At 43.6% G+C, this 72,089-nt stretch overlaps 1 protein-coding gene across 1 annotated transcript; it reads right to left on the bottom strand.

Annotated features, from left to right (window-relative positions):
• Positions 1–43,723: 43,723 nt before the first annotated feature.
• Positions 43,724–71,058, bottom strand: LOC123427553 (serine carboxypeptidase-like 3). Its single transcript, XM_045111632.1, has 13 exons — positions 70,840–71,058; positions 70,571–70,716; positions 70,383–70,459; positions 70,160–70,282; positions 69,970–70,072; positions 51,022–51,059; positions 45,615–45,716; positions 45,424–45,507; positions 45,126–45,311; positions 44,834–45,027; positions 44,612–44,725; positions 44,482–44,527; positions 43,724–44,384 (listed from the first exon to the last, which is right to left on the bottom strand). The coding sequence occupies exons 1-13, from the start codon at positions 70,983–70,985 to the stop codon at positions 44,301–44,303; spliced, it is 1,443 nt and encodes a 480-aa protein (XP_044967567.1). The 5' UTR covers positions 70,986–71,058; the 3' UTR covers positions 43,724–44,300.
• Between the last annotated feature and the right edge of the window lie 1,031 nt (positions 71,059–72,089).

Raw genomic sequence — 72,089 nt, 5'->3', positions numbered from 1 at the left:
TCCTTGCGACCTATGCGTGTTGTCGTCGGTGTCGGCACCATGATGATCACTACCATTGTGGTCACCTTGGTTGGGCGTCTTGCCAACCACCTGGACATCCTCCCCAGCATCATCATCAGTTGGAAATTCGACCGTGAATATGTTACCGTTTGGAGCATCGTCGGTTGCGGCGCTCCAATTCCACGCTTGGTTTTTTTTCAAACACGACGTCGCGTGAAATCCGTTGACGCTTGGTTTGTGGATCGTAGAAGCGGTATGCCTTGGTGCCGGTACTCCTCTCGTATCCGATGAACACCATCTTGGTGCTACGATCGGCAAGTTTTGAGAGGTGCGGCTCCGTCGTCTTCACATGTGCCACGCACCCGAACGTCCGTAGATGAGACACATTCGGCGTACGTCCGTAAATTGCTTCATACGGAGTCTTGCCGATCACCGCCTTCGTTGGATCCCGGTTGAGAAGATAGACCGCCGCCGAGACAGCTTCTCCCCAAAAAGTCCCCGGTAGGTTCTTGCTCTTGAGTAAACTCCTTGCCAGGTCAACGACGGTTCGATTGCGCCTTTGAATGACCCCGTTCTGCTGCGGCGTGTAAGGTGCCACGAGGAACCTTTTTATGCCAATCTTCTCGCAGTAATCATTGAATTCGTTCGACGTAAACTCTCCGCCCCGATCTATCCGTAGAGCGCGAACCTTCAACTTGTGTTCCATCTCCGTTGCAGTCTTCAGCTTCTTGAACGTTTCAAACGCCTCATCTTTAGATCGTAGGAGAACGACCCACATATATCTCGAGTAGTCGTCTACCACAAGGAAGAAATACTTCTTTCCCGCGTGAGTTGCCGGGGTGATCGGGCCACATAGATCACCCTGGAGCAGCTCGAGTGCATCACTTGCACGATAGGTAGACTGAGCAGGGAACGGTCTGCGGTGTTGTTTTCCAACCAAGCACCCGTCACCTACTCGATCAACATGGTCGATAACTAGCATCCCGGATACCATCTCCATCTTTGACATCTTCTTCAAGACGTCGAAGTTAACGTGTCCAAATCTAGCATGCCATAACCATGAATCATCATCACTCTTGGCAAGCCAACACTCCGGTTGAGATTGATCAAGGTTGAGGATATAGAGCCTATTCCGTGTGCGATTAACACGAGCTAGAACGTTTTGGAGGTTGTCAAAGATCGTCATCACTCCGTTCTCGATATTCACGTTGCATCCATTCTCGTCAAGCTTCCCAATAGAGATGATGTTGTTGCGTAGCCGTGGGATGTAGTACACTCCGGTGAGTATGCGATGTTCGCCCGTGAGACCCTCGAAGAGGACAGATCCTTGCCCGCAAATCTCCACAGCTGAACCATCACCGAACTTGACCGAGCCTTCAACATCGTATTCCAGCTCGAGGAATTTCTCCTTGCACCCCGTCATGTGGTTACTGGCACCCGTGTCGAGATACCACGACACATTCTGATCACCATATACTTGGTGTCACAACCTTTCGGCTTGGTTTCACAACCACCGTTTCAGCGAGATCACAAACTTCGGCCATCAGAAGACCTGGACCTTCGCCTTCCTACTTTGCCAAATTTGCCTTGATCTCCTGCTTGTTAGGCTTCAGACAATCCTTCGCAAAGTGACCCATCTTATTGTAGTTATAGCACTTGACCTCGGACAAGTTCAAGTTTTGTGGCTTATTGCACTTATAGCACTTGACCTCGGACGAGCTTGTGGTTTGCCTTTTCCTTTGCCTTTTCCAGTTTGTCCATCACCCTTCGTGTTGCTTGAGCCTTCGCCACCGTCACACCTTCCTTTGCTACTTGGGGCCTCCCAATCTGCGCGTGAGTACATGAGTTGGTCACTACCTCCTCCTTTGCCTTTCCGACAGCCACGAGCATTCTCTTCCCATGTCCACAAGCATCCGATCGCCTCCGTTATGGTCATGTCCTCGATGTCGTAAAGCTGCTCGAGCGTGTCGATGATGTACGTAAATTTATCAGTCACCGAACTGGAAAATTTCTCCACAATCTCGGTCTCATCGAGCTTTGCACCAAGCGCGCGGATCTCTCCCACCAAAGTAGTAAGACGTATGGCATAGTCGTTCACCGATTTAGTTTCCTCCATCTGCAACTTGTGAAATTGGCGCTTCAGCACTTGTGCCCGAGCCTTCGTGACACGATCTTCTCCAATCCTCATCTCCTTGAGTGCATTCCATGCCTCTCTTACCGTCTCGAACTCCACCAATGTCATCTGCACGGAATCCGGCACGGACTGGGCTATGGCGGCCATGGCACCTTCGTCGCACTCCTCGTCGACGTCGTCGTCCATGATTGCCTGCCACACTCGAAGGGATCGGAGAATAATCTTCATCTTCGCCGCCCACACGTCGTAGTTGGCGTCGGTGAGCATCGCGTACTTGATGGGGATATTGCGATGCGCCTGGATGTTGGCACCGCCCATCTCTCCACCACTGGTTGCTGACTTGCCACCCTTCTTCACCTTGTCGTCGTTCTTGTTCGTCTTGGCACTGCCGTTGCCAGACTTAATCGATTCAGCGTCGCTATCCGTCATCCTAGATCGTCGAGGCTCTAGATACCAATTGTTGGTTTTGAACCGTCAAAACCTCCAGGAGCACCACGTATGTGTACTTGCAAAGCTAGCCAATCAAGCAAGCAAGCAGCTTGATGGATTTAGGAGAGCAGCACACGCACCTATACGTGTGGATAGGTAGTTGGGCTTAGTCTACGTCTACAAAGGATTATGTAAATAGACTAGGACTAGGTATCTTAATGCTAGTAAAACTCGGTTTGCCTTTCTTTTCTAATCCTACATGAGCAACATGATTAACTTCTACATTTGGTTCATGCTGAGATGAGAGATACACGCATCAAAGCGGCTGTTGATGCGCGGAAACACGAGGTGGAGCTACGCCTGCTGCTCGACGGATGCAACAACAGATGGTGTTGGAGTTGCTGCCGTCGGCGCCTAGCGCCACGGGCCACCCACCTCCACCTCTTGCGGCTTCCCTCCAGCCCGCGCCATGGCGCGTCACGCTCAAGCTGGCACGTAGCGGCAGCAGCTCGTCAGAGACGGACGGAGCACCCGTCCTGGGCAGCCAAGGAGGAGGACACGCGCGAGGTCATGTTGTCCTCCGGGGGCCTTGGCGCCGGTGTAAGCGAGCGCTGCGAGCCCGAGCAGCAGGTGCTAGGCACGACGGGCGCCGAGGAGTTGGTCGCCTATGCTCGGCTGCGAGGTGTTTGACGAAATGCTTAATACGGACACACCCACAAATGGGGCAAACCATTGGGCGATGCGGTCCATCCAAATGGAAATGGGGACAAATATGTCCGAGCGATCCAAATGAAAAAAGAACCAACAAAATCAATGTCCATTTGAATCATCTTGTTGAAGTTGCTATCACAAGGCAGGTCCTTCATGGCCATCTGTGTAATGCGTGCCCTCAGCATAATCTAGAAGAGACTTCTTTGAATATACCATCTCACAGCATCTACAACCAGACCCCTCCTATCTGTTTCAAACGCTTGGACAAACTGTTCAGTTAGTAATCGGTCACAAAAAGGGACCCAACCGGACCCCTTATGTCCGTCTCAAACACCTGGACTAATCGACACCCTTCATATCAATCTGAAATATGAGGACTCGCGGAGGCGTCCAGACATGCCCGGTCAGTCCGCCACATAGGACACGACCCCATTCCGGACCACATTTTCTTTTTTCTTGTTCATTTTTTCTTTCTGTCTCGTCTTCTCCATCAAGCATGTGAAAGTGAGTGAACATATGAGAAAAAATATAAGAAGTGTGACTGCAAGGAACGAAAAAGTAGGAGCTTAAAACACGTCCGGTCACTCATCGGATAAGCCCACGGGCGTATAGAGGGTCATATTTGCTAAGTGCGGTTGTAGATGCTCTCACTGAGCTCACTAGAATTGAAGGCCTCTCATTCAATTGAGGTCACCAATTTTAACCGGGTCAATAATCTCTCATTCAATTATTTTAATTAACTATGCTTTCTTATTACATTGAGAAATAAAATATTGGATTTCGTTCATGATTTTAACTCGGTCAACAATTTTTAACAAGCAACCGACCTATAAAAACTTATCAATTCTAGGCACCCTCTCATCATCCAGAAAAATAGCGCCGACATGAGATACTGCAGCACCAATATAATATATACACCCACCAACGCAGAATCTTTTTCACATAAGTATGAGTTAATTAGCAGATCACAAAATTACACCATGAAAGCCCACTAGAACACCACTTTACATGAATAAAAAACAAAAGACAATCTATCATATTTCCCACTAAACAAACCTAATACTCACTCCGTTCTAAAATCTAAGTTATGTTAGTTTATTAAAAATCAATTTTTGTTTAACTTTGACCAAGTTCACACGCAAAAATATCGACACCTACAATACTAAATATTAAAATATAAAAAATCATTATATGATTAATCTAATAATCCTATTTGATATTATGGATACTCATATATTTCTACAAAAATGTGATCAAATTTAAAGACATTTGATTTAAAAAAATAAAACACCTTATATTTAAAGATAATGGATCATTAGCAATCCATAATCTAATTTTAGCTGGGGTAGAGTAGATTGTGAGTTTTAATAATCTAGTTTTTATAATCTATGTGCCACGTCAAGGACCCTGACGTTTGGTAGCAGATCACACAATTTTCTTTAATAATATGTTCCACGTCATCCGGACGCAAGGCCCCTCGGCGTTTGGTACCAGACGCCAGGGTCCCTGGCGTCTAGTCCTGGACCACACGCCAAGGTCCCTGGCGTTTGGTACCATGCCACGTCAAAAACTTAGCGGGTCAGCCGGTCATGCCATCCCGTACCAGAGGCCAGGGACGTCTCGCAGCAAACGAGACGCCGGGGATGTTGGCGTCAGGAAAAGAGGTTAGATTGAGATGTTTTTTTGAAAGCGAGGTCAATTCTAGATTTTCTTAGCCCTATAGGTCAAAACAGAGAAATTAGTCGCCGAAGGGGAGAATGGAGGCTTGGGAACACACGCTTTGTGGCTCCATGCCGGCAGGTGCACCATGGGTGAGCTCCACCCCCCTGCGGGTGGTCATGGGCGTCCACCACCGCGACCTCCCATGACATACCTCCTCTGCTTTGCCATGTGTCGATCTGATGACATCCACTTGCTCCATGATGACCCACAAGTATAGGGGATCTATCGTAGTACTTTCGATAAGTAAGAGTGTCGAACCCAACGAGGAGCAGAAGGATCTCACAAGTGGTTTTCAGCAAGGTAATATCTGCAAGCACTGAAATTATCGGTAACAAGTAGTTGCGTGGTGAGATGATTCGTAGCAAGTAGCAAGCAACAAAAGTAACAACGGTGCAACAAAGTGGCACAATCCCTTTTGTAGCAAGGGACAAGCCTGTACAAAGTCTTATAGGAGGAAAGACGCTCCCGAGGACACATGGGAATTTCTGTCAAGCTAGTTTTCATCATGTTCATATGATTCGCGTTCGTTACTTTGATAGTTTGATATGTGGGTGGACCAACGCTTGGGTAATGCCCTTACTTGGACAAGCATCCCACTATGATTAACCCTCTCGCAAGCATTCGCAACTACAAAATAAGAATTAAGACAAAGTCTAACCATAGCATTAAACTAGTGGATCCAAATCAGCCCCTTACGAAGCAACACATAAACTAGGGTTTAAGCTTCCGTCACTCTAGCAACCCATCATCTACTTACTACTTCCCAATGCCTTCCTCTAGGCCCAAATAATGGTGAAGTGTTATGTAGTCAACATTCACATAACACCACCAGAGGAAAAACAACATACAACACATCAAAATAGCGAACAAATACCAGATTCACATGACTACTTATAGCATGACTTATCCCATGTCCTCAGGAACAAAAGTGACTACTCACAAAGCATAATCATATTCATGACCAGAGAGGTATAGCATCAAAGATCTGAACATATAATCTTTCACCAAGTAATCCAACTAGCATCAACTACAAAGAGTAATTAACACTACTAGCAACCTTACAAGTACCAATCGGAGTCGCGAGATGGAGATTGGTTACAAGTGATGAACTAGGGTTTGGAGATGAGATGGTGCTGATGAAGATGTTGATGGTGATTAGTCCCCTCCGATGAGAGGAGTGTTGGTGATGACGATGGCGACGATTTCCCCCTCCGGGAGGGAAGTTTCCCCAGCAGGATCGTCCTGCCGGAGCTCTAGATTGGTTCTGCTCAAGTTCCGCCTCGTGGCGGCGGCGAATCCTCCGAAAAGCCTCCTCTCTATTTTTTTCAGACCGAAACCTTCTTGTAGCAAAATAGGGGGGGCAGTGGGCCAGCAGGGAGCTCACAAGCCCCCTAGGCACGGCCAGGGGGTGGTCGCACCTAGCAGGCTTGTGGCCACCTGTTGGCGCCCCTCTGGCACTTCTTCGGCCCAGTATTTTTTATAAATCCCAAAAAAATCCACGTTGATTTTCACGGCTTTTGGAGTTGCGCGGAATAGGCATCTCAAACTTGCTCCTTTTTCAGGCCAGAATTCCAGCTGCCGGCATTCTCCCTCTTCATGCAAACCTTGCAAAATAAGAGAGAAAAGACATAAGGATTGTACCGTGAAGTGTAATAACAGCCCAAAAAGCGATAAATATCAACATGAAAGCATGATGCAAAATGGACGTATCAACTCCCCCAAGCTTAGACCTCGCTTGGCCTCAAGCGAAAGCCGAGATCAATAAATATGCCCACATGTTTAGAGAGAGAGGTGTCGACAAAACAAGATACGAACATGCAGGCATCATGATCATGATTAGAACAACAATATCATCATATCAATTCTCATGCTAAAGTGACAATTCCTTCACAAAGTAAAGCATGAATCAAGAACCATACCGAGAATTAACAACCGATAGCCTTTAGTCATTGAAGCAATTGCAATTTATCACAACATCGAAAAGAGTCAAATAAGAGCTTGTAAAGCAAATCCACATACTCAATTATCTTTTCATTCTCTACAATTGCTACAACTCACGTGGTACTCATGAGATCAAAGTTTCAGTTGGACACAGAGAAAGATAGGGGCTTATAGTTTCGCCTCCCAACCATTTACCTCAAGGGTAAAGTCAACAGTAATAATTCATGAATATTTACTTCCAAGTTGACATATGAATATAGATCTTTCCCAAGCATATGCCGTTAGCCAAGATAAAGGCGAAATAAGGAATTGGTGAAGATCATCATCACTCTTTCAACGGCAAAAAGTAAAGGTACAAGATAGGCCCTTCGCAGAGGGAAGCAGAGGTTTTCATGCGCTTTTGAGGTTTGGATGCGTGTCCTCTTAGTGCGGAGGAACGTCACTTTATATTGCCTCCTGTGATAAAGAACTTTATTATGCAGTCTGTCGCTTTTATGTCTTCCTCATCACAGGTTCGTACAAAGCTTATTTTCCACACACTAATAGATCATACATATTAGTGAGCAATTATTATTGCTTGCACCGATGACATCTTACTTGAGGGATCTTATTCAATCCATAGGTAGGTATGGTGGACTCTCATGGCAAAACTGGGTTGAAGGTTTATGGATGCACAAGTAGTATCTCTACTTGGTGCGGGAGTTTTGGCTAATAAGAGGTAGAAGCAATCGTCACATGATAAGGGATCTCTAATCATATAACATTGTTCGGAACCAAGCAAACTCAATTCATTATGTTGTCTTCCTTGTCCAACATCTACTTCTAAGCATGTAATAGTTTAGTGAGTGTTCACAATCATAGATGGTGTCAAAGATGATATATTTATATGTGAACCTCTCCTTCTTTAGCACTTCCTATTAATTGCAACAATGACGAAGGTATACGTTTGTCTACCCTCAACAAGTTTCAATCAACATTCTTTTTATATGTGAAGCCATCACTTCCCATAAGATCATTGCATGATCTTTCATGCCTTTGTTCTTTTCTCAATCGTCTGATCATGGCATGAGGCAAGGCCCTTCAACTAAGATAGCCTTTATTATATGGCTCACGAGCTCGAATACATCGGGGGTGACACAAAGCAAAACTCAAGCCTAAAACACTAAGACCCTTATTCTACTAGGGAAAGAGAAAACTGAAAAGGAACAAACTAAAACAAAGGTAAAGGCAAAAGATGTGATGGTGATACGATACCGGGGCAACTCCCCCAAGCTTGGCACAAGCCAAGGGGATTGCCCATACCCATGCTTAGTTGTCTTCCTTTGGAGGTGATGGTGGTGTAGTTGTTGCAACCTTTGATTCCAAGAGGGCCATCAATCTTTGATTTATACCTTGGAGCTCTATGATATGTTTCTCCAGCAAAACAACTTCACGAGTGAGATAAGTATTGCGAGCATGAGTTGTTTCACAAAACCTCAAGAGTTCAATCAAGGACGGAGACAGTAGGTGGAGGTAGGGTTGAAGGAAATCCACTTCTTCAACTTATTCCTTGTTGAACACAGATTGCCCTTCGTCCCACGCTTGATTATCCTCCTTAGTTTTGCCCTTGGTTTCTTTAGGTAGCCTTTCCTTGGCCTCCATGACCTCCATTCTTTTCAGATCAGTATTTACTTCTCCATAGACTTGAGGGAGATTGTTCTCTCCCACAGATTCCTGAGACGACATCTTGCTCTAAATCTGTGGCAGAAAACAAGCTCCAAACGAAAACAAAGGAAATTCGCGTGATACGAGGGTCAGACCATATGGGAGAATATATAATGATTTTTTCTAGACCAGAAGGAGTACTCCGCACGAAAACGGAGTCTGGGAGGCACACGAGGTGGCCACAAGCCCCCCAGGCGCGGCTAGGGCGTGGCTCGTGCCTGGCCGGCTTGTCGCCTCCTCGTGCGCTTTCCGGACTACTTCAAAATTTTCTATTATTTCAAATATTCCAAAACGGAGAAAAATTCCTACTGGAAAAGTTTTGGAGTCTGTTTACTTACCGAAACACATACCTCTTTGTTTTCGGAGTCTGAAACCGGAGTTATGGTATTGATAATATTGCTTTCAACATTTATGCGAGTACGTGAGATATAATGCTTGATTCTCTGCCCATTTACCACTCTCGGACAATTACCTTCCGTGTTGTTGATCTTCATAGCACCGGAACGATATACTTCCTCAAAAATATAGGGACCTTCCCATTTAGAGAGAAGCTTGCCTACAAAAAAATCTTAAACGAGAATTATATAGCAAGACATAATCACCTACATTGAACTCACGCTTTTGTATCCTTTTAGCATGCCACCTCTTAACCTTTTCTTTGAACAACTTGGCATTCTCATACGCCTGAGTTTTCCATTCATCAGGCGAGCTAATATCAAATAACCTCTTCTCACCAGCAAGTTTGAAATCAAAGTTGAGCTCTTTGATTGCCCAATAAGCTTTATGCTCTAGATCAAGAGGTAAATGACATGCTTTGCCGTACATCATTTTGTACGGAGACATGCCCATGGGATTCTTATAGGCAGTTCTATAAGCCCACAGTGCATCATCGAGCTTCCTAGACCAATTCTTTCTAGACCTATTGACAGTCTTTTGCAGAATCAGTTTAATCTCTCTATTGCTTAGCTCTACTTGACCACTGGACTGAGGGTGATAGGGAGACGCAATGCTATGGTTGACATCGTACTTGGCAAGAGTTTTACGGAAAGCACCATGAATGAAATGTGAACCACCATCGGTCATTAGATATCTAGGGACTCCAAATCTAGGGAAATTAACTTCTTTAAGCATCCTGATAGAGGTATTGTGATCAGCACTACTAGTGGGGATAGCTTCTACCCACTTAGTGACATAATCAACAGCAACTAGGATATGAGTATACCCGTTGGATTTTGGAAAAGGTCCCATATAATCAAAGCCCCAAACGTCAAATGGTTCAATGACAAGTGAATAGTTCATAGGCATTTCCTGACGTTTACCGATATTACCTATTCTTTTAAATTCGTCCCAAGACAAGACAAACTTACGGGCATCCTTGAAGAGAGTGGGCCAATAGAAACCTAATTGCAATACCTTGTGTGCAGTTCTATCTCCCGCATGGTGTCCTCCGTAGTCCTCGGAGTGACACTTCTGTAGGATCTGTCCCTATTCATGTTCAGGTACACAACGTCTAATAACACTATCTACTCCTTCCTTATAAAGGTGAGGATCATCCCAAAAGTAATGTCTCAAATCAAAGAATAATTTCTTCTTTTGCTGGTATGTGAAACTAGGTGGTATATATTTGGCAACGATATAGTTTGCATAATCAGCGTACCACGGTGCACTATGTGAAGCATTGATGAAATTCAATTGCTCATTAGGAAAGCTATCATCAATAGGTTGTGGGTCATCAAGAACGTTCTCCAACCTAGACAATTTATTTGCTACGGGGTTATCAGCACCCTTCCTGTCGACAACGTGCAAATCAAATTCTTGTAGCAAGAGAACCCATCTGATAAGTCTAGGTTTAGCGTCTTTCTTCTCCATTAGGTACTTAATAGCAGCATGATCAGCGTGAATAGTGACTTTGGAATCAACTATGTAAGATCTGAACTTTTCACATGCAAACACGACTGCTAAAAATTCATTTTCCATAGTAGCATAGTTTCTTTGGGCACTGTCTAGAGTTTTACTAGCATAGTGAATAACATTCAACTTCTTATCAACTCTTTGCCCTATGTAACATCCCAAATTTTGGAATGTTAATATAATTATTATATTGTTTGTTAGTTTGCTTGAGTGATTGAAACTTGAGTGAAATTTAAAACTTTTCAAAAACTTTTGAATGAGGGGAATAAAATGACTTTCCCCATCTCCGATGAATTCAAATTCAATCTTTTAAAAGCAAAGAGAGAAGATGACATGAATTCTTCAACTATAAAGAATTTGAACGGAGTTTGCATTTGAATCCTTTCAAAATATTTGCCCTTGCTTCTATATTTTTCTTCCCCGAGAAAATGCCCCGACAAAATTCTTGCACGCAAGAAAGAGCGGAGGAAATTGACCCTCCAAAATGTGAGGCATTTCTGAAATATTTTGAGCCAAGAAGACCCAAGTTTATGGGGAAAATATTTTGCCAAAAGAAAATAAAGCCTTAGGGATTTTTCTGAAAAAACATTTTTTAAAAGTTTTTATTTTGGTATTGGAAAAATGATAAACGAGTAGGGAATATTTTTCTGAAAATTTTGGTATATAATACCCCATATAAATCTTTTTATTTTATTTCCTTTTATTATTGTTTCTCTTGCTGTTTTTTTTAAATCGGGAGATCTCCTTGTGCCAGATCTCCCCATCGCTGGGAGAGAATCCCTCGCAAACTGCCACCAGCCCCGAGCGTACCCCACTTTTTTTCCCTTTCTTTCTTTCCTTCCTTCTTCTTCCTCTTTCCTTCTTTCTTCCTGTGACTTTTTTCCTTCCCCAGCGCACCTCCCCTTTCCATGGCGTGATCCTCCTGGATCGCTGGGATCCCTCCCGATTCTCTCTCCCTCTTCCTTCCACTCGCCCATGCCCCTATATAAGCCGCCGCCCCAGCCCCCCCCCCTCGGCCCCTCCTCCCCACGCTGCCTCGCCCAGCGGTTATTTGTATTAGTAAGTTTAGCCGAAGCGGTTTCTTATATAGCGACCATCCGCTGTTTAGCCTATGCAACGCACACCCCAGAGCCAATCACAACACGCCACGTGGACCCCCGCTCACTAATTAGTTATTCAGTTTTTCAGTGTTAATTGAAAAATAGAGAGAGTTTCAATCTTCTTTTGCTCATAACTTTTGATCATTAAGTCCAATGGAGTTGAATCTTTTTTCAGTAGATTACAATTTTTCTGTAGTTTCTAAAAACATATAATTTTTCTATGTTTGAAATTTTCAAATTTGAATTAGATCAGATTCAGTTTACAACTTGTTTTACTTATTCCAGGAGTCTAAAAATAGCTTTTAATTTGATTCTTTTTGCTACTGATCACTAGTGATCTTATTTATCAGTGGTAACAATTTCAGAATTATTTGAGTATTTTAGCTCATTGTTTCTTGTGAAACAATTTCTGTTTCACCTCTTTTAGGATTACGGCTATTTCCTTTTCTATAATTGTTTTTAAATTATTTTCTTTTATATTTTAGAAAGATTATGTTTTGTTTCTGTTAGTTAACAGTAGGTTTGTAACAAGTTTTGATTTTATTTTTATATGTTATCATGAAATCAATTCTAGTTCTCTAATAACTTGCAATTGGTTTCTCCACTGTTTCTAATCCCGTTTGGAAATACTTTCAATTAGTTTTGTGAAAAATACTTTATTTTATCCTAGTTAATCCATATCTTAGTTCCCTATTATTATTTTCTCTTAGGAAAAAACTATTTAATGTTTGACGGAGTAGAAGACTCCCTAGTCTTATTTGAAGTTTCCTTCGGATTCTTATTTCACTCTCTGCTCTGTTTTGATTGCTAGAATGATTGCTAGTATAAGTGCTTATGTGAATGATATGTTTGTTATATAGATTTCATCGGAGAGTGACGAGTAGTCTATCAAGTTATTTCTCGAGAAATTCTTCTTCGTCAACATCACCAGGCAAGTCATTTGATCATGTATCACCTATGTTTTATGCATCGTAGTTCTACCATCCTATGCCCAATTTGCATGCTGAGTAGGTACTTGGAAATTATGGTTACATATTGTAGTATCATGTGGTAGGCACCCAACAACCCCGTTACTTGGCCCGGGACGACAAATTTCATATTGCTATGCTTGAGTAGACGAGATTCTGGTTGAGAGTTTATCACGAGTGATGCGAGAATAATTTAATAACCAAGACCGGTTAAGTCAAGACTTTTCAAGACCTCGTGATGCAATGCAACTCTGGGTGAAGGACGGTTGATCGGCTCCCTAGAGAAACTAGTGGATGACCCGGGATGCTGGAGACGGCCATGACATCTTGCGGAAAGCTTCACCCAGGCTCAAAGAGACGGACGGATATTTTCAAGACCCAAGGCTTACCTGCACAGCCACAAGTCATTATGGGCTCTAGCTTGGTTGGACAACGTGGCGACTCTGGACAGGCGGTGCTAGCAGATGTAGAAGAATGGTAGGATTGGATGGGACCGACAGGGATTCAGAGAGACCCGTTGAAAGACCATGTTTTGATCATCCGGTCTTCAAACACCCTGAAGTGCGAGGACATACACGGAGGCGATCAAATCTTGTGGGGAACGTGTGCAAAACTATGCAGAGTACTCAAACCTTATCGATTAGCCATGTCCACGTTCATGGACAACTTGAGCCAAAGGAACTGAAGTTATCTGAAACTCTCAACACAAATAATAATTTTGATGTGGGGATTATTGACAACTCGGGTACGAGAATTGGTTGGCGGAACCATCTCGTTAACAACAAACAACGTAGTAACATTTTGCTTTTAAGCCTCTCTTGATGTTGGAGAAAACTTGCTTTTCGCTAAAAACTTATAGCCCCACCTGCCATATATGCATATAGTATAGATGATTACTTTTCACCCCTCTCTTATGTGACTTGCCGGCATATTCAATATGCTGACTTACACGGTTGCAACGTCTTATGTTGCAGATATTTTTCTTCGACGAGTAAGAGTACGATTCAGGGTTACGGTCTACACTCAACTTGCCGTTGGTGTTTATTGGGACACCACTCCCTTGACTGCTTCCGCTGAGATATTTAAGGTATATATATCAGTTTTACGCTATTTACATGTGATTGCACTTTGATATATATATATTGATGTACTGTGTGTGCCAGCATACTGATCCAGGGATGGCACAGAAACACAGAGGCTTGACTCGTTTTGAGTCGGGTGCTACACCCTAGAACAGCACCAACAACATAATCACTAGCATCACACATGATTTCAAAAGGTAAGTTCCAATCAGGTGGTTGAACAGTAGGTGCAGTTATCAAAGCCTTCTCAAGTATTTTGAAGGCTTCCTCACAATCATCGTCAAAAACAAAAGGAATATCCTTTTGCAAGAGATTGGTAAGAGGCCTAGAAATCTTAGAGAAGTCTTTAATGAACCTTCTATAGAAACCAGCATGACCAAGGAAACCTCTTATACCTTTGATATCTGTGGGGTATGGCATTTTCTCGATTGCATCAACCTTAGCCTTATCGACTTCAATACCTCTTTTCAGAAATTGATGTCCTAGGACGATGCCTTCATTAACCATAAAGTGGCACTTCTCCCAATTCAAGACAAGATTGGTGTCTTTACATCTCTGCAAGACTCGATCGAGGTTGCTCAGGCAATGATCAAAAGAAGACCCGTAAACAGAGAAGTCATCCATGAAAACCTCAACAATCTTTTCACAAAAGTCAGAGAATATAGCCAGCATACATCTTTGAAAGGTGGCAGGTGCATTACATAAGCCAAAAGGCATACGTCTATAAGCAAAGGTACCGAAAGGGCAGGTGAAAGTGGTTTTCTCCTGATCAGATTGTGCAACTAGTATTTGAGAGAAACCAGAATAACCGTCTAGAAAGGAGAAGTGTCTGTGTTTAGACAGTCTTTCTAGCATTTGGTCGATAAAAGGCAAAGGGTAATGATCTTTCCTAGTGGCCTTATTCAATTTCCTAAAATCGATCACCATCCTATAGCCAGTAATAATCCTCTGTCGGATCAATTCATCCTTATCATTACGGACAACGGTAATACCTCCCTTCTTAGGGACGCAATGCACCGGACTCACCAAATCACTATGAGCAACAGGATAGATAATACCCGCTTCCAGGAGCTTTAGTATTTCTTTTCTTACTACCTCTTTCATCTTAGGATTTAATCTTCGTTAATGATCAGCAACTGGCTTGGAATCAGGATCGGTTTTAATCTTGTGCTGGCATAGAGTGGGACTAATGCCCTTAAGATCATCAAGAGTATATCCAATAGAAGCACGGTGCTTTCTTAGAGTTTTTAGTAACTTCTTTTCTTCATGCTCTGAGAGGCTAGCACTAATAATAATAGGATATATCTATATTTCATCAAGATAAGCATACTTAAGAGTATCTGGCAACTGTTTAAGCTCTAACACAGGATCACCCTTTGGTGGGGGTGGATCCCCAAGCAGTTCAACAGGCAAATTATTCTTAAGGATAGGATATTGTTCTAAGACAACTCTATCTATCTCATCCCTTTCATCCATATGCATATCATTTTCATGCTCAAGCAAGTATTGTTCTAAGGGATTAGTAGGAGGCACGGTAATAGAAGCTAAGGCAATAGTTTCATCCTTACTAGGCAACTCTTTTTCATGAGGTTGTCTACCAAATTTGGAGAAATTGAACTCGTGTGACACCCCTTCAAAGCCAACAGTGACAGTTTGCTTCTCACAGTCAATATGAGCATTGACAGTATTGAGAAAAGGTCTACCAAATATGATGGGACAAAAGCTATATCTTGTGTGGTATCAAGAAGGAGGAAATCAGCAGGATACTTCGTTTTACCACACAAGACTTCAACATCTCTAACATTTCCCACATGGCAGATAGTATCTCTATTGGCGAGCTGAATAGTGACATCAATGGGTTCTATCTCGATAGGTGCAATCTCGTCTTTGATTTCATCATATAAGGATTGAGGTATTGCACTAACACTAGCACCCACGTCACATAAACCATGATAACAATGATCTCCTATCTTAACAGAAACAACAAGCGTGCCAACAATAGGCCTTTGTTTGTCTCTAGCGTGTGGTTTAGCAATTCTAGCAGCATCTTCACAGAAGTGAATATCATGGCCATCAACATTTTCGGACATGAGATCTTTGATAATAGAAATGCTAGGTTCAACTCTATTTTTCTCAGGGGGTGTAGGTGTTCTAATGTAACCTCTACGTATCACAGTTGAAGCTTTAGAATGATGCTTTATCCTAACAGGGAAAGGTGGTTTCTCAATGTAAGCACTAGGAACAATAGGATCATTATAGGCAATGAATCTTTCTTCAACTGGATTGGGTTTAAATATATTGACTTCTAAGCGAGGATGATATTTAGACTACTTCTCTTTGGGGAGATCAATATGAGCAGCAAATGATTCACACAATGAAGCTACTATCTCAGAGTCAAGTCCATACTTAGCGCTAAAGTCACAAAAAGTATTCGTTTCAACAAAGGATTTAACGCAATCAAACTTGAAATTCATACCTGACTCCTTACCTTCTTCAAGCTCCCAATCTTGAGAGTTGCGTTTATTTCTTTCCAATAAATTCCATTTGAAGTCAATATCTCTTTTCATAAAAGAACCGGTACAATAAGTGTCAAGCATGGTGCTATCATCATGAGAAAACCGAACATAGAAGTTCTGAATGATAATTTCTCTCGAGAGCTCATGATTGGGGCATGAATATAACATTGATTTAAGCCTCCCCCAAGCTTGAGAGATGCTTTCTCTGTCACAAGACCGAATATTATAAATATAATTCCGATCACGATGTACTAAATGCATAGGATAAAACTTTTGATGAAATTCCAATTTCAACCGATTGTAGTTCCATGATCCAGTATCATCACATAGCCTATACCATGTCAACGCCTTATCCCTCAAAGATAAGGGAAATACCTTCTTCTTGACCTCATCCTCAGGCAAATCTACAAGCTTAAATGAACCACAAACTTCATCTACATAGATTAGATGCAAGTCTCGATGTGATGTTCCATCTCCTGTAAAAGGATTAGCCAGCATTTTCTCAAGCATACCCGAAGGAAATTCATAGCAAATATTTTCAGTAGGTGCAGCAGGTTGAGGAGAAAATCTTTGTGCTTCCGTTCGAGGTGAAGATACCCCGAACAAGCCCCTCAAAGGATTTGTTTCAATAGTGACCAGTGACAATAAATTTCAGCACACTATATGAATGTTTCCTTACCAATTTCCACTTACCAAAGGCGCTTCACTCGCTGCAACGGCGCAAGAAAAGAGTCTTGATGACCCACAAGTATAGGGTATCTATCATAGTCCTTTCGATAAGTAAGAGTGTCGAACCCAACCAGGAGCAGAAGGATCTAACAAGTGGTTTTCGGCAAGGTATATCTGCAAGCACTGAAATTATCGGTAACAAGTAGTTGTGTGGTGAGATGATTCGTAGAAAGTAGCAAGCAAAAAAAGTAACAACGGTGCAGAAAAGTGGCCCAATCCCTTTTGTAGCAAGGGACAAGCCTGGACAAAGACTTATAGGAGGAAAAACGCTCCCGAGGACACATGGGAATTTTTGTCAAGCTAGTTTTCATCATGTTCATATGATTCGCGTTCGTTACTTTGATAGTTTGATATGTGGGTGGACCGGCGCTTGGGTACTACCCTTACTTGGACAAGCATCCCACTTATGATTAACCCCTCTCGCAAGCATCCGCAACTACGAAAGAAGAATTAAGACAAAGTCTAACCATAGCATTAAACTAGTGGATCCAAATCAGCCCCTTACGATGCAACGCATAAACTAGGGTTTAAGCTTCTATCACTCTAGCAACCCATCATCTACTTACTACTTCCCAATGCCTTCCTCTAGGCCCAAATAATGGTGAAGTGTTATGTAGTCGACGTTCACATAACACTACTAGAGGAAAAAAACATACAACACATCAAAATATCGAACGAATACCAGATTCAAATGACTACTTATAGCATGACTTATCCCATGTCCTCAAGAACAAAAGTGACTACTCACAAAGCAGAATCATATTCATGACCATAGAGGTAATGAGTAGCATCAAAGATCTGAACATATAATCTTCCACCAAGTAATCCAACTAGCATCAACTACAAAGAGTAATTAACACTACTAGCAACCTTACAAGTACCAATCGGAGTCGCGAGATGGAGATTGGTTACAAGAGATGAACTAGGGTTTGGAGATGAGATGGTGCTGATGAAGATGTTGATGGTGATTAGTCCCCTCCGATGAGAGGAGTGTTGGTGATAACGATGGCGACGATTTCCCCCTCCGGGAGGGAAGTTTTCCCGGCAGGATCGTCCTGCTGGAGCTCTAGATTGATTCTGCTCAAGTTCCGCCTCGTGGCGGCGGCGAATCCTCCGAAAAGCCTCCTCTTGATTTTTTCCAGACCGAAACCCTTCTTGTACTAAAAGAGGGGGGGGGGCAGTGGGCCAACAGGGAGCTCACAAGCCCCCTAGGCGCGGCTAGGGAGGTGGCCACGCCTAGCAGGATTGTGGCCACCTGCTGGCGCCCCTCTGGTACTTCTTCGGCCCAGTATTATTTATAGATCCCAAAAAAATTCCACGTTGATTTTCAGGGCTTTTGGAGTTGCGCAGAATAGGCATCTCAAACTTGCTCCTTTTTCAGGCCAGAATTTCAGCTGTCGGCATTCTCCCTCTTCATGTAAACCTTGGAAAATAAGAGAGAAAAGGCATAAGGATTGTACCCTGAAGTGTAATAACAGCCCAAAAAGCGATAAATATCAACATGAAAGCATGATGCAAAATGGACGTATCACCCCATCACACTATCGTGCCAGTTTCGGCACACCCAAGGACGTATTTGGTAGGTTGCATTAGGTCGGGGCAGGCCCGTGTGGGCAAAATTTGGCCTATTTGGTTGCTTGGCTCGCATGCGTTTCACGGCTCGCACAAACCTCAAAGCAGGCATGGGCCTAGCTCTGGAGGAACAACTGAATCAACTATTTTTTGCGAGCGAGGCTTGCTCGAGCCATGCATGGTGAGCGCGTGCATGCTTGGTGAAGCTCAAGAGACGACGCGATGGCTCATAACTCCCCACACCCCCTCTCATCACCTTCCTTGTCAGTTCACACCCACTCACTCTCTCTCTCTCACCTCACCACCCGTTCGGTTTCTCAAATGGCAATGCCACCATCTCACCATGACCCACGCACTCCGGTCATCGCCGACTGCAATCCCATCAAAGTGAGGTGGGTTGTCGGCATCTACTCCATCAGACTAGATCTAGTGGTGGCACTGCGACCTCCCTCCCCTTTCTGCACCATGTCGTCACCACGGGCCAATGCAGCACCGGCGCTCATCGCTCCGGCTCCGGCACTGGAGCCGGTGGTCTACGCCTTCAGCTCAAACCTGACGGGGATACACTACTCACCCGCGTGGTCCTTTGTCGACCCCTCTTATGGGGGCATTTTTTACCGCAAAACGAGGGTTTTATCCTGTGTGTCTGGTGAAAGGGGGAGAGCTCGAGGATGTCTGCGTCATCTTTGAGCCGGCACAGGACGAGGTCCGCAGTCATAACCCTCGGAATGGTCGGGTTTTCTTCATCGGCACCATTAGCACCCCTCTTCCAGTAAGATTTTTCTCCACAGCCGTAGTACGCTACACCGGAAACCCCCGCTGTAAGCTCTCAAACCTCCCTTTGGTTCATACTTAGAGTTCTTAGGGTAGTTTTAGTTGTGTTAGATTAGATTGTTGACAGTAGAATTGGCCCGATTTGATCCGATTCAACTCGATTCGACCAGATTCGATCAGAATCCACTATTTTGGGGATGAACCAGAATGCATGCGTACTTTGTTCATGTCACATGACTAGATTGTTCATAATGCAGTGTTAGTTTGCATTTTTAATGTCACATTGTTACTTTGTAGTGCCATATTATAAGTTTGTAGTGCCAGACTTTTAGTTCTTACTGCCACATTGTTAGTTCTTAGTGTTGTTACTAGTGTATATGCTCCTGTTCTCGATGTTGTTGTTAGTTCTTAATGCTCCTCTTGCTCTTGTTGCTAGGGTATGTGAGTGCATGTAGCATGCAAGTAGGACTTATCTGAATGCGAAAAATAGCAGGTGCAAGTAGGACATACATGATCAGAGTAGTCCATGTGAGTGGTGGCTTCATCTAATCATTGGTAGCTCTCATGAGGGTAGCTTTGATCACCGTTAGCACTCATCATTGTTAGCTTTGATCAGTGCTATCATTGATCATTGCTATCTCTGATCAGTGTTAGCACTGATAAGTGTAAGCAGTTCTCATGTGTTAGTAGTGATCATTGTAAAGATGATGTCCTATTTGGTAGCTTTGATCATGTGTCATAGGTTTCTAACTGATGTACATCTTGCTGACAAACTAATGAAGACGTACTGGGTCAGAGCCAACAGTGGTGCGCAGGTTCTCGCCGATGTAGAGGGGGTGGAGGACCTCATCCTGCCATGAACCGATGGTGAAGAGGGTGGTGCACCCTAGCAGGATGGATTACATGATGATGTCATTGGGGGTTCGCGAGAGGCCGAGGACCGTACACGAGGAGGGTGCATGGAAACCTATCGGGTTCTACTGTAGATCAAGGACCACGAGGACATCGCCATGCTCCGCCTAAATTCAGGTTGGTGATCAAGCAATGGCTGGTCACTGGCCCTCGTTATAACGTTAGCAGCGGTAACAGTAGCAGATTGGTAGCAAGTGTAATAGTAGAAGCAGTAATAATAGTAACTTAGCAAGTATCAGTATGTGGAAACTCATAGGCAACGGATCAGTGATGTTGGGTATGTGTTGGATGATAACGATCATGTATCAGTTATAACCTAGGGCGACACAGAAATAGCTCCAGTTCAACAATACAATGTAGGCATGTATTCCGTAAATAGTCATGCGTGCTTGTGGAAAACAACTTGCATGACATCTTTTGTCCTACCCTCCCGTGGCAGCAGGGTGCATAAGTAAACTAAGGGATATTAAGGCCTTCTTATTAGAGAACAGGAACAAAACATTAACACATAGTGAATACATGAACTCCTCAAACTACGATAATCACCGGAAGGAATCCCAGTTATTATCACCCTAGGGGATGCGGGTCAAAACACATAGCAGGTGCATACAACTTGCAAGATCGGATCTAAAACACAAATATATTGGTGAAAACATAAACGATTCAGATCTGAAATCATGGCACTCGGGCCCTAGTGACAAGCATTAAACATAGGAAAGTCATAGCAACATCAATCTCAGAACATAGTGGATACTAGTGATCAAGCCCTAACAAAACTAACATGATTACATGATCAATCTCATCCAACCCTTACACCGACCAGCGAGCCAACAAAGAGATTACTCACTCCGGTGAGGAGCATCACAGAATTGGTGATGAAGAGAGGTTGGTGATGACGCAGACCAAAGATTCCCCTCTCCGGAGCTCCAAACGGACTCCACATCTGGCCTCCCGATGAAAAAGGGAGCTGGCGGAGGCTCCGTCTCGTGAAACGCGATAATTATTCCTCTCTGATTTTTTTATCCGCGAATGTGATTTTATAGGCTTGGAATTAAGGCAATATGGGCCACTAGGGGCCCACACAACACCAGGGCGCGCCCCTCTTTGGTTGTTCTTTGCTCCAATATTCCTTATTAATTCCATAAAAATTCCTTGGGAAGTTTCATCTCATTTGGAGAACTCTGATTTCTGCACCAAAACAACACCATGGCAGTTCTGCTGAAAATAGCATGAGTCCGGGTTACTTCCATTCAAATCATGCAAGTTAGAGTCCAAAACAAGAGCAAAAGTGTTTGGAAAAGTAGATACGACGGAGACGTATCACACATCAACAACTGCTAGTCCCATTTGTTAGAATCTTTGACCAGTCAAACCCACAAAACGTTTATTGGTGATGGATAATTGTCACCAAAAACGATCTTGACAAATCGGCCTATCATAAGTGACAGTCTCGGCCACATCACTGAAAATGGTCATTGGTGACAAATTGGGTTGGTGACCTAAGATGCGTGATAGAAAAAGTGGTGCCTTCAATAATTTATTTTCTATAACTGTGTTTCAATGACGGTGGGGGTGATGGTCGGAAAACGTCACCGGACCATATTTCGTGACGAAAATCGATTTTTACCTAACACTAGTGGACCATCAAAAACTAGTCCTTGTTTTAAAGTGATGGGAGGGGGTACTTTGGGATGTTGAATACATACAAGAATCCATCCAACCAATCTCTCTCATTCAAAGGAGAGGGGGGAGGCCACGGAGAGTAGTGTACGCTATCCCACACTATCTTGGAAGGTTGAGCACCGGTGAAAGGATCAATATAGTTGACTAGAGGGGGGGTGAATAGGCAACTACCAATTTTTAGCTTTTCTAAATAAATATAGAGTAGCAATCATAAAGGTTCACTAACATGGCACTAGGAGGACAACCTATATGATGCTACTTAGTAACGAGTAACGAAGCACGAAGGAGATCCTCTACAAGACCAACATATACAAAGTAAAGGTAAGAGAAAACCACAAGTGGAACCGATGAAGACGAGGATGTGTTACCGAAGTTCCTTCCCTTTGACAGGAAGTACGTCTCCGTTGGAGCGGTGTGGAGGCACAATGCTCCCCAATAAGCCACTAGGGCCACCGTATTCTCCTCACACCCTCGCACAATGCAAGGTACCGTGATTCCACTATAGGTGCTCTTGAAGGCGGCGATCGAACCTTTACAAACAAGGTTGGGGCAATCTCCACACAAAGCTTGGAGGCTCCCAACAAGACCACGGAGCTTCACCACAATGGAATGTGGCTCCGAGGTGACCTCAACCGTCTAGGGTGCTCAACCACCCAAGAGTAACAAGATCCGCAAGGGATTAGTAGGGGGAATCAAATATCCTTTGGTGGAAGTGTGGATCAAGGCCTTCTCAAGCAATCCCTAGAAAATCAACAAGATTGATTGGCTAGGGAGAGAGATCGGGCTAAAATGAGCTTGTGGAGCAACAATGGAGCTTAGAGAGGTCAAAGGTGAGCTCAAGGAAGAAGGAGATGCATTTATATAGTTGGTGGGGCAGATCCAACCGTTACCCACCTACCACATAAATGCACGAGCGGTACTACCGCTTCCCAGAGCGGTACTACCGCTCCAGGGAGCGGTACTACCGCTCAGCTCCTCACCAACCACGATAGTACCGGGGGGTACTACCGCGCCACCCCCTCCGTGGGAAAGTATGCGAGAAAAGGTCCGTCGGTGCGGTAGTAAAATAATACTACCGCACTGAGGGCGGTAGTACCGCCCTTGGAGCGGTAGTAATAAACTACTACCATTCTTCGGGCGGTAGTACCGCTTGGAGCGGTAGTAAAAGTTTACTACCGCACGTGGGACGGTAGTACCGCTCGTGGAGCGGTAGTTAAAATTTACTACCGCTCTGAGAGCTGTACTACCGCTGTGCCTGCGGTACTACCGCTTACCCCTTTTCACATAGGCAAGGAAAATACAATGGTGCTCCATTGAGGCTAAAATATGGGTGGGTGCATGAGGTGTGTGCGTGAAGATTCCACCCAAACCTTTCCGACGCGGATCCCCTCTTGGTACGAAGACTTTCCTATGACTCAAACTAGGAAGAGAAATGCAGAACAAAATCCATCTTCGAGATCCTCCGAGGGGCGTCGAGTCATCTTGTGCCTAAAGGAGAATATTCTGAACTGCTCAGGACACGTGATTAGTCCGCACAACAATTGTCATCACTCACTAAAACCACTTAGGAGAAATATGCCCTAACAATCTCCCCCTTTTTGGTGGATTGATGACAATGTTGGATTTGCACAAAGAAATAGAGATAGGCATATGCAAACTTCGAAGATATCACGAGGGGGGTAGTTTCCTCTGGGTATGTGCATACCAACAACTAACCACAGAGAGAACACTCCCCCTAGATTATATAGACTAAGCCATCCTTACTATATACGTACGAGAGATGAAGAATATTGAAGCATGGCAAAGCATGTGAGGAAAGGAATACTGGCACAAGATACTATGTCTCACAGGTTAAACAAAAAATAATAATACTAATAATACTGAGACAAAAGATAAGCAAGAGTAGGATCTGACGACTCAGTCTCAGCCATAAAGCAAAAGTAGCGAACGAAAGGAACACAGTTTTCTCAAACCACTAGACCAGAAAAACTAGAGAACGAACGAGCAAATCCTACGCTCTCTCCCCCTTTGGCATCGAAACACCAAAAAGGCAGAGAGGAGCCCTAACACCCAGGTGGTAGAAACATCAGTCGGTGTCCTCCTCATCACGATACTCCTCATCGGAGCCATCGTCTGTGTCCTCCTCCTCCTCAGATGCAGCCCACTGAAGATGATGCTTCTCCATCCATGCCGCCTCGGGGGTGATCTCAGTCTCAGAACCGTTGGAGAAGGGTAAGTCAAGCTTCCTCATCATCAACTTGTCGCGCTGGCGACTCTCCTTCAGAGCAACATGTGTGCGTACTGGCCCTTGGCCTGCATACAGAACAGGGTCTTCATCCTGTCAGTGAGCCGTGTGGCCCAAGACGGTTTCGTAGCTGTGTGGGAACCCTCACCGTGTCTAGGAGCCGCTGGAGGGGTCTCATCCTCAGTGCCTGGCAGATCGTCATCAGAATCCCTGGGGGCAGCCTGACGAGAGGAGGTGTTGGCCCATTTTTCTTTCTGACGCAGCTTGATGGGCTCATGGTGGACCCAATCCGGAGCAAGAAACTCAGCCCCGGGGAATAGCTTGGTCCAGGTAGCCTTGATAAAATAGAAGAGGTATGGACCGTAGATTGGGACCTTACGGTTAATGACTGCAGAGTAGAGTTCAGTCCACATGATATGAGAAACATCAAGGGGCTGACACTGACGATTCCTCGCTTTCTGACAAAAGAGGAGCATGTCTACCAGGTAGGAGTGCACTTGGTCCTTATTGCCAACCCTGGGAAATAGTGTGTTGCGAAAGATCCGGTGCATCACATCCAAGAAGGGGTTCATCACATAGGATACCTCGCCAGTGGGGGTGTGCTTCACAGAGAGGTACGGGAGTAGCTTCTCCTTGGGAGCGGCTTGGGCCTTGGCATGGGGGCACAAGCTAACAGAAGTAGTGAGGCCCTCATCCCTAACCTGAAGAAGATCCATGAAGTCTTTCCACGTAGCAGTCAGTTGCATGCCATTTGTCATCCAAGTCATAGTGCGGGCGTCATCATGGTGAAAGTGCACTGTAGCAAAGAAGTGAGCTACAATGGAAATATCAAAATCCTGGTGGAACGAGATGAGGTCTGCAATCTAAAGTTGCTCCACCATAGCAAGGGCCTCCCCAAAATAAGTCATGTCCTTCCTCAAATGTTCAAGATCTATCCAATGCACCAGGACATAGAGGTTCTTCTTTGATCTGAGCACGTCTTCATAGATTAAGAATTGATCGCGAGTCCAAAACTGTTCACTGCCAGGGGACTCCTCCCTATTGCTGGCATATGGGTTGACCTTGCGACGGTGTGGGAACTTGGCAAGCGGCATAGTGTTCCAGTTGACTAAGGGCTTCTTTGGAGCAGGCTTCTTGAACGAGCGCTTAGGGGCATTGGAGCCTTCAGATGGATCAAAGGAAGGTCGCTTGGAGCTGGCAGTGCGAGACGGGTTGGAACGACGGGAACCACCACCTGGGATACGCAAAAACAACACACAAAACACGCAAGAAGGGAGAAACACGTCAAGGCAATGAACAAGAACGACCCAAAACCTCATAAAACACAATAGATCAGTGGGTGTGCACAAAGGGGAGCGGTAGTACCACAGGTGGAGCGGTAGTACCGCCCAGAGGGCGGTAGTACCGCTTCGGGAGCGGTAGTAAAATTTTACTACCGTTCCTCGAGCGGTAGTACCACACCACGAGGGGCGGTAATACCGCACGGGACGGCCTAATCTCAGATCTAATCAATTTTGACAGGAAAAAACTTGTGAAGTAGACATAGAAAACCATAGATCTGGATCTTAAGCAAGCCTAGGCACACACACACACCTAAGCAAAGAATCATATTACCCAAAAAGCTACCATGAACTCCCAATCACGATGCTATGAGTCCATATGCCCTATCCCTAGAAGGAATCAACGAACAAAGCATAAGATTGCAGATGAGGGGCAGTACCGGAGTCCATGGCGCGTGGGGAAGAGTCCCACCGGTCGGAATCGGAGGACGATGGCCGGATAGGGAGATCCGGCAATGCCCTACGGCAGTTTTTGAGGAGAGGAGAGAGAGACAGAGAAGAACTCGGGGTAGATGGGGAAAAAGAAAGGCCTCCCGGCCCTTTAAATAGTCCCCTGGGCAAGGCGGCGCGGTAGTACCACAGTCATCGTGGTAGTACCGCTCTACGTGCGGTAGTACCACGCCCACAGCGGTAGTAAAAAATTAGTACCGTGCTGGGGGCCGTAGTACCGCAAGGTGAGCGGTAGTAGTGCTCCCCCAGCGGTAGTAAAATTTTACTACCGTGCTGGGGGCGGTAGTACCATGCATGAAGTCACAAAAATGGCAAAAAAAACAGCTCTCTACTCCTTAGGTGATGAAAAAACTTGATCAAGCCAAGAGAAACCAAAACACAAAAACAAGGACACACCGAAGAGAGAGAAACAACACAGAGACTCCAGGGGAGAGGGCGGTGGCCTAGGCCACCAATGTTTGAGACAAATGGTATGACACCGCGAAGAATTATCCTTGGGTTCATGACCATAGCTCGTCTTTGAAGCACAAGTGCCATTTGGTGATGGCCAAAGTGAAAGACTTGATCGATTTATGCATAATGGGGGGAGGGAAAGTTCATTGAGAGAACAACACTCCCCCTATGTCCATGCCTACATCTAGAGCAAGATGTAATGTAGAGTGAGGTGCAAAGTGCTTAGTTTCAATCCACATTACTTGAATCAATGATATTTAGCTCATGCCCCGGAACTTTGCTTCATCTAGGGGCTTAGTGAAAATATCTGCAAGTTGCTCTTCAGTGTTGATGAAGTGAATCTCAATATCACCTAGCTTGATATATTCACGAATGAAGTGATGACGAATATCAATGTGCTTGGTCTTGCTGTGTTGAACTGGATTGAGAGAAATCTTGATAGCACTTTGATTGTCAAATAGGAGAGGTACTTTGTCACAGGTGACACCGTAGTCCTTTAAAGTTTGCCTCATCCATAGTAACTGGGCACAACAACTTGCAACTGCTACATACTCAGCTTCGGTGGAGGATAGTGATACACAGTTCTGCTTCTTGGAAGACCAACTTACCAGTGAACGACCAAGGAATTGGCATCCTCTAGAGGTTGACTTCCTCTCCACACTGTCGCCTGCCCAATCTGAGTCAGAATAGCCTACTAGGTTAAAGTTTGCTCCTTTGGGATACCATAGACCAAAGTTTGGGGTATGAGCCAAATGTCAAAAGATTCGTTTGACAGCCATGTAATGACTCTCCTCTGGTGCGGATTGAAACCGTGCACAAATCCCTACACTCAACATGATATCAGGTCTAGATGCACAAAGATAAAGGAGGGATCCAATCATGGAGCGATATACCTTTTGATCCACTGCTTTACCATTGGGATCACTGTCAAGCTTACATCGTGTTGGCATGGGAAACTTGACCGGCTTGACATCCTCTAACTCAAACTTTTGAGCATGTCTTGAGTATATTTGGCTTGTTTAATGAAAGTCCCTTCTAATCCTTGTTTGATCTCGAACCCGAGGAAGAACTTCAACTCACCCATCATAGACATCTCAAATTTCTCGGTCATTAGTGCAGAAAATTCTTCACTGAAAGATTCGTTAGGAGAACCAAAAATGATGTCATCAACATATAGTTGGCATATGAAAAAATCCCCTTTGACCCTCTTAGTAAAAAGAGTGGGATCAATCTTCCCAATTTCAAACCCACGATCTTGTAATAACTCAGTAAGATACTCATACCACGCACGTGGGGCTTGTTTAAGGCCATAGAGTGCCTTATTAAGTCTGTACACATAATTGGGGAGCTTGGGATGTTCGAATCCCGGGGGTTGTTTGACATATACCAACTCATTTAAAGGACCATTAAGAAAGGCACTTTTCACATCCATTTGTTGTAATTTGAAATTATGATGAGAAGCAAATGCAAGCATCATGCGAATAGATTCTAAACGAGCATCAGGGGCAAAGGTTTCACCGTAGTCGATACCCTCGACTTGGGAGTAGCCTTGAGCCACCAATCTTGCCTTGTTTCAAATCACAATCCCATTGGCATCTTGCTTGTTTTTGAAGATCCATTTGGTCCCGATGACATTATGTTCCTCCGTTGGCCTTGGCACTAAATCCCAGACTTGATTGCGCTCGAAATTGTTGAGTTCTTCATGCATGGCCATAAGCCAATCCTCATCATCGAGCGCTTCCTGTACCTGTTGAGGCTCACAATACGAAACAAACGTGTGATGCTCACAATAATTCCAAATTTGTTGACGAGTGGATACTCCCTTTTTCAAACTACCAAGTAAATTCTTCATAAGATGTGACTTGACTCTCAGCTTGTTCGCAATCTTGGTTGCGCGACGCTCCAAGAGTTCTTCATTGGATAACTGGGGAACATCGACTTGATTGCTTTGTGTGCCCTTGCGTTTTGATCTTCCCTTGGCACCAGTACCCCGTTTAGGCGCCGCAGAAGGGAATTGAGAGACATATTCCTGATCAACTTGATCTTCGTCTTGAGCAGGTTCACTAGTTTGTCCTTGTTCTTGTGGTTGCTCTTGATCTCTATATTGTGCTTCTATTTGGTCTGGATCATGTGGTTGCACTTGATCTTGATCTTGAGCCGGTTCGGAACCTTGGGTGAGTGCTTGAACTTCATGGGGCACATCACCATCTTTAGGCACTTGGTCTTGATCTTGAGTTTGTTCAACTTGTTGAGGGTCTTCTCTTTGTTCATCGGAAGCGTGTGGGACTTGTGAGGATGATGGCTCCACTTGAGTAGAGCATTGTCCTTCTCCTTCGGCCACAAGGGGTTCCTCAATGGGGAGTATTTGACCAATCCCCATTCTTCTTATGGCTTGGGGAGGAATTTCATCACCTACATCACATAGACCACTTTGCTCCACTTGGGAGCTATTATTTTCATCAAACTCCACGTTACACGTCTCCTCAATGAGTCCGGTGGACTTGTTGAGGACACGGTAAGCATGAGAGTTTGTAGCATAACCAACAAAGATGCCCTCATGTGCTCTAGAATCAAATTTAGCTAAACGTGCACCTTTCTTGAGAATGAAACACTTACACCCGAATACCCGGAAGTACTTGAGATTGGGTTTGTTTCCGGTGAGAATCTCATATGGGGTCTTGTTCAAGCCTTTGCGGATATAGAGCCGATTGGACGCATGACATGCTGTGTTGATGGCCTCTGCCCAAAAGTTATATGGAGATTTGAATTCCGCCATCATTGTTCTTGCAGCGTCTATCAAGGTCCGGTTCTTCCTTTCTGCCACGCCATTTTGTTGAGGGGTATATGGTGCTGAATATTGATGTTTTATTCCCTCATCACCTAGAAACTCATCCAAGGTGTAGTTCTTGAACTCGGTGCCGTTGTCACTTCTAATCATTAAGATCTTTGCTTCATGTTGACGTTGAGCTTCATTAGCAAAGTTGATGACAGTTTGTTGAGTTTCACTCTTCCTTTTGAAGAAATATACCCAGGTGTATCTTGAGTAATCGTCAACAATCACCAAGCAGTACTTTTTGCCCCCAAGACTATCAAATGATGGAGGACCGAAGAGATCCATATGAAGGAGCTCCAACGGTCTCTTAGTGTAAATGAGAGTCGTTGGACGATGAGCAGTCTCATGGATTTTTCCTTCAATATAGGCACTGCAAGCACGATCTTTGGCAAAAATCACATTTGTTAGTCCACGAATATGGTCCCCTTTAAGGAGACTTTGCAAAGATCTCATATTGACATGGGCTAGTCGGTGATGCCAAAGCCAGCCCACATCAACTTTAGCCATTAGACATGTCGCAGTCTTAGTGGGTCGCTTTGAAAAGTTCACCACATAGAGACCATTTTCGACATGTCCAACATAGGCTACTTTAAGAGTCTTGCTCCACAAAAGGACCACAGTATCAAGATTAAAGAATGTGGAGAAGCCCATGATTGCAAGTTGCTGAACTCAAAGTAAATTATAAGCAAGGGACTCAACAAGCATGACCTTCTCAATAGATAACTCTTGAGAGATGACCACCTTACCAAATCCCAATACCTTTGACAATGATGCATCGGCGAATTGGACATGGGTGGGCATAGATGGGGAAGGATGCACATCCACCACTAAGTCCTTGCTTCCGGTCATATGATTTGTTGCTCCACTATCGAGCAACCATGACACCCCTCCGGAAGCAAACTCCTGCAATAGATCAAGGCTTGGTTTTAGGTACCCATTTTTGAATGGGTCCTTTAACGTTAGAGACAAGGGTCTTAGGAACCCAAATATCACATTCAATGTACTCATAGTAAGAACCAATAAATCTGGCATAAACATGCCCATCACCAGCACGACGTAAAACATAGGAAGGATTTAGTTTGCCGGCCGTGTTGGTAGGGATGGTTTTGCCCTTCTTGATGCTCCCATTTTGCACCTTGTTCCTGTTCACCTCCTGAGTCCCTTCGCCCTCTTTGACAAAGATGTCCATGAGGGTGGGGGATCTGTTGTTCCTGTTCTTTCCTTTTCTCTTAGACATAGATGTAAGTCCAAGCCCCTCCTTTCCTACCACACCCTTTTGATTGCTCAAAAGGTTGTTCAGGCTCTTCTTGCCTTGGATGCATGACACAAGGCCCTTCTCAAGTTTAGCCTTTAACTTGGCATTTTCCTCCACAAGATGTACATGCTCACAACAAGGGTTAGTTGTACAAGCATTATCAATTAAATCAAAAGGAGGACAAGTAGAGATTTCCTTGGTAAGCTTTGCTTGAAGTTCATCATGAGACTCTTTCAGGGAGAAATGACTACCTTTCAAGGCCTTGTGAGCCTTGTCAAGTGTGTCAAACTCCATTTTGAGTCTGTCATGGTCAACCCCAAGAGCATCCTTTTCAGACTTAAGCATACGAGTAAGAACAGTAGCATGATCTAGTTTCTTTTGCAATTTAGCGCAGTCATTGTTGTATGACTCCTCAGGAGCCAAACAAAGAGTGCGCTCTGTTTCTAGAGCAATAGAAAGTTCAGCAATCTCGTCGGCATAGTCACGACTATGACCTTGCATCTCGGAGATGGTCTCCTCATGAGACTCGATGAGGTCATTAGCCTCACCCAATTGTTCCAAAAGGGCAACAAAGTGCCTCTTGGTTTCTCCTTTGATAGTACATAGAAATTTGTCAAGGTCATGCTCATTAAGTTCCACAACATCACTATCATCAACACAGTTCAACAATGAGGGAGCACTAGTGATGTTGGTCTTAATGTTGGGTGTTACCTGAGTGATACCTTTAGCCATGAGGCACTTGGCGATGTGATTATCATTGGGGGCGTTGAAGAGGGACACCTTCTTGGAAGAAGAAGTGGGAATGGCGACAGTCGCAGTTGCCACCATATCATCATCATCATCATCGGAGGGGTACTCTTCAAGTGCCACCATACCCTTTGGATGGGGTTTCTTGACAAAGTTGTTCTTGCTTGGGAATGACTTTGTTTTGTCCTTGCGAATGAGCTTTCCTCCATTGTCTTCCCTCTTCTCATAAGTACATTCCGCCATGAAATGGCTCACATTACCACAGTTATAGCATGTCCTCACTCGTTGCTTGGGTTTGAACCCACTTGAGTTGTTCTTGGTGAAGTTGGGTCTTGAGTTCCTCTTGTTGCCCTAGAATTGCCTTGACGCAAGAGCCATGTGCTCGTGATAAGCATACTTAGTGTCTTCTGGGCAGCTCTCCTCTTCTTCATCCTCCTCTTCTTCTTCAGAAGCAGCCTTTGCCTTCAAAGCAAGGTTAGGCGAAGCTGTCTTTGATCGAACTCGAGCAAGTGCATTGTCAGCGGTCTCGTTCATGATTGACATTGCAATGAATTCATCCAACACCTCACTCGAAGACAACGAGTGGAAATCTGGTCGTTGGTGAATGACTGATGACATGGCTTTGTTGAAAGGCATGATGGCCTTAAGAAACTTGCGCTTGACCCATGTGTCATCCACATCCTTGCTCCCATGATCCTTGAGAGCAACAACAATAGCAGTCACCCTCCGATAGAGATCACGAGGGTCCTCATCTTCCTTCATTACAAACTCATCAGCCTGATCAAGTATCACTTCATAGTTTGACCGTTGAATGCTAGAGCTTCCCTTGTATAGCACCATAATGTGCTCCCAACAGTCCTTGGCCAGAGGGAAGGGGCGCAAGTGAGGAAGATCTTCAAGTGGTACTGCGGACTGTAAGATGAACAACGCGGAGTGATTATATTGATTGTCCGCTTCTTCTCTTGGAGTGAGGTTGCTTGGGTCATGAGGATAGAAGCCTTGCTCGATGATTCTCCATAAGTTTGTTGAGCTCTGATTCAAACGAGACTTAATAGAAAACACCCAGTTAGCAAAATCACCCTTAACAAGCTTAGGAGGAGGACCAACAGGATTAAGACGCGGTGTGGGAACGGGTCCTCCATAGACCATGGGAGGTGGAACTGAGGCATAGGTTCCAGTCCCATCCTTTTCGTGAGATGAGGAAGGTCGCATACCTTTAGCCGCTTCCTTAGAGGAATTGGCCTCCGAATCGGTGATGGTGGGTTTAACCACTAACGCCGGTTCGGGTGGACTTTTAAATCCCTCAATTAACTCTTTAAGCATGGTCTTGACTTCGTTTGTCAAGGACGTCTTGAGGGCGTCCATAGCCGTATTGAAGTCGTCCCTTGTGACCGAAGTCAAGTCCATGGCCTCGGGTTTCCCATGGGGAATTCCCTCTTCGCCTTCCATACTCTTCGGGTGGTGAAACCCTTAATAAAGAGACGAGGCTCTGATACCAATTGAAAGTATCAATATGTTTGACTAGAGGGGGGTGAATAGGCAACTACCAATTTTTAGCTTTTCTAAATAAATATGGAGTAGCAATCATAAAGGTTCACTAACATGGCACTAGGAGGACAACCTATATGATGCTACTTAGTAACGAGTAACGAAGCACGTAGGAGATACTCTACAACACCAACATATACAAAGTAAAGGTAAGAGATAACCACAAGTGGAACCAATGAAGACGAGGATGTGTTACCGAAGTTCCTTCCCTTTGACAAGAAGTACGTCTCCGTTGGAGCGGTGTGGAGGCACAATGCTCCCCAATAAGCCACTAGGGCCACCGTATTCTCCTCACGCCCTCGCACAATGCAAGGTACCGTGATTCCACTATAGGTGCTCTTGAAGGCGGCGACCGAACCTTTACAAACAAGGTTGGGGCAATCTCCACACAAAGCTTGGAGGCTCCCAACAAGACCACGGAGCTTCACCACAATGGAATGTGGCTCCGAGGTGACCTCAACCGTCTAGGGTGCTCAACCACCCAAGAGTAACAAGATCCGCAAGGGATTAGTAGGGGGAATCAAATATCCTTTGGTGGAAGTGTGGATCAAGGCCTTCTCAAGCAATCCCTAGAAAATCAACAAGATTGATTGGCTAGGGAGAGAGATCGGGCTAAAATGAGCTTGTGAGCAACAATGGAGCTTAGAGAGGTCAAAGGTGAGCTCAAGGAAGAAGGATATGCATTTATATAGTAGGTGGGGCAGATCCAACCATTACCCACCTACCACATAAATGCACGAGCGGTACTACCGCTCCTCAAGCGGTACTACCGCTTCCCAGAGCGGTACTACCGCTCCAGGGAGCGGTACTACCGCTGAGCTCCTCACCAACCACGATAGTACCGGGGGGTACTACCGCGCCACCCCCTCCGTGGGAAAGTATGCGAGAAAAGGTCCGTCGGTGCGGTAGTAAAATAATACTACCGCACTGAGGGCGGTAGTACCGCCCTTGGAGCGGTAGAAAAAAACTACTACCATTCTTCGGGCGGTAGTACCGCTCCTGGAGCGGTAGTAAAAGTTTACTACCACACCTGGGACGGTAGTACCTCTCTGAGAGCGGTACTACCGCTGGGACAGCGATACTACCGCTTACCCCTTTTCACATAGGCAAGGAAAATACAATGGTGCTCCATTGAGGCTAAAATATGGGTGGGTGCATGAGGTGTGTGCGTGAAGATTCCACCCAAACCTTTCCGACGCGGACCCCCTCTTGGTACGAAGACTTTCCTGTGACTCAAACTAGGAAGAGAAATGCAGAACAAAATCCGTCTTCGAGATCCTCCGAGGGGCGTCGAGTCATCTTGTGCCTAAAGGAGAATATTCTGAAATGCTCAGGACACAAGATTAGTCCGCACAACAATTGTTATCAATCACTAAAACCACTTAGGAGAAATATGCCCTAACAACCGGGCTAGAGTGGCCACCAGCAAGGGCGATGGGCTTGGGGAAGCATGTGTTAGGGGTTCTAATCCTCGTAGATCTTTTCATGCATTTTTGTATTAATGTATTTTAGAGTCCACATTAACTAAAAGGGCTCTCTCTCACTCACTCACTCACACACACACATTCATGTCCTTATCTTTAGTAGCAATAGCACTATACCACATTAGGGGCAACCATGCTTTGATATCCATTGGAACCTTGCTTTTCGCATATGCTAATGGGATATGTGCAAAGCAACCGATGATAGCTGCTCATATATGGTTTTCACAATGAACATTCTAGATTTATTGAATTTTCACCTAGGAACATAGAGCCCTCTCCCGCAACAATTTTGTGTAACATGCCTCTCAAGGTATTGCATTGATCTTGCAAATCCACATCCAACCAAATTTTGAACCTCGGTTGCTAAAGTGACTCGACCATTTTAGCAATTGTAAAATTCTGGTCCACGTATATCTCACACACTTTTATGAAAAGAGTGGAATGCAAAATTATTTTTGAACGATGTGGTCCCTTTTGTAGTTAACGAGACACAAAACTATTCAATTACCATGAAGTAAGAAACAAAGTTTAGGCTACACTGCTAATTCGAACAAATTTCCCAAAATAAAGTATTGTGGGGTGAGGATTTGTGGCACATAGATTTGCGGTTGTCCGATTGCCTCGTGATTCAAAAACTAGTTTGGTCTTGTATGTGTTTTATCCATTAATCACCTTAGATGGGGTCTATGCGTGAATCTTTTCACAGGTTTTTCAGCTCCACCCATCCCACGACCCATGGTTTTTCCTTTAACACTTGAATCAATTATAACTTTTAAACCAAAACTCCATTTTATATTTTGCTTGCACATTCATGTTTTTTTATGAGGGCTTTCAAATAAGATCCATTTTGAATATGTTTTGATGGGTTTTAGAAAATTCTTGAAGTTTACATAAACTTGATATAAATTGTAAATTTCACAAAGTGAAACTTAAAATTTGATGTGCCTTCGTGCGGAATCCAACGACTTTGTGATCCAGGAGACAAATCGGGTAGTCGTGCAAGTTTCAATTATTTGAAAATGATGGATTGATAATAATTTAGCAGGTTTCAAAAAGTGAAACCCTAAATCCTAAGCCTAGAACACTAAAACCCTAAAATCATATGAAACTTCGTAAAATTTGATAAACTTGGTAAAACTTAATGTCACGATTATGAAATTTGAATATATGAAAGTCATATTATTTTTCTATTTTTTTATGTATTTAAGATTGGAGTTGTTTGGAAGTTTTCATCATCATAAACACAAATATTCAAATAAAACTTAATTTTTACTTTAGGTTCAAAAGAAATAGTAGATTAAGATTAAAAGATGAAATAGAAAAAGACATGGGAGGGAATAAATGTGCACGTAGCTCTGGTAAAAGCTGTCAAAAGCATGCATGGACCCCAACCCGCGGTGATGAAAATTCTAACACTAAACAAGTTTCCAAATATTAAGACAATTGAGAGGTCGTAGAGGACTAGGCTCGTATGAATTTCACACACATCTCAGTGCTCCTACGAATTTCAGGTATGTGTAGGTGATACGTATTCTATGGAAAAGAATAAGACTAGTAGCGGCAAGCAAATTAACAAATCATCTCCCACAACTTTTATGTTCGACTCGTGCATAGAATCTACGCATAGAAAACCTGGATCGGATGCCACTGTTGGGTAACGTAGCATAAATTCAAAATTTTCCTACGCATATTCAGATCTTCCTATGGAGAGACCAGCAACGAGAGAGGGGTAAGAGCATCTTCATACCTTTGAAGATCGCTAAGAGGAAACGTTGCTAGAACGCGGTTGATGGAGTCGTACTCGCAGCGATTCCGATCTAGTGCCGAACTACGGCACCTCCGCGTTCAACACACGTGCAGCCCGGTGACGTCTCCCACACCTTGATCCAGCAAGGCGGAGGGAGAGGTTGGGGAAGAACTCCAGCAGCACGACGGTGTGGTGTCGATGGAGAGACGAGGTCTCCCGGCAGGGCTTCGCCAAGCACCGGCAGAGAGGAGGAGGAAGAAGGGCAGGGCTGCGCCGAGAGAGAGGGAAAAGTCTATCTCCCAATGGCCAAAAGTGCCCGGTATATATAGGGGAAGGGAGGGGCTGCGCCCCCTTGAGGGTTTCCCCCTCCTGGGGGGGCAGCCCTAGATGGGGCTGGTGCGGCGGCCAAGGGGGGAGGAGGGGTGTGGCGCACCCCTGGTGGGCCTTAGGCCCACCTGGCTTAGGGTTTGCCCCCCTTTTTCTCTCCCCTGCGCATTGGGCTGAGTGCGGAGGCGCACCAGCCCACCTAGGGGCTGGTTCCCTCCCCCACTTGGCCCACCTTACCTTCCGGGGTCGTTGCCCCCTTTCGGTGGACCCCCGGGGCCACCTCCGGTGGTCCCGGTACGTTACCGGTGATGCCCGAAACACTTCCGGTGTCCGAAACCATCCGTCCTATATATCAATCTTTACCTCCGGACCATTCCGGAGCTCCTCGTGACGTCCGGGATCTCATCCGGGACTCCGAACAACTTTCGGTAACCTCGTATAACAATTCCCTATAACCCTAGCGTCACCGAACCTTAAGTGTGTAGACCCTACGGGTTCGGGAGACAAGCAGACATGACCGAGACACCTCTCTGGCCAATAACCATCAGCGGGGTCTGGATACCCATGGTGGCTCCCACTTGCTCCACGATGATCTCATCGGATGAACCACGATGTCAAGGATTCAATCAATCCCGTATACAATTCCCTTTGTCTGTCGGTATAGAACTTGCCCGAGATTCGATCGTCGGTATACCAATACCTTGTTCAATATCGTTACCGGTAAGTCTCTTTACTCGTTCCGTAGCACGTCATCGTGTGACTAACTCCTTAGTCACATTGAGCTCATGATGATGTTCTACCGAGTGGGCCCAGAGATACCTCTCCGTCACACGGAGTGACAAATCCCGATCTCGATTCGTACCAACCCAACAGACACTTTCGGAGGTACCCGTAGTGCACCTTTATAGTCACCCAGTTACGTTGTGACGTTTGGTACACCCAAAGCACTCCTACGGTATCCGTGAGTTGCACAATCTCACGTCGAAGGAAAAGATACTTGACATTAGAAAAGCTTTAGCATACGAACAATACGATCTAGTGATATGCTTAGGATTGGGTCTTGTCCATCACATCATTCTCCCAATGATGTGATCCCGTTAGCAATGACATCCAATGCCCATGATCAGGAAACCATGATCATCTATTGACTAACGAGCTAGCCAACTAGAGGCTTGCTAGGGACACATTGTGATCTATTTATTCACACATGTATTATTGTTTCCTGTTAATACAATTGTAGCATGAACAATAGACGATTATCATGAACAAGGAAATATGATAACAACCATTTTATTATTGCCTCTAGGGCATATTTCCAACACCTACGGGTCCATAGCTAGTAGCTAGATGGCTTCTTATGTCTCTTGGATCTTCAATACAAAGTTCTTCATGATCTTCATGGAGATCTATCCGATGTAATCTTCTTTTGCGGTGTGTTTGTCGAGATCCGATGAATTGTGGATTTATGATCAGATTATCTATGAATCTTATTTGAGTTTCTTCTGATCTCTTATATGCATGATTTTGTATCCTTGTAATTCTCTTCGAGTTGTGGGTTTTGTTTGGCCAACTTGATCTATGATTCTTGCAATGGGAGAAGTGCTTGGTTTTGGGTTCATAACGTGTGGTGACCTCACCTAGTGACAGAAGGGGTAGCGAGGCACGCATCGTGTTGTTGCCATCAAGGGTAAAAAGATGGGGTTTTCATCATTGGTTTGAGATTATATCCCTCTACATAATGTCATCTTGCTTAAGGCATTACTCTGTTCGTCATGAACTCAATACACTAGATGCATGCTGGATAGCGCTCGATGTGTGGAGTAATAGTAGTAGATGCAGAAAGTATCGGTCTACTTGTCTCGGACGTGATGCCTATATGTATGATCATTGCCTTAGATATCGTCATGACTTTGCGCGCTTCTATCAATTGCTCGACAGTAATTTGTTCACCCACCGTAATATTTGCTATTTTGAGAGAAGCCTCTAGTGAGCACTATGGCCCCTGGGTCTACTCCACACCATATTTTCAGCCTTACTCTTTTACTTTGTTGCACTTTCCGCCTTCAGATCTCACTTGGCAATCAATCTTGAAGGGATCGACAACCCCTTCATAGCGTTGGGTGCAAGCTCTTTGTGTTTGTGCAGGTACTCTGGACTTGACGAGATTCTCCTACTCGATTGATATCTTGGTTCTCAAACTGAGGGAAATACTTACTGCTCATGTGCTGCATCACCCTTTCCTCTTCAAGGGAAAAATCAACGCAAGCTCAAGAGATGACAGAAGGTTTCTGTCGACGTAGTAGTAGGCAATCATATACATCCTAGACCTATTATGTTACATACAAGACCTACTCCATCGACCTTGCCAACCATGATTGTCATGCCATTTGCTGCTCCAACGTCACCGATGGTCCGCCTGGATGCACTAATGGCTCCTATGTCGGGAGGGATGCCCACTCCCCTTCGACGTAGTAGTCGTCACCCCATCCATGTTGATCGCTCTTCTCCAACCAACAAGTGCTCTTTGGACAAGGCAATGTGCTGTCAAGTTGCACACAATTTCGACTCCATGCCACGTACATCATGAGTAAAATCATTTATTTCCTTTTCGGACACACGTATTTCTTCTACCTTAAATAACGTTGGTGTCTCTATGGAAAGAATGATAATGAGGGGAGCTTGTCGATGGGGGTGCTAAAACATACGGAGATCGATCGTTTAAAGGTTTCTCCAAAATCTTTGAGTACCTTGCCTAACCCTCAAATCGAGGAGGGGGAAGAGGTGGATTCCATATATGATGGTTTGCTTCTTTCCTACTTGATTGGTGTGGTTACCGAAGTTGAATTGGATGAAGAAAGTCCTGGATCCATGTTTTGTGACTGCACAACGTGGGTTGTCTCTTTTATGAGGAATGTTAAATCTAAATCACATTCCTAAAAAAAGAAACAAAAAAACGTCCAAGAAGGCGAAGATGTCCACCCCGACCTCAGTTTTCACATGAGAGACGTGTTTTGGAACAGTAGATGTCTTTCAGACTTGGCTAAACATAAACATGACAGTGACTATGTGGGTGAGCATGGGTTGGATTTTGAGGCTGGAAACTGTGACTTTCGTGTGCATGTCCTGCACTACAAGAAATTTGTTATTACATGACAGATATGATCTGTCAAGGATCGGTGTAAAACTGTCATGGGTCCGAAATTACATGATGGTTCTTGTCTGTCATGGCTCTACCCCAGCTGGTTCTTCTCCATCATGGATTTGCCGAGGCCTAATCCATTGTGATGGAACAAACCATCATCGACTAACGCCACGTAGGATTTTTCATTGACCAATTCGAATGACGTGGCTGCCTACGTGGATACTATTTTTCGTCACAAAATTCATCGTCGTTGAGCACATTAGCCCATTTCTTTAAGCCTCATTTCTTTAACATCGTCGTCGTCGTTAAGCACGTCGTCGTTGAGTACATTTTTTGCACAGTGCTTTAAAAAGATCATGAATGCCAATTTTGGACCAAGAGGAAGTAATTGCAAAGTGTATAAAATTAAAAAGTTCAACCAGTATGCAGCCATCTGTATGTATATGTACAACAAAGCAGTTGATAAAATCCTCTAAAAATGGTAACTTACAATATAGATTGACAAAATATACCACACATCACCGTTAGGAATGAGTACAATTCATTTTACATCAACAGAACATACAAACAATCAAGCTTGTTATTTAGGTTCTTGTTGTCGGCCCTATTGATGGCAACCATCATATCTTGGCTGATTGTGATGAGCAACACCAAGTATCCCACTGCCTAAACATACATGCATATTCACAAAAACCTTAGATATTTGTAGATATGAATAGGTAGTAAAATATAATATAATACAACAAGTATTAAAATGAATTACGTGTTGTCTGAATTCTTAAATTTTATAATGCCTACAAATGATAATAACATTGTTTCTACTATTAAACAAGAGTAAACATGAGGTTTCTTAAAATTAATCCAAATGAAAGTGTCTCAAATGACAGTAATAAAGCACACATCACATAACTAAGTATTATATTATTAAGGTTGTTATTCAAGTTCTTATCCTCGGACCTCCTAAAGATAGTAGAAATAAGTTAATTAGAACAAACAAGAAAATTGAATTACGTACTGTCCAAATTTCTTAAATCTTACGGTGTCTACAAATGAGAATAACAAAATATCTACACCAAAAACATGGCATCACTAAGAAACAATATGCACACCAAAACTATGTTTCTCATAGTGCTAGATAACTTATCAGGTGGTTTCGACTTCACCTGGCATAGTCTAACAACACGTGGAAGGTCCTAAAAAATCTTACTTGGGATAAAAACCATAACCATGGACTTGTTAGCCTTTTTGATTGGTGATTTTCACATGAAACTCCACCTTCAAAACATAATTGATAATTTTACATGGTGCCTGGTCACCATGTAAAGTAATGACCGCTTTGGCACTCAAGATGCGCATAAATCCGCTTTTCTTCGGGAATTGGTGAACCTGGCTAATAATTACCTCCGTCCAATGCTTATTGGAGGGGACTTTAACTTTCTTAGGTACCAAGAAGAGAAAAGTAATGACCACTTTGACACTCACTGGCCTTTCCTATTCAATAATGTAATTGATAGTTTGAATCTTTGGGAATCCAGTATGTCCGGGAGAGAATTCACTTGGGACAATAACCGTTATGTGCCAACATACGAAAAGCTTGACACGCTACTCATGGATCCGAATGGATCTAACATTTCCTCTGGTAACTGTACGGACCATAGAGCGCGTAGAGGTACTATCGGATCATGCACCCATCATTCTTGATTCTAATTCTACAATCCCGTCCGCTCGCTGCCCTTTCAAATTTGAATTGGGATGGTTGTACCGAGAAGGCTTTGCAGACATAATCAAGAATGTATGGTAGAGGACCGTTGTTGGTTACACAACTATTTAGAGATGAGACTTTATAATAAGGGCCACAAGAAAATACATCTCTGGATGAGCGAAACACACCAATGGACTGTAAAAAAAGAAAAGCAACTTCTCTCGACCATTATTGACGACCTCGACAAAATTGCAGGGACTCGCATCTTGTCGCAACAAGAGATTGAATTGAAAATTTGAACTAATGAGAAGATAGCATGTCTTATGCAAGAAGAGGAAATGAAATATTACCAAAGATCCAAAGTTGACTTCGTCTTGAAGGGAGACAATAATACCGGTGGTTGGCATAGGAATAAATGTATTTTTAGTCTCCAATAAGACGAGGGGCGGACCAAAGGTCACGTATAGCTCAAAAATTATATCACCAAATACTACAAATCTCTGTTTGGGGCACCAGACGAAGGGAATTTCACTATTGATGAGACCCGAATAGGTGATATTACATAAGTCACAGCAAAAGAGAACAATATCCTTACATCACCTTTCTGTGAGGAGGAGGTTAGAGCTGCGGTGTTCCAAATGAAACATAACAATGCTCCAGGTTGTGATGGCTTCCTTGCAGAATTATATCAAAATTTCTGGGATGTCATCAAGAATGACCTATTGGAGTTGTTCAGTTGTCTTCATGCTGTCCAACTTGACCTATTCAGGCTAAATTTTGGCAAGATAGTTTTATTGCCAGAAACTAAGGATGATGAGCGAATCCAGCAGAATGGACCCATATGTATCCTTAATATCAGGTTCAAGATTTTCATCAAAGTGTCTACTAATAGGCTTAATTCAGTTGCTGACCATGTTATCCGGCCATCTCAAACACCATTCATGCAAGGTAGAAATATACTCGACGGAGTAGTGATTTTACATGAGACCTTTCATGAGATGCACCGAAAAAACATGAGTGAAGTAGTTTTTAAGATTTACTTCAAAAAAGCCTATGACAAGGTCAAATGGTCGTTCCTTCAACATGCTCTAAGAATAAAGGGATTCTTTGATACATGGCGCGAGTGGATCCAAAATTTTGTTACTTGATGTAGTGTGGTTATTAAATTCAATGATGACCTAGGTCAGTACTTTTAGATAGAAAAGGACTATGGCAGGGTGACCCCATATGTCTCCAATGTTTTTTAACATTGATGTTGACATGTTGTCTATTCTAATTGATCGCGCCAAGCAGGACAGTCAGATTAGAGGAGTAGTGCCACACCTTGTGGATGGTGGCCTCTCTATTCTGTAATATGCTGACGGTACAATTCTTTTTATGAAACATGACCTGGATAATGCTCGAAACCTGAAACTATTGCTTTCAGCATTTGAGAAAATGTTAAGACTTAAAATCAACTTCCATAAAAGCGAATTATTCTGCTCACAAGAAGACAGTAAGGTGGCGGCTCATTACGCATGTCTATTTGGTTGTGCGCAAGGCCAATTATTAATTAAATATTTGGGAATTCCGATTCGTTATCGGCAATGCAGAGTGGAAACATGTATAAAAGCGCTTGGAGAAACGCTTGAGAAGCTAGAAAGGCAAGTTGCTCTTTGTTGGAGGACAATTGGTCTTGATCAACTATGTTCTCACAAATATGGTTCTCTGTACACTTTATTTTTTCTAACTCCCAAAAAGGGTCTTGCAGAGGCTGGATTATTTCAAATCTAGATTCTTTTAACAAGGGGACAATGTAAAGAAAAGGTACATGATGGCCAATTGGAGCATGGTATGTAGGCCTAAAGACCAAGGCGGACTTGACATCATGACCTACATGTCAAGAATGATGCCTTAAATAGTGAATGGTTGTCAAACTACTTACTGAGGATGACGTTTGACAAAACCTCCTACAAAATAAGTATCTTAGCCAAAAAGCGGTGTCCCTAGGCCTATGGGAAATCCGGTGACTCGCATTTTTTGGCTGGTCTAATGGCGGCGAAGAAACATCTTTTTCGTTCTTTCGTGACAAAGGACGGATCATTGATTCCTTTTTGACACGACAACCAGTTTGGCAATACCGGCCTGCGAGAACAATATCCAGCTTTGTACCATATTGTCCATCATAATAATGATACTCTTGCGCAAGTGCTCAGTTCATTCCCATCAGATATTGTTTTCATGTGGGATTTGATTGGCCCTCGTCTTATGTCATGGTAAAATCTGGTATCCCGCTTGGAATTGATTAACTTGACAGAAGGACGGGACGTGTTTCGCTGAAACCTCACTACATCTGGTTCATTAACAATCGATTCAATGTATTGTGCGCTTACACATTCGGAGGTCCTAGTGGATAATAACAAGAAAGTTCAAGGTCAAAGATTCCACTAAAAGTTAAAATTTTCATGTGATATATTCAAAGGGATGTTTCCTAAGCAAAGACAACCTCGCCCATTGCAATTGACAAGGAAGCAAGAAGTGTAGGTTTTGTACTCATGATGAGACAACAAACACCTCCTTTTTAATGCAAATTTGTGTGTTCTACGTGATCAGTCATCCAAATAGCGTTCAATTTGTATCCGCACACAAATGTTGCCAATATTTTTGGTCACTCGTTGGATGATATTCCAAATAGGTGCACAATGCTAATTAGGGTGAGAGTGTATGCCTTAATTTGGACGATGTGGATATGTAGAAATGATTTGGTTTTTTAGGGGGGAAATTTCCTTTCCTTACCATACAATTTTTTGTTGTACACGTTTTCTACGTTTGTGGTCCACACTACAGTGAATAAAATATCAACCACTATTCAAGATGGTGTGAATGCGGTTGGAACGGACGGCGAGGTTTTTTTGACCATATATGGATGGCCACATAATCTCCGGGATTAGTTCACCACCTCCTTTGATATAGGCATAGTGTCGATCTTATATGACTCTAATGTTGTCTATATGTTGTGGTATTTTTTATCATTTTGTTAGTATTTGGCTGCGTATCTTAGTCATGCAAAGGCTAAATATTTCTTATTATGATGTGTACCTTCTTAATGCTACATTTTAAGTTTATAATAAATACGCCCTTTATCGCAAAAATAGGTAGACTAGAGTGGCTGGTCCAGCATCCAACGGCTGAACATGGCGTAGCACCTCTCGGGCTCGTACTGAGGCGCCGTGTGCCCGGCTCCCTGCAAAACCAACCCGCAACAACAGCTCAAAACTACCAACCCACCAATAACCACGCGCGCCACACACACACACACACACACACACAAAATATATTACCTTTACTGTCGCGAATGTCATGTTGTTGGAGTAGCTTATGGTGAATCTGCAAACCAAGGGAAGAGAAAGCAGAGGAAGCACTATTAGCGAGTGAAGAAAAACAAGAGCATGCTATGCAATGACGACGAACCCGGCAGACTGGCCGTCGAGATGCCAGGCTCTCCAGTCGTCGACGACGGGGAAGCCGAGCGCCCTCACCCACGCCTGCGTCCCCTGGTGCGGCACAACCGCATCGTGGTCGCCGCTGCCAACACCAATGCAAACCCCATTCAGGTTATGTCTTTCAGCTGACGGAGCCATGATGAATCTCTACCAGTCTACCACGAGATGGCATCCGACTTTCACTTGTTACCTGTAGACCAGCGCACGGTAACCATTGGCGGTGACGTTCCGGTGGTACCTGATGCTGCTCCCGGTGTCCACGGCGTACGGAAGGTCGCCGCTGTGGCACCTCACCCACTCGTCCACTGTGCCGTCCTTGATCCCCAGGGCGTCTCGGGTGAGCGCGTCGTTTGCCCAGAAATACGACAGGTAAGCCGTGTAGCTCTGCATCCATCCATGGCGTGTGTAACATTAGGAGGTTGACGTAAGCAACGGGAGCGCATGCAATGGTAGAGGTCTATGTGCGTGATATGCCGACTTACATAACAGCCAAGTGGTACACGAGGTGGCGGATGTTTCACCCGTTTCCCCGTCACGATCACTGCTTCTTCCTCGTTTAGGATCTTCCGACTGGCACTGGCTGACATGCCCGTCTCCGTACCTGCTCCAGCGGATGCAAGATAGCAATTGTCCAGCAAGATTTGGGCGGTCATAACTTCTGATCGGAGCTGCAATTTGAGTTTCATAGTGCAGCATATAAGATATAACCTTGTGTCAAGTAATAACTGGGAGTTGGCACACGGCTTGAATGTGTTTGTAGGATATCTCGTTCTTACATACATTATAGTAAGTGCTAAGAGCTTGGGCACACGGTGTATTTGTAGGATTCCTGTAGTCTTCTCCCTGGCAATGCTCCAATATCGTCTAGAGGAACAAGAGAAAGAGAGACAGACATAGAGAGAGTAGCATGCATATCACTCGGAGTGCAGAATTTCTGTGTGCATCATAACGGACAAGATGGGTTCAGTTACCTCATATAATTGATCTGGTATTATACCAACTCCATGAGCATATGACACACTAGAGCTTACATCAATGATTTCACCCGTCACCGGATTGCCTACCAGATAGCCCTGGGAGAGCGAGGAAACTTGCATAAGTATGTCACTCTCTCCGGGTTTTCTCTATTTCACATGGTAGCTTTATTTTTAGTCAAATTTATGAAGTTTGATAAAATTATAATGTAAAATATCTTTCATTTTGAATCTAATGACACTAATTTGATATTACGAGTGTTAATATTTTTTTTCTAAACTATCACATATGCCCATGCGTTACAACGCACGGAGGGGGGAGATTATTTTTGTGAGAAGCAACAGGAGGGATAATTGATGTGACCATCAAAAACAGCCTCCATGGCATGGAGCTGCAGTCTTCTCTCGGACCATGTTTGCCCTTTAAGATCTTGATAATGATGGGGTTGATCGGTGTGGCGGCGACCACCTGACTCGTGTCTTTTTTTTCCTCCGGATCCATCTCCATCCCAGGGTTGTGGCTACCTCCTCATTCGGTGGTTGTCCGGCGACCGGCGACCTTCGAGGCATGGTTGCTTCGACCAATTTCTCATACAACAGTGTGATCGTATGGATTACTAACTATAGCGTATAAATCCCATTTCATTAGCATAATCAACACATAACAAGGCATGAATGCCCCTTCTTTATCACGTTTTATCCCGGCTACCCACTGGCAGGCACCGAAACGGCATCTATTATAAGGCACGAATAAAAATTCAAAACAATGCGCTTTTCAAAATCAGACTGACGACCTCAAAGACCTGACCACGTGTTGCTGGCCATTTGAACAAACGCGTCCTACTAATTCATGACCAACATGAATATTTAAGAACATACTATAGTGTATGATCCTGAACATTTTTTTCTCTTTATTGATTCTTTTTTTAAAAATTGAAATAATACTAATAATAATGAATATTCAAATATTTTGGGAAACTTCAATAATTTTGTAATCTTGAAATTTTCAAAAAATGTGAATAATTTTTTGAAAATTCTACATTTTTCAAAAACATGAAAAAATTCTAAATGATTTTGTATTTAATTTAAGAAATAGTTTTTCAAAATTTGGAAGTGTAATCGAAGCATTAACGTTTCTTGAATTTTTGAACAATTTATAAAAACGGGTTTTTGTATTAAGAAATAGTTTATGAAAATTTGGAAGTGTAATAGAAGCATTAACGTTTTCTTGAATTTTTGAACAATTAATAAAAACGGGAACATGTTTTAAACATTCAGAACAATTTCAGGAAATATTTTTAAATGTCAAAATTATTTTGATTTCCTTAATATTACACCAAAATAAGAAAAAAAATATTTGGAAACAAACGAATGCCATTTCCAAATTCTCCTTTTTTCAAAATACAAATATTTTTCAAAGATGGTAACTTTTTTTAAATTTTGAAAAAATCATGAACCAGACAAAAATTAGAAGTTCCAAACATTTTTCAAAACAGGAAGAAAATTTATGAATTCCAAATATTTTACGAAAACTTGAACAAAAAAATCTGAAGTGTTTTCTAAAGTATTGAATATAAAATACAAAGTAAAAATATATTTGAAGGAAAAAATGGGAAAGAAAAAGATAAAGAACATAAAAAATAGAAGAAAAACACAGAAAAAATGAAATGGCATGTCTTGTCTTGGGCGCCTGTGCAATGCCCTGACATATAACTCATCGTGCGGTTAATAGGGTTATCCCAGTTGCGTTCCGAGGAAAATAATTGGGTTGGCTTCACTGGGCCACAGCGCGCGGGCCACATATAAACTTCTGGACAAAACATTTTCCTTTTGTCGCAGATGGACATATAGAAATTTAGTATCACCTTGGACTTTTTTTTTCTTCCTTTTGATGGCCAATCTGGTTAAATTTTTAGCAGGATGACTTCAAACAAAATTAATATGTGATGAAAAATAGAATGAAAGGAGTATTAATGTATATACAAATGTGTTGTGTTCTACAATTTCTTTAATATTACTTTTTTTACAAAAACTAGAAACCACCTCCCTGTTTTAGCCTCATGCATAGGAGTTCAAATCAATGAGTCTCACGTCAATCCGATTTCAAAGCTCTCTAGCTGACACTGTGAATTGAATAATGTTGATCATCGACAATAGTTTGTTCTACCCCGGTTCTTCTGAAATAATATGTCTAGGAGGATGGCAGAATTTAGATGAGTAGATGGGTGCGATTAATTGAAAATAATCACCGAGGGCGATGTAGGCTTGTGCCCACCGGTGTAGATTGAACAACAATTTTCATTGTCCACATGCTTCAAGCTCATGTTCACCTAAATGAATTCTCCTTATCGATGTGGTCTTGATGGCGGAAGGGTTCAGCAAGGGGAGCTACAATGCAGCGGGGATGATCTGTTGCGAGCTTGCTTGTTCACTATACATGAGCAACCTATTTTTAGTTGTTCTCCACGGGACCGAAGAGTGTCTCTTAGTTTGCCACCTGAAGAAAGACATGCCTTCGTACCAAACCGGACGGAAAAGCGACTCTTCGTCCCCCACGTGAACGAAGAGGGACTCTTCGTCCATGACAAGAACGACTGGATGATAGAACTATTTTTTTCTAAAATGTCTATATAGTTTCCCAATTTTGTAATAAGATAATAATATTTAAAAAAGGACTATTAGCTTGAGCTAAACTTATGGTTGGTCTACAACACAACCATGCTCATTTAGAGCATGATCACATGAAGTCCTAGTATGTTCATCTACTTTTTCTGTTTCTTTTTACTTCGTATATAAATTTTTTCTTAAGTCAAACCTCATCAAGTTTGACCTATCGGCTCCTTTTAGGGCATAAAAGAGTGTTTCTCTCAGATTCTTTCACAAAATCAAAATGGTAAAACAATCATTTCGGCTCGTGGGAAAAACTCATCGGACCCGCCCTCTTTGCATCGCTTTCTTCCACCTAAGTAGATTTTTTGCACACTTAAACTTTTTTTATTTTTGGATCATTATATTCACTTTGGGGTTTCAGACAATTGTTTCATGCCATGGTTGGTAGTTTAGTTTGTGTGGCATCCAGATCGTTCGCCCATACATGGTAAAGAATGCACCTGCGTTGGTTTGAAGCTATAAGCACTATATCGACATAGTTTCACCATCTTCAAAAACTTTGACGTCTCTTTCGCCACTACCATACATAAACGTTATTGATGACCACTCCCGGTTTCAGTCACTATATTCTCTAACCCCAACACTTTAGGTGTTGCCAGTGGTGGTGGTTCATGTTCATGTTTGTTGTTGTGTGTCTTCAGTGATCACTTTGGCATAACATTTTAGGGTACTGTCCTTTGGTTCTCATTTTCATAATAATTCGGTTGTTTGCGTCTTCATGTACCATCCAAGTTTTAACATTATGTTCTTGTGTACAATGGTTGTATTTCGTGTAAGCTTAATATTATAATATTGATATACCTCTTGTTATTGAAACAATATGATCCCCTACGACTTGGGGTCTCAAACTCAAGGGGTGGTGGTCCCAACCTCCTACTTTGGAGACTATATTTTCTGCCCATGCAAAAGAAAACATGACAATAGTACGTTGGAACCCTTATAACCAAAAGCATCTCGTTATATGCAAACTCCTAGCGATAGGTATATACTCCATGGAATATTTTGGAAAAATTTACCAATGCATGAAGGAGGGATGACCATGCATGCTTGACTAATACGTGTTCAAACATTTATTATGTTCTCTTTTATTAGAGTTCTACCAATGCAAAGTTGCTTAAATGAGGTGCTAAATGCATGAAAACATACTAACTAAACTCTCCAGTGCATAGGTTTAGCTTATTATAGCTAAGCTTTCTTTATTTAATTCTTTAGAGATCAAACTCCTCTATCCATAGGCGTTTTGCATTGGTCTACGCATTTGACATCATTTTTTCGTGAGGTCATTAAAGTGATCTATTTCCTTCTTGAGAGGCGATTTTCAATGATGGTTGTAGCTATGCACCCATGGTAGAAGCTATATACCCTTTAGCATACGTGCCTTTTTATATATGAGGTTTTGGGTGTTTTTGTTGTATAGAAATGATTTGGTCTCACTTTTCTTTGTATTTTTATTACCTTTTTATAGAATTTCCTTTTCGTTGTGTAGAAAGGGCTTTTTTCTCACTTCTCCGGTCTTTTTGCTTGCTTTTTTTTTGGCATAATTACATGTTTGCTTGTCTGGCTGGTCTATAGTCATGATATTTTTCATCATAGAGTTATTATTCATAGTTTAAAATAATTTATCAAAATAATTAGAAATAAAATATGGGATCATGCATAGCTACCATCATGGGTAGCAACTTATTTCTATTTTCCTCCTTAGTTACTTCGCTACGTCACTTTTCACGTATGTGACATGCTTAGCATATGTACACCATAAAGCATTGTAAAGACCTTTTGTAGTGAATTTTAAGATACTTAATAAACTTCAAAAGGAAAATACCAATGCAACCATTCAAAAAATAATGGTATCCCCCATAATGAGAAGGAAGACCTATCATCTCCTTTTGGGACATAAAAGAGTGTTACTTTCAGATTCTTTCACAAATTCAAAATGATAAAACAATCATTTCGGCTCCTAGGAAAAACTCATCGGAAGCGCCCTCTTTGCCTCGCTTTCTTCCACATAAATAAATATTTTGCACACTTAAACTTTTTTTATTTTTGGATCACTATAATCACTTGGGGGTTTAGTACAATTGTTTGATGCCATGGTTGGTAGTTTCATTTGTGTGGCATCCATTTGGTCCGCCCATACATGGTAAAGAATTCACCTGCGTTGGTTTGGAGATATAAGCAGTATATCATCATAGTTTCACCATCTTATCAAACTTTGACCGCTCTTTCGCCACTACCGTACATAAACATCATTGATGACCACTCCCGGTTTCTATCACTATCTTCTCTAACCCCAACACTTTAGGTGTTGCTAGTGGTGGTGGTTCATGTTGATGCTTGTTGTTGTGTGTCTTCGGTGATCACTTCAGCATAACATTTCAGGGTATTGTCCTTTGTTTTCTTTTCATAATAATTCGATTATTTGCGTCTTCATGTCCGGTCCAAGTTTTAACACTATGTTCTTGTGTACATTGGTTGTATTTTGTGTAAGCTTAATATTGTAATCTTGATATATACCGCTTGTTATTGAAAAAATATGAGCCCTATGACTTGGGGTCTCAAAATTATGGGCGGTGGTCCCAACCTCCTGCTTTGGAGACTATATTTTCTATCCATGCAAAAAAACATGAAAATAGTATGTTGGAACCATTATAACCAAAAGCATTTCGTTATATGCAAACTCCTAGTTATAGGTATATACTCCATGGAATATATTGGAAAAACTTATCGTGGTTACCTTGAGATTAAGGGTGGGGTTCCTTCCAGCGTCGATACCTGCAGACAATAAAGCATGGGTATATAGTCGAACTAGGTAAATATAAGCAATAATATATTTAAGAATCTACAATAATAAGCTATATTTTTATGGGTTGCAAGTTGCAACTGCATGGTTAAGCACCATCTCCTTGGAAAGATCTACTATGCCTTGGATACTCCATAGCTCAAAGGGATCCGTTTGAATGTGTTGGGCTGCGCGGGATGCTACCCTAGAAAACAAAAAATCTACCGCATGAACCACAAACATGATGTGGACATATATCATGGTTTTATCACTAGATGCGCAATCTTACTGCAGAAGAAGAGTCCGAGTAGCGCGTCAATGAGGTGAAGCCAAAGTACCTCCTCCTCCTTGTGTGGACCACAAGAACGATTTGTCAAAGCTATGCAAGCACGACACCTCTAAGCTATCCGTGTGTGCAGGGAGAAACATCAAAGAGGGCCTCAAGAGTCTTTGTCGATCTCGTACCCCGACAGGGCACTACTTGTTGTCCTAAAGGCAAGACACAGGTAGATAAATATTCAAAGCTTCGTGAATGACCGAGACCTCGACGCGCTACCGAAGGATGATGCAATCATTTTTTGCCCCAACCCAGAAGTGGAAAGGTCCATGAACACATTCAAGGGATACTAACGGTATTAGGACCATGTTGTACCTCAATCCACGGGACTTCAACGCACCACACTGGCCCAAGGCCCCCTAGGCCGCTACAAACACCGACCATTAGCCCGACATGTGAGGACTCTAGAAGGAAGGAGCCGACATCCTACATACAATATAAGAAGAACGACTAGCCATGCAAAGACCAATGACGATGGAGCTACAATGTGCAATGGACTAATGGCACAGCGGCAGCTATCTGTTGGGATGACATTAGAGCTTACTTAGGCTCGTCTTCCAAAGTGTATGTTGTCACTAGTGAAAAGGATCGAGATGGACGTAGAGGGGGGGTGAATAGGTACAATTCCAAATTTTAATAATTACTTAGCAATTTTAGGCAAAAGTGCGGAATATGAGTGTAGGCCTAATAATTGCTATGACAAGGAGTAAGCTATTTAGAGTGAAGTAAGACAAACGGTAAACAATAATCAAATACAAGTACGTAATAAGGATTAACACAAGTAGAGAGTTAGGGTTAGGAATAACCGAAACTCCAAGAGAGACAAGGATGTATCCCGATGTTCACTTTCTTGGAGGGAAGCTACGTCACCGTTAGAGGGGCGGATGTTACCACGAAGGCACACCAACGCCACGAAGGCTCACCCTATTCTCCCTTTGAGATAACTCCACGAAGGCGTTTCTCAACCACTACTAGTAAGCCTTGAGGTGGCTTCCAAACCTTCACAAACTTTCCGGGGGAAATCACAATGGTTTGATTCCTCTCCGAAGACTCCTACCGCCTAGGAGTCTCCAACCTCCAAGAGTAACAAGATCACGGGGATTGCTCAAAACTTTCTCAAATCACAAATCACTTTGGTGGGAAGGAGGAGAGGGAGACGATCTATCTTTTGATTGGAACAACACTCAAAGGGACTCACAAATGCTCTTGGGATCTAAGATTTGGTGTAGACAAGAGTGAGTGAGAAGAAAGGTGGTCTTGGATGTATTCTAGCTGTGTTGAACACCCACTCACGAAGTGGGTGAGGGGTATATATAGTGGGGAGTGTAAAACAGCCGTTGGGGACACTTTAAGTCACACAGGGTCCGGACGTCCGGCAGTTCTCGGAAGTCCGCGCGTCCGCAAGGGGTCGGACGTCCGACAGGGGTCGATCGTCCGAGGGGTGTAGCTATGACTGGAAACACTATGAATTTGAACAGCGACCGGACGTCCGAAGAAGGCCGGAAATCCGAGTTATTCGACTCAACTTCTTCTGGTGGGAGGTTTAGGATTTCCGAACGAGGACGGACGTCCGGCCCTCGGACGTCCGGAGGGAGCCGGCAATCCGAGTTATAGAGCTCATGTTCTTCTGGTGTAGGGCTCCGAATTTCCGAAGCTGGTCGGACGTCCGGCCCTCGGATGTCCGGAGGGAGCCGGAATTCCGAGTTATATGACTCAAATACTTCTGGTGGAGGGCTCCGGATTTCCGAAGCCTGCCGGTCGTCCGGCCCTCGGACGTCCGGAGGGAGCCGGAAGTCCGAGGCAATAGACCTGTTTTGAGATAGGAACAGAGTAGAGAATATGTGGTATTGGGTAGGATAGTGAAGATGTGGTATGAGTAGGTTCATCGCAAAACCTGTGATCCCCTCTTAATAGTGCGGGATCCCTATACTCAATAATAGTAAACTCAAAAGGATAGTCTACATCATCTTTTCTCAATCCCGATCCTTCTCGAAATATAAATCCCGATCTTCTCAGACCACCTTTGGCACATAATTCTCAATCTACTAAAGTACTTGCCATCCTGAGATACACTCAACAAATAGGATTAGTTTCCTATGTATGTGTTGTCATTAACACCAAAAGTCGATTAGGGGCATAGCATGCACTTTCAATCTCCCCCTTTTTGGTAGTTGATGACAACATATACATGGGTTTCAAAAAGATTTAACATACATTATAGCCTAGGAGATATTTAGTACGGAGCTCCCCCTTAGTATGTGCATGATAAAATATCGGAGCTCCCCTTTAATGTGTTTATCGAACATATAATGGATCAACATGTAAAGATAATAGATCATCATAGAAAGACAATAGATCATCATAGAAGTAGTGGAGCAAAACATAATAATCTATGATGATATCATAGCAATCCATAGCAATCACAATCATTCATAAGTAGCCATACATGAGTTTATCCATTACATTAAATCTCCAAAGACTAAAAACTACGATACATTACTCCCCCTTTGGCACCAAGTACCAAAAAGGGAGGCACCAACAGCACCAACCACGCTCAGAGCTCATCAGCATCATCAGCAGCATCATCACCATCGTCAGGCAAGCCACTGCCACCAGCCTCGTCAAGGAAATCAGCCCACTCAGGACCAGATGGGAAGCCAAAGTCAGTAGGAGGAGCACCAGGAGGGGCCTCATCATCACTCACATCAAGAGCGCCCGAGGCTCTCAGACGAGCCTTGAGGGCATTCTTGGAGGAGACTAAGCGAGAAACCACATCATGGGTTTGACCACACTGGAAAGAGAAGGCCTTCATCATAGCAGAATGTGCCTTGCCAAGGAATTTGGCAGTGCGACCGAGAGGAGCGGAGCTAGATGAGGGGGTGGCTGACCGGGCAGCAGTGCGGCGAGTGGATGTGGAGGATGGGGCTTTCTTGGGAGCATAGTTATCCGCCATGTGAGTGGGAATGACCCACTTGCGATGTGTGTGAGTGACAGCTACAGAGAAATCAGCAACATGATTAATAAGAGCCTGGATGAAGGGGCATGAGGAAAGGCTCGCTTGTACTGAAAGCTAGCAAGCCGAATCTCATGCCATAGAAAATGAGGCACATTAATTTTGCTCTTGGGGTGCTCGTACAAGTGAGACATAATGTCAATACAATAGCTACTGCAAGAGCCCTTATCACCCATCTTGGGATAGATGGTGCGGATGAGACACTGAAAAATGATGAAGTAAGGTGAGCGCCAGATGGATACCTGGTTAAGGTCCTTCATGCGTTCATCCGCATCAAGCTCACTTAGTGGTTTGAGAAGATACTCACATGCCTCAATGGACTTAGGCGCATGGTTAGGATCATCCCTATGTATTTTGAAGCCGGAGTTGAGGAAACCAAGTGCGGCAACAAAAGTATCATAAGAAGCTGTGAAGCGAACATCAGAGGTGATCCAGCTAACAGTGTGGTTTGGAGCAAAGAAGCATGTGGCATAGAACTGGTGAATGGCAGCAGCATTAAAGTCGCGATGAAAGGCAAACGGGGCGGCAAGCCCCGATGCCTCAATAAGCTCAATGGCACCCGGGTATTTCGCCGGGTGCATGCGAATATGCTCAAGATCTATATAGAGATGAACAGATAAACCCTTAGGAACTATGACTGTAGTAAAAATGTCCGCCTGGACGTGTATGCGGAAACGTGAGTCCGTAGAGTCACGTACGACAGTGTATTGATCAATGTCGCGGCGGAAAGTGAGGTATGACGACTTGGCAAGTGTGGTGAAGTTCGTGATTGCACGACCTAAGGTAGCAGGGGGTTCTAGTGAGATGCGACGAGCTTCACCTGCGGGCTGAGCAGGAGGAGGTGGTGGCATGTAGGACGCCCTGCGAGTCCCGGGCTTTGGCTTGGACCTCCGATCGGCGGACTGGTCAGCAAGGTCCTTGGCGGCAAGCTCATCCTCGAAGTCGGAGTCATCACCATCACACGACGAGGGGAGCTGTGAAGGCGGAGAACACCGGGCAGTCCGTTTGAAGGGACGCCGTGGCCCGTCGGAGTCCGACCCCGTGCTAGTAGGGGCGCGAGAGGATGACCCAGCAACGTTCTTCGTGCGGCGTGCTTGGTCTTGGGCATGGTGCACAATAACCTATACGAATGAAACCCCAAATGAGGAATGAACATGGTCAAACCATAGGAACGAACATGGAGACTTGGGAGAGAGGGAACCAAACGCGAGGGGAAACAGAGGAGATACCTATAGACGGATCCCGCGGAAGAAGAAGAGGAAGGAGAGAAGGATCCGCAGAGGAGATCGGGCAGATCTCGGGAAGGGCGGCGCTGGCGAGTGCTCCTGGAGCTGGCGGCGGCGGCGGTAGGGGAAAAAGGGGGCGCATGAGGGCTAGGGAAAAGCCCAGCCCCGCGCCCAGCTATTTATATACCCCGAAGCGTCGGACGTCCGACAGGCGTCGGACGTCCGGAGAGGATTGTGCCATCGGACGACCGACACTGGTCGGATGACCGGAATGAGATTTGCCGCCGGACGTCCGAGACACGTCGGACGACCGAGAGAGAGGAGGAGGCAGAGGCTGGTTCTGAAATTTTTGCTGATGAGATGATGATTTTTCATGGTTTCTCACAAAAAGTACGAACATAGTTGCCTACAAGCATTACATATACTACTTGTGGACAGAAATTGATTTATGCGTACTTTGTAAGCTCAAAAATAGAAAATTAAGACTCACTCCCCCTAAATGCATGCCCACATCAAGACACAAACATAATGTGAGTGTGTGTATGTGTGCAAGGTTTTAAGTTATGTTGTCAAGCTCCAAGATACCAAGTTCACGCCTAAGTTGACAGAACCTAGCTACGCTAAGTGGCTTGGTGAAAATGTCGGCTAGCTGCATGTGGTTACCCACATGGGTAATATCAATGTCACCCTTTTGCACATGGTCTCTCAAGAAATGATACCTAATATCAATATGTTTTGTGCGAGGGTGATCAATGGGGTTCTCAGAGATCTTTATGGCACTTTCATTATCATAGAGAAGAGGAACGTGTCGATACGTGATACAATAATCCTTTAGTGTTTGCCTCATCCATAGCAGTTGGGTTGCACAGCTTGCGGCTGCAATATATTCGGCCTCGGCCGTGGAGAGAGAAACACAGTTCTGCTTTTTCGAGGACCAACTTACCAAGGAGCATCCAAGAAACTGACATGCACCGGAAGTGGATTTCCGTCCCACTTTGTCACCGGCCCAATCCGCATCGAAGTACCCAATAAGATCGAACTTTGCATCCTTAGGGTACCATAAGCCTAACTTTGGGGTGTGAACAAGGTATCTAAGAATATGCTTAACCGCCGTATGATGGCTTTCCTTAGGGGAAGCTTGAAATCTAGAACATATGCCTACACTTAACATGATGTCCGATCTAGATGCGCAAAGATAAAGTAGCGAACCAATCATGGAGCGGTACGTAGATGGGTCAAAAGGAATACCATTGGTGTCTTCATTTAGAACTACGTCTGTGGCCATGGGTGTCTTCATAAGTTTAGCATTTGTCATATCAAATTTTTCAATAATTTCCTTGAGATACTTAGTTTCAGACAAGAAAATCCGTTCTTGAAATTGTTGTATTTGAAACCCAAGAAAGAACTTCAAGTCCGTGTTGAGTGACATCTCAAAGGTCTTGGTCATGGAGGTCGCAAACTTCTTGCATAAATGGATGTTAGGAGAACCAAAAATGATGTCATCTACATAGATTTGGCATAAGATCAAATCACCATTTTCCCTCTTAGTAAAAAGAGTGGGATCGATCACCCCCACCACAAAGCCATCATCGAGTAGGAACTTCGTAAGATGATCGTACCAAGCACGGGGTGCTTGTTTGAGGCCATACAGAGCCTTGTGAAGTTTGTATACATGGTCTTTGTGGTGAGGGTCAACAAACCCAGGTGGTTGTGATACATATACCTCTTCTTGTAGAGGACCGTTAACAAAAGCACTTTTCACATCCATTTGATGCAAAGTAAAACCATTGAAAGCAGCATAGGCCAATAAAATGCGAATGGACTCAAGACGAGCAACAGGGGCGAAAGTTTCACCAAAGTCCAAACCTTCAACTTGGGAGTACCCCTGTGCTACTAACCTTGCCTTGTTGCGTAGGACAGTCCCATTCTCATCTTCCTTGTTCTTGAAAATCCATTTAGTTCCAATGACATTATGTTCCTCAGTTGGTCATTCTACCAATGACCATACTTCGTTGCGTGTAAAACTATTTAACTCCTCTTGCATAGCAAGGAGCCAGTCATTGTCACACAACGCATCATGAACCCTGTGCGGCACGGTACTAGAGACAAACAAAAAGTGAGCACAAAAGTTTGTTAATTGTTTACGAGTCACTCTACCTTCCGACACGCCGGTGAGGATTTGATCAATATCAACACGATCGGCCACACGTGGCATGATGGAGGTCAGGGTTTCACGAGGTTCGACTTCGTTTCCATCATCAACGTCCTCAACATATGGATCATTTATGTGCGGAGGAAGATATTCCTCTTCGCATTGCAGCTGTTGAGGTTCATCATCAAACATACCCATACTTTGGTCTAGCTCTTGAAGATCAACTTGTTCTTGAGTGTGATCAGGGTGAGAGACATGTTCTCCCACTTGATCCTCAACAACTGGCATGATGTGTGTGCTAGTATCTTGTGGAGGTACGGGCAGTGAACTGTCTTGAGGATGAGAAATACTCTCATCATCTTCATCATCATCATGGGGTCTTTGTTCCATGGGAAGAAGTGCACCTACACCCATGTTTAAGATATCTTGTGGGGAGTCTTCTTCACCTGCATCATTTAGATCAACTTGCTCCCCATGGGAGCGGTTAAATTCATCAAACGTCACGTCACAGGTTTCTATAACACATCCAGTGGATTTGTGGTAGACTCTGTAGGCGTGAGAGTTTGACCCATAGCCAACAAAAATCCCTTCAGTTGTTTTGGATTGAAATTTTCCAAACCGTTCCCATTTGTTGAGGATGAAACACTTGCATCCAAACACACGAAAGTACTTAACATTGGGCTTGTTCCCAGTTAGGAGCTCATATGGAGTCTTCTCCAATATTGATCGAAGGAAGAGCCGGTTTGATGCATGGCATGCTGTGTTGACGGCCTCGGCCCAAAAACTATGTGGTGACTTGTATTCGTCTAACATGGACCTTGCCATTTCCACAAGTGTACGGTTCTTCCTCTCTGCCACACCATTTTGCTGAGGGGTGTAAGGTGCGGAGTACTGATGTTCAATTCCCTCATCACTAAGAAATTCTTCTAGGGTGTAGTTCTTGAACTCAGAGCCATTATCACTTCTTACTGCCTTGATGTCCTTGTCAAACTTCCGCTGGGCTTGTTTGGCAAAATCAATGAAGGTGATCTTCGTCTCGTCCTTAGACTTGAGAAAGAATACCCATGTATATCTTGAGTAATCATCAACAATGACTAGGCCATACTTTTTCCCTCCAAGACTTGCCCATGAAGGAGGCCCAAACAGATCCACATGAAGGAGCTCTAACGGCCTCGAAGTGGATACAATGTTCTTGGGTGGATGTTTTGATTGATGTTGTTTTCCAGCTATGCATGCACTGCACACACGATCTTTCTTAAAAGATACATTTGTTAGTCCAAGGATGTGATTGCCGTTTAAGAGATTTTGAAGATTTTTCATGCCAACATGGGCGAGCCGGCGATGCCACAGCCATCCCATGTCGGCCTTGGCCATTAGACAAGTTGTATGGAAGGTGCTCTCTTTCAAGAAATCAACCGTGTAAAGGTTGCCATCCAACTCTCCAACAAAGGCCACTTAGAGAGTGTCTCTCTTAAAGACTTTCACATCCGTTAGTCCAAATAATGTGTCATGACCGACGGAAGCCAATTGGCGAACTGAAAGTAAATGATATTGAAGAGATTGGACAAGCATGACATTGCAATAGACATGTCATTAGTGATTGCCACCTTGCCCAACCCAATTACCTGCCCTTTCGACCCTCCACCAAATACAATGCTCATGTATGGTCGAATGGCTTGCATAAAGTCATAGAGCAAGTTACTATCTCTGGTCATATGATTGGTGCATCCACTGTCGATCACCCATTTGGCTCCTCCGGAGAAAACAGCTTGTAACGAATTAAGACTTGGTTTGAGGTACCCATTTCATCATGGGGCCTTTCACATTAGTTACAAGAGTCTTAGGGACCCAAATAGCATAGAATCGGGATGCATTACGGGGGCCAACGAATTTAGCATAAACCTCTCCTTTCTTTGATTTGTGTAGTACATAGGATGGAGGCATGAATTCGGTTGTCTTGTTGTGAGTAGGCGAGCCCCTAGTGGCCGACCCACTCACAACCTTACCTTTCTCCTTGTGTCCCTCTCGTACAAATATTTCTTTAAGTGGAGTGGTACACTTGAGAGGAGATGCACTTTTCTTGGCGGTGCTTGGGTTGAACCCAAGCCCTTCCTTGGCAAGACCTCCATTGTGTCGACTTAAGATCTCATTGAGAGTCTTTTGTCCTTGTGCACATGTCATGAGACCTCTGTCTAGCTGTGCCTTTAGCGAACAGTTTTCCTCAAGGATAGATGTCAGTTCACTACTAGAGTTAGTAGTGCACGTATCAACATTAATAATAGGTGAGGAGAAGGCCTTAGCTAAAATGTCAAGATAAGTAACCTTGAGTGCCTCAAAGCTCTTTGTAAGAACAGCGAGTTTCTCTTCCTTGTCTTTGAGAGACAAGGATAGACGCTCACAGTCCTTAGAAAGGGAAGCATGAGAGTTTCCTAGTCGGTTTTTATCATTTAGTAACTCTTTGCACACAGATTCAGCCTTTTTCAAGGAGGCAAGATCATTAGCATGTTTATCAAGGTTCTCACCTACTTTTGAGCATAATGCATCATTTTGTGCTTCCTCATACAGGACTTTCTGCTCAAGGATCTCATTTCTTTCCTTCTCCTCGGTGACGAGGGTTTCGAGTTCCTTGATGGTATTAGTGTGCTTACTCACCATTTCCATAAGTATGCGAAACATACTGAGCTTCTTTCCTTTAAGAGAGAACATAAATTTGTTTATTTTAGCAAACATGGGATGATCTAAATCATTATCCTCATAGTGATCTTCCGCATCAAGATACTCATCAGATGGGGTAGAAGCTAGACTGAAAGAGTTTAACCGTGGAGTTACCTTAACCTTATCATGGGAGCTTTGGTCTTCCTCATCTCCCATGGCAGTCTTTGCCATCAAACACTTGTGAGTGTTTCCCTTGTAGTCCTTCATATAGTTGTAGTGAACAACATCACCACTTTTGTTGACTAGCCTCAAGGTGTTTTGTGTATCCTGAGCTACTCCGGCAACCCCACCAACATCTTCTGGATCTGATTCTTCTTGTGCAACCATTTCTCTTCCATCTGTCCTCTTGAGCTTGGAGTTCATAGGGTTTGGCAACTTATTCTTTACAAAGGTCTTTGGAAACCTTGGTTTGTCTTCTCTCTTCTCATAAGGGCAGTCATTGGAGAAGTGGTTGGTTTCCTCACAGTTGTAGCATTTCCTTACCTTCTTCTTTGGGAATCTTCCCTTGAATTTTCCTGCACTGAACTTCTTTACAAAGAGAGCAATGTCCTCATAAGATGGGCTTTCATCAGAGTCAACATCATCACCATCTTCGCAGTCATCATCACCCTCTTCTTCTTCACTTTCTTCTTCGTCACATTCATGCTTGGCTTTCAAAGCAAGATTGATCTTTGATGTTGAAGTGCCATGCATGGCAAGGTGCTTTGTTGCATTCGCCTTTGACTCTTCAAATAATTGGAAAGTGGATATGATGTCATCTGGAGTCATTTCTTTGAACCCATGGTGCTGCCTCATGTCCCATACCATTTGATGGTGATATGGAGCAAGAGCATGAAGTAACTTGTCCACGAGAAATCTCTTGGTCAGATTGAAACCATCTTGCGTCTTGTCACAGTCACATGACTCAATGTCTGCGGCGGGAGTCATGAGCCGTTCTAGTAGTTGCTTGGGAGATTCACCCTTTTCCATACAGAAATTCTGTAATTGCCCCTTGGAAATTTCATATTGAGCAAGCCGAAGAGTGGAGGTACCGGTCTTGGTCCTTATAATGCTATCCCACAGTTCCTTGGCACTTGTGATGTGAATGTAAGGTCTCCGTTGCTTGTCATTCATTCCTTTTCTTATGCACATGATCGCAGTGTCATTGAGATGCTTGTCATAAGTTTCTCTGGGAGTGAGGCACCTTGGATCTACAGGATTGTACCCATGCTCGAGGATGTCCAACATCTCATCATTGGCGTACCTAAGATGATCGTGCATACCAACTCTCCACAAAGCAAAATCGGAATTGTCATCAAGCAAGGGAGGTTTTCCTCCAGGATTGTACTTAGGTTTCTCAATTTTAGATCTAGCATAAAGCCATGGAACACTGGTTTGGTTCCTTTCCGGAGGTTGTTGGCCAAATGAAGTACCGTGCACATGTGGCCCTGAGGCCCTCGGGGACGTGGTTGTCCCCGTGGTTAGTGATGCCAGTCTCATTTGGACCATGGCCTCAAGAGAAGCATCATGCTCCTCCTTTTGCTTGGCAAGGGCCCGTTCCAGGTCCTCAGAGGTGAAAGACTTGACTTCCGTGGAAGTCCCGTCCCTCTGCACTGGAGCTACCGTAGCTGGAACCCCATCCATCTCGCTCTAGGGTGGTTAAGCCACAAGAATAGAGCACGAGGCTCTGATACCAATTGAAAAGGATCGAGATGGACCTAGAGGGGGGTGAATAGGTACAATTACAAATTTTAATAATTACTTAGCAATTTTAGGCAAAAGTGCGGAATATGAGTGTATGCCTAATAATTGCTATGACAAGGAGTAAGCTATTTAGAGTGAAGTAAGACAAGCGGTAAACAATAATCAAATACAAGTACTTAATAAGGATTAACACAAGTAGAGAGTTAGGGTTAGGAATAACCGAAACTCCAAGAGAGACAAGGATGTATCCCGATGTTCACTTCCTTGGAGGGAAGCTACATCACCGTTAGAGGGGCAGATGTTACAATGAAGGCACACCAACGCCATGAAGGCTCACCCTATTATCCCTTTGAGATAACTCCACGAAGGCGTTTTTCAACCACTAGTGGTAAGCCTTGAGGTGGCTTCCAAACCTTCACAAACATTCTGGGGGAAATCATAATGGTTTGATTCCTCTCCGAAGACTCCTACCGCCTAGGAGTTCCAACCTCCAAGAGTAACAAGATCACGGGGATTGCTCAAAACTTGCTCAAATCACAAATCACTTTGGTGGGAAGGAGGAGAGGGAGACGATCTATCTTTTGATTGGAACAACACTCAAAGGGACTCACAAATGCTCTTGGGATCTAAGATTTGGTGTAGACAAGAGTGAGTGAGAAGAAAGGTGTTCTTAGATGTATTCTAGCTGTGTTGAACACCCACTCACGAAGTGGGTGAGGGGTATATATAGTGGGGAGTGTAAAACAGCCGTTGGGGACACTTTAAGTCACACAGGGTCCGGACGTCCGACAGTTCTCGGAAGTCCGGGCGTCCGCAAGGGGTCGGACTTCCGACAGGGGTCGGTCGTCTGAGGGCTGTAGCTATGACTGGAAACACTGTGAATTTGAACAGCGACCGGACGTCCGGAGAAGGCCGGAAATCCGAGTTATTCGACTCAACTTCTTCTGGTGGGAGGTTCCGTATTTCCGAACGAGGACGGACGTCCGTCCCTCGGACGTCCGGAGGGAGCCGGCAATCCGAGTTATAGAGCTCACGTTCTTCTGCTGCAGGGCTTCGGATTTCCGAAGCTGGTCGGACGTCCGGCCCTCGGATGTCCGGAGGGAGCCGGAATTACGAGTTATATGACTCAAATACTTCTGGTGGAGGGCTCCGGATTTCCGAAGCCTGCCGGTCGTCCGGCCCTCGGACGTCCGGAGGGAGTCGGAAGTCCGAGGCAATAGACCTATTTTGAGATAGGAACAGAGTAGAGAATATGTGGTATTGGGTAGGATAGTGAAGATGTGGTATGAGCAAGTTCATCGCAAAACCTATGATCCCCTCTTAATAGTGTGGGATCCCTATACTCAATAATAGTAAACTCAAAAGGATAGTCTACATCATCTTTTCTCAATCCCGAGCCTTCTCGAAATATAAATCCCGATCTTCTCAGACCACCTTTGGCACATAATTCTCAATCTACTAAAGTACTTGCCATCCTGAGATACACTCAACAAATAGGATTAGTTTCCTATGTATGTGTTGTCATTAACACCAAAAGTTGATTAGGGGCATAGCATGCACTTTCAACTAGTGAGCCAACTTTGTTAGAAAATTATGCTTGCAGGGAAGCTCTATGCATGGCGTATGATCTAAATTTACGGAATATCTATGTTGCTTTTGATTGCCCCGGAGTGACTGGGGACATTCATCGAGGAATGAAGGGATCACATGGTGCAATTATCTTGGAAGTCAAGGGACACATGATGCAGTTTCGGTCATGAAGATTCATCCATGAGCGCCATAATCATAATTTGTGAAGCTCATAATCTCGCTAAATATGATTGTACTCTAGAAGTAGGTCGTCACATTTAGTTGGCTATTCCTTATGACCCAATTATTGTACCGATGAACATTACCAAATTTTAAATAAAGTTAGTGAGATTTCCAAAAGAAGATAAGTAGAATGGCGTATCATCAGGACTCTCTAACCAACTAGGACTTCGTAAGCCTAGACCTTGGCATCCTTTATATGGAAAGGTAGGGGTAGTTAATAGACACCTTACAATCACCCCCGTTATACCTATGATCCTTGATATCATCCATGTACTTTGTACACTCCATCGATTCAATACAAACACGAGGAGGAGTAGGGTTTACCTCCAACAAGATGGCCTAGACCTGGGTAATTCTGCCTCATGTTTCCCTTTGAGCTTTCCAGCAAATCGTGGAACCCTATTGAGGGGTGTGCAGGATTTTGAACCAAAGTATCACATCTAAGTGATCAGCTGAAATCATTTGAGTGGGTTCATGCCCCTTAAGCGTGTGACTCGTTGGAACCCATCGACACAAGTAGGATCATATCCTAGTCCATAGCTAGTAGTGGCTCCTAGCAGAACGAGACTAATTCCAAGTGTGAGCAAAGCCACATTAGCACACCTTGCAACATTCCTTTTGCCTCGGGATATATATTTCTGGGCACAAGGCTAGTAATTGTTACTATTGTCGATAGCTTTACCACTCTTCTCGAATCAATGATATAGACTTTTGAAATGGTTTAAAACTTAATCCATGTTGGGCCATGCTTTCCCCACATGTAGCCGACATACGTGTAACCCTAGATACTCTCGACTCCTATATAAGCTAAGGGGTTTAGACCATGGAGGATTAATCAATTTCATTGATACGGTATCGAGGTAGATCATCATGTCCTTTGTACCCCGCCACAATCAATATAATAAAAAATAGTATGTAGGGTTTTACCTCTTAGAGAGGGCCCTAACCTAGATAAATCATCGCCCCCTTGTCCTATTATCATCTAGACAAGATCATTATCTCGGGACCCCATACCCGAGATTTTCCGGTTTTAGCATTGACGTTGGTGGCCCATACAGGTCCCGCTATGTTGTCACAAAGGCTCGATGGCTCATCTTCGGATCAGCGATAATGTTGGTTGTGGTAAGATATTCATCATAGGGCATCTCTTCGCCTTTGGAAGCACTTTGCTTCACATCGACTCGACTGGTCACCTCGGCCAAGTCGAGAACCTCTTACCAGGCCAATCCTTCATGTTTGGGAATCTGGAGTATGCCACCGACTCCCATTGAGAGCTTGCATTTTGGAGTTGGGTGCCAGATCAAACCGAAGACCCCATCAACTCCACTGTATTAGCCCCAGTTTCGATCTCGGAGGAGGACTGTGGAACGCCTGGTAGCTCAGACCTGGCTTCAAGCTTGGATCTGAGCACTGTGCTGCCGGATTAAGTGTTAGGCCCATCAGAGGAAAGTACCAAAACTATGTCAAGAGATGGGTGAGGCCGACATAACGCTCCTAAATGATATGTTTGATCGGATTCAAAACCTTGGAATCTTAGACGATTGGAACTCATTCTACAACCGATATATGCAAACCTGGAGGAATACAAATTCAGGACATGACTCAGATGAACCTATTTCTGAACATGTAATCAAAGAAGTTGTGTTCTCACTTCCTTTGGTTAAAGCCCTCAGGTCGGATAGTTTCATTGGAGCATTCTTCAAATCGTGCTAGGACATCATCCAAGTTGATGTGGTAGAGTCCATCCTCCACATGTACAATCTTCACGGGAACTTTAAGAGCCTTGTCAACTCGGAAAATATCATCTTGTATTACTCTAAAAAAATTGATGTCGTGGGGGTGGGTGACTAAGAGCCAATCTATCTCACCATAGCTTGTCAAAGATAATCTGGAAGGAGGTGGCCAATCATTTGGCCTTCTCCATATTGTGATATCCAAGGCCCCTAATGTTTTTTGTTTAAAAGAGAGGCATCCACGATAATTTTCTTCATGTCTGTATCATTCATGGGATGCACACCTAAAATACTTTGTGCAGTTTTTTGAAGCAAGACATGTCCAAGGCTTCTGACTCTTTCAACTAGAGCTCCTTAATAGAGGTGCTCACTAGCATGGGGTTCGAGCAATGTTGGTGGGATTGGGTTTGCTTCCCCATTCTCTACTTACATCTTGCTCAATGGGATCCATGACTTATCTTTGAACACCATCACATCATTCACCAGGGAGACGAAATATCATCTATGCTCTTCTTCGTCACCATACATCCACTTTAGAAAATTCTGAGAGAGGCAACTAGCATTGGTATCCTCAAGAGGATATGTGCTCGCATAGCGCGATCTTACATATCTCTATTGGCTAATGATGTTGGCATCTTTACAAATCTAGACATTGAGGAAATAAGGGCGCTCTCTGGCATCTTGTCCTCCTAAGAACCTGGTTGGGGGCTTGTCTCTAACCTTGCCAAAACGGAAATCTTTCAATTTGGTGATAGACCACTGATCTTCGAGAAATCCTTGAGGTGTTCCCTACACACATTGCAACATTCCCTGACACCTAACTTGTCCTAAAACCCCATTACAAGTAGGTAAATAAGGTGGACTTCCATGCCCTAATCGACAAGGCTAGAGGGTTTTTACCCGGTTGGAAATGTGAGTTCTTGGCCTGATCTGCAGAGTTGTCCGCACAAAATCAGTCCTCATGACAATAACCACTTACTCATTCTTTTGCCAAATTGGGTGTGTGCCAAGTTAGAGAAGATTTCCAGGGGTTTCATTTGGCACCCCCAAGGACAATGAGCAACAAATGGTAGCCACTCTCTGGTCAAGTGAAAGGTACATTGTTGCCCAATGTCATGGAGGGCTTAATACTGCCGAATTGGAACAATTTAGTTGTGCTCTATGCGTGTGATAGTGTTGGTTCCAATATATTATCCCAAATTTCCGACCAACTATGGTTCTGCTCAAATCCCCCCTACAACAAGGCGGGTGCCTCTTTCGAGTATCAACTATGATAATCATGGGTGATTGTGCAAATACGACTTTGTGACATGACAACTATTCTATCAATGGAACCCTACCATTTTTTATTATGGCTGCCATCGGATCGGATGCAGATGGATATTGCTCATACCATATCATATTACATATTTATTATTGAATCCAAAGTTGTAAAAATATGGTATGTATGCGGATTTGAATACCAGCTTATGATGGATTATAACACGATATAGTAACAAAACATACACGATCGGAAATGATCATATACCACATGCATATACAGGAAATATACGCATGCTTTAAAATAAATTTTACATAAATAGTGAGCAAATATTAATAACTATACATTTTAAGCACACATAAAGCACTAGAAGGTACTAAAATAAGACAAACATACCACTAACAAGCATGTGTCTTGCCTCATAAACATTTCATTCATATATTGCTCAATAATTAAAACATTAACAATAAATTGGATATCCATGTTTAACCGGTTAGATTATTCTACTAGAAAAAGGATTATCCTATCACGTCGTATACTGGTAATACCATATCCTATATCTTATCCTATCAACCGGACTTGGATTCAACTTGAATTGTGTTTGGATGTGAAAAATCTCTTCCGATGACATATAAAACAGGATTCATAAACGTTTTCGGTCAAAAATTACCCTAACCACTTTCAGCCTTAGTTTTTACACTCCCAGTTGTACAATAACGCAGCTAGGAAGAATAGGATCGGGAAGAAGGAGCTCAGAAACAATAAGGGGATCAAGCCACTCCATGCTATCCACCCCACTCAGCTAATGGAATTTGTTGGCCTATGAACCGTGCATAATATGATCAATAACTCCATGAACATAGGGCACTATTTGCTAGGAGTGGGCTTTCAATGAGGATCCTCTTGATTGACATAAACCACTCAGTTTGTTGGATCCTTTAGTTGGTTCTAGTAAGGCGAGATTTGGAGGGGCCATGCTGAGCATAGGTGCCGACTATTTCTTGGCTTGTCTCCATGGCAAAATACTCATGGCAGATCTTCTTGCCATCAGGGGCTATCCACATGACATCACCAGTCAATTGTGTGTTGGTTTTCCTGAAATGGCAATTCATTTGTGCATGGAGCACCCCTTTGTCAACGCAGTGGGGAACCTTTCTAGCACCAAACCACCCCTTGGTAAGTGCTGGGGTATTCTCATGGCAGTACTAAAACAGAAGTGATGCTAACACAGTGGTCACCTTATCTACAATGTTGGGACATATGGAAGGAGCACAACAGTTGAATATGCATCCATAGACATCTCACATACATTGATCACGCATCCCTTGATTTTGAGGACATTTGGGAGGCCGCATAGGGAGTAGTAGGGGTAGGAATAGTAATGGTGTGTGTCCGACCATTGGCGGTGAGATGATGGGATCGTCGGCGGCATGGAATAACTTCTCCCCACATCTCCCTAGTTTTGATGGTACTCGTACCATCACGAAGCATGTAGAGGATGTTGTGGTCCTCGCAGAGTCGACGCTCGTGGATAGTGGAATTCCATCATCAACATGGACTTCTAGGCACCATACCATCTAGAATTCGTTCGGTGGGACGAAATCAACACTACTCAGATGTGGATTCCTAACATCTTCTCGGGGATATGAGGTTAGGATTTTTTGTCATGCATGCGTGCTGGCGAGTTCTCGTGTTAAAGAGCTTCAAATCAATTTAAGGGTTCCATGATGTGGGTTGCGACTCCAGGGCACATGTACGAAGACTTTATAATCATCTATCTTGCCACATAAAACATATGCCATCGGCCGAATCTTTTTGGTTTTTGGACTTTAAAATGTTTTATCTTTTAAATAAAAAATACAATTAAAAATCTGTCTTCACCATTAAATCCACCTCGACGAGATCTTCAAAACTAGATCTCATACTGATATTTTTGACGACTTTTTTAGACCAAAAGTTGTCATGATGTTTGCACTGAAGTTGCCATATTGTTTAGAATAAAATTGTCAAACCATGTTTAATCTAGTTTTTTCTTCTAGTTTTCAAGCTATCATTGTATTTCAACTACTTTTTCACGACAATTTTTATTAATTGACCATGTCAAATATTAGTAATTAACCATGACAAATTTAATTCATAGATCTTGGCAATTTTTAGTAATTAACCAGGACAAATTTAATTCATGGATCTTCGCAAGTTTTTGTAATTCATCATGGCATATTGAGTTTATAGATCATGGCAATTTTTCTATTTTGACCATGGCAATTCTAGTATTTTTAACATGGAAAAAAATTGTATGAACCATGGCAAATTTTAGTGCGTGTATTATGGCAAATTTAAGTAATTCATCATGTCAATTTTAGTTTATGGTTCATGGAAAATTTGAGCCATTGACCATGCATTTTTAAAGTAATTGGCGTCATATTTATTTTTACTTACGAACCATGTCAATATTATTTTATGGATCATGATAAATTTTAGTAATTCATCATGGAAAGTTTAGTTTTTAAATTCTTTTTTTATAACATGTCAAATTTTACTTTAAACATAAAAGAAAAAATACTTAAAATGTATCATGGCAATTTTACTGTAATCATGATGACAATTTATGTGCAATAGACATGACAATTTTTAACCTCAAAAAAGTCGTCGAAACATATCGATATGAGATCTAGTTTCGAAGATCTCTTCGCGACGGATAAAATATTAAAAATGGTTTTTCAATCATATTTTTTATTTAAAAGATAAAATATTTTAAAAACTGAAAAGACGAAAAATTCTTGATGATAGCATCAGTTTCCTCATGTGTGCATGCATGGAGTGACATGACCCAATATGTGATCACGAGGCGTGTGATCGGGTATTGCTTCCATTACATGTGTGATGGTATCAACGTCTTTTTTCCTATAGTAGTCCTAGACTATATATTAAAAAAATACTGCATGAATATTTAGATAGCGTCCATACATACCTTCCGAGATCTTTTGAGCGAGAAATGGTACAAGATGTCCAGCAAGGGAGTCTCCCCCGATGTAGAAAGGATTTGCGAGGAACTTGTGATGGTCAGTGAACCACTAGACGTTGTCGATCGCGTGGATTAAACTAATCAGTCCTCAATCCCTCACAGAAAACAAAACTAACTAGTACCTCAGTTGAAGTACCTTGATGAGGAGTTCATGTATCTGCAACGAGGTAGATACCTCCCCAACATGGTAGCCTTGGGGTCGTGCTGAAAAGGAAAATCCTGCACCAACCGGTGTATCGACGAAAAGGATGTTTGCCACCTGCAGATGCACACTATCAACACAGAAATGGACCTGTACAAGTACTTGTAAGATAGCCACTAGGTCTAACTAAGCTTATGATGAACAGAACAAGACCGACCTTGGTCCATGAGTAGGGATTGATTTTCAGACGCGGTACGGTGCCATTGTAAGGCTCTGGGACGAACTGGAATGGCCCTGCAGTTGCCGCCATGTCCACCACATGTATGGAATAATACACACGATAATGATGTCGGAGAGCAGCGATATGAGATTCGACGCTTGAGAATGCAAGCAAGCTAGACGTACCGATCTCCAAGGCGAGGCCGCTGAGCACGGAGCAACGGTCGCCGCCGGTGAGCCAGAGGAGGAAAGGAGCGTCCTCCGCGCCGGACTCAGACTCCACGAAGTAGTAGAACAGCTCTGTGCCTTTGTCCTCGTCCACCTCCACGTACCTTGTGATTGAGCAGCAGCAGCAGATTATATGTATAATATAACCTATCCGACGTAGTCGATCATGGAGATCGTACTTCCTACCGTATTGGTGCGCGGAAAAATAAGCAGCGAGGAATGCGTACCCGGTCTCGAGGTGGAAGGGGAGGCGACCCTGCAACCCGGGGAGGCTGGTCACCACCTTGGAACTGGACGCTGCGGCGGCGACGGCGAACTGTCTTGCGGTGACCGCGATCGAGAGGAAGAAGCAGAGCAGCAGCCGCCCGTCCATTCTACTTTAGGATATTTTGGTTCTTCTCTGCAAGAGGCTGGTACAGATAGATGATGACAGGGCATCAATAATGCGGTCGAGGCCACAGAGCAAGTGTAGCGCCTGCCGTGGCGGTCCATCAATAATGCGGTCCGTACTGTCTGATTCATATGTTCTTTTCACCTATACAAAAGGTCCCCAATAGCCAGCAAATACTACCTGAAAACATGATATTTCCGAACTTATTTATGACAAGTTCTTGGAAAGCACATAACAATATTTTCAGGAACACATGGCAATTGCAAGAAGTTTTTTTTTTAGACAATTTCGCAAAGCTTTTACTCAACCGTCACAAGGTTTACAGGGACGAAACAAAGATTCTCGGGGTGGCCTAACCAAACATGGCGGCCAGCCCCCAACTTTAAAACATGATTTGCTAGATTGTGAGCCTCGACATTCGAGCTCCTAAATTCATGAACGAAATTACAGCTATCAAAATAACTATTGTGATCTATTATTTCATGTAGAATTGCTCCATAAGTAGCCATGTTCCTATGGTTGATGTCGTCTACCACCACTTTGCAATCCGATGCCACATGGATATGATGCAAGTTGAGGTCATCAGCTAGAGCAAGGGCCTCTCGGACCGCCAGAGCCTCCAAAGTCGGTGGGTCTCGTATCCCTCCAAAGACCATAACCGAAGTCCCTAGGAACAGACCTTCGTGAGATCGACACACTGCAGCCACCGATCCATAGCGTCGATTCCTGCTCATTGTTGCATCAGAATTGAGCTTGGAGAAGCTTGCCGGCGGCTGCTGCCAGCCTGTCGGTCTGTTCGTGGGAGCTTTGGGAACTGGTGTAGAAGCATCGAAGTTGTCCAGCGTTTCGAGATATGCCAGGAAGTTAGTGATGAAGTGATGGGTGCATAAAGGGCTATGGAAAATATCTTCATATATGACCTTCCTTCGAGCTCTCCAAATAGCCCATAAGGTAACCAGGCAGCATCGAAATTCCTGCTCTCACAACTTCTCTTGCATAGCGAATATCCAGTTTCTAGCATTGCAGTCTTGATTCAAACTGAGTTGGTGAACGAGGTTTTCCTCAGCCAGAGACCAAATAGACGGG

This window comes from Hordeum vulgare, chromosome 2H, assembly GCF_904849725.1.
Source record: "Hordeum vulgare subsp. vulgare chromosome 2H, MorexV3_pseudomolecules_assembly, whole genome shotgun sequence".
NCBI classification, from domain to species: Eukaryota; Viridiplantae; Streptophyta; class Magnoliopsida; order Poales; family Poaceae; genus Hordeum; species Hordeum vulgare.
This window is presented reverse-complemented; position numbering and strand designations above follow the sequence as displayed.

What these genes read in the sequence shown, in the direction of transcription:
- LOC123427553 (XM_045111632.1), bottom strand. Translation starts at nt 70,985, where the DNA reads ATGGACGGGCGGCTGCTGCTCTGCTTCTTCCTCTCGATCGCGGTCACC. An exon ending in CGCTCAAAAGATCTCGGAAG is followed by an intron (nt 51,060 to 69,969) that starts GTATGTATGGAC and finishes TATTGTCTGCAG; the next exon opens with GTATCGACGCTGGAAGGAAC. An exon ending in GTGTACCACTTGGCTGTTAT is followed by an intron (nt 45,028 to 45,125) that starts GTAAGTCGGCAT and finishes GGATGGATGCAG; the next exon opens with AGCTACACGGCTTACCTGTC.